A 72089-nucleotide genomic window follows, 5' to 3' on the forward strand; every position below is an offset into this window, starting at 1 on the left:
GATATCAGGGCTTAGATAACAAAAGGGCAGTGCTACTATATTTAATGCTAGTGGCGCCATATGTGGTCTTGCTCCAAGATAATAAAAATAAATAGATCTGTGCTGTTTTGAAAAGTTCAGTCCACCATCTTGATTCAAAATGGCATCCAATTGAATCCAAACAGTCAGTTCAGTGTCCTACTGCCTGCCTTTCTCATCTGGCTAGCATAACAGCTTCCTTCTGAGGGGTTGCTGAGGATGTTACTTTAATCACACTTCCTATCCCTATTAACTTTTATTTAAGCTTTTCCCCTTCCTCCCTTACTGATAAGTATGGCATCCGATATACACATATTCAATGATACAGTGGTACCTCGGGTTAAGTACTTAATTCGTTCTGGAGGTCCGTTCTTAACCTGAAACTGTTCTTAACCTGAAGCAGCACTTTACCTAATGAGGCCTCCTGCTGCTGCTGCGCTGCCGCCGCATGATTTCTGTTCTCATCCTGAAGCAAAGTTCTTAACCCAAGGTACTATTTCTGGGTTAGCGGAGTCTGTAACCTGAAGCGTATGTAACCCGAGGTACCACTGTATATGATTATATGTGGTATCATGAAGCTAAAAAATGTAGGAAAAAAATTAAAAAAGATTTTCTTCACAAACTAGTTAACTCGTTTTGATGTCAATAGAACTGGCAATCCAATTCTGCGTAAGTCCTACTGAGTTGAAAGGATTTGCTCTGAAGGAAGTGCTGACACCATTGTTTATTCTACCTTTATATTTCCAGGTGATGTCTGAATCTTCAACTATAGACACATCTGAATCTCTGTACGTGTACCTCTCCAAATTCCTGGACTAGATGACCCTGTAGGTCCCTTCCAGCTCTATGATTCTTTGAATTCAGTTTGGGTGACTGCCTAGGAATGAGAGCACACAACTCAACCCCTAAATTGTGTTTAATTGCCTGTTTCTTTCCACTGAATCATCATAACCATTGAAGAGCCTCCAGGCAACCTAATTACTATGTCACACGGGACTGCATACATTAATGTTGCTCTTATTTCTTCACTGCACTGGAAACTATGGCGATTTTGGGAGATGGTGGCTGCGGATGTCGAAGGGGTCAGGGGTTCGCTTCAAGTGCAAAGTGTCTGATATTCACAAGGCTTGGCTGGTTGGCTGCTTTGCTCTCCAGAACCAGTAAAAGGAGACCAAATCACAATTATTTGGCAGTGTAATTGTTGCAACCAGGGCTTTCAAATGATTTGGGATGAAGGATGCTGAAAGGTTCTCTGGCTTCCACCCCACACCTCATGATAACCTTCTGGTTCCAATTGTAGATCTGCAGCTTCTATACATGTGGTACAAAACAAAGGAACAAACAGCAGAATTGGCCATGATCGAAGAATGTGCAATGGTTGAATACAGATGAGCTCTCAACCACACGGAGAGCTGGTATTCTCAGTGGGGTTATTGGTGCAGACCTTTGGGGCAAACATTCAGGTCCTCGGCAGAATGTGCAGGAGGGTTCCTAGACAGCCATGTTTTGAAGTAACTGAAGCAATAAAGACACATTGCCATCTAAATCCATCTGCTTAAAACTTTTTTTTTACCACACACCCATATTGAATGAAAACTCCTGGCAATCACGAGTGTGCTGATAAGATTCTGCTCAGAGCACTGTGGATTCTACTTTGGATTCTACTTGGCCATTGCAAAAAAGGTTACCCATTGGGAAATGGCTATATTCACCCAGTTTTAAGACAGCTTCATTCATACAACAGAACCAGTTCCACAGCTCCCATTAGCATTCCACAAGTGACAGTAGTTTCTCCATTTCATTGCTCTGCTGTCCCTGATCTAAATCATGCCGGATGCTTTTCTGCTACAAATCAAACTCAATAAAAATCTAATCCTCAAAGGCAGTGACGGGGAGGATAAAAATTCCACAATATGTATTTATGAAGTTGATTGAGCATGGCAATCTCAGTTTAATAACCTTATATGAATTGGTTTTGAGCTGTAGGGTATTATTTCAGCAGTTAAGCGCAAGTATCCAAGGCTATATACTAGTTAGGGAGATCAAAGTCCATTTTTGCAGATGGTCCTCAATGCTGATCACAAGATATTAGTGGCACTAATTAAGGTTGGAGGAGGGGCAAAGAGAGAGGAATGCTGTAATAGGAAGTGCTATTTCCTAGGGAAACAGAGACACTCACAATTAGAATAATAGCATTTCCTTTGTCTGCACTTTCTATTAACATATTGCTACAGAAGTAACTTTTTGTTTGCTACTGAAAAGCGACCCATGGCAGTAGGAAATGTCATTTATTAGTAGGGATAGATATACCTGCCAACTTTTCTTTCTTTCATTTTCTCCTTTTCCCAGTCTGTTTGCCCCTAATCTGCATGAAAAATCATATGCATGTCTTTGGTTGCACCTTTGCCTAATACATGCTCCCTCACAAGTCAGTTTCTCCTAATATAACACATTTAGTATGTTATTTTAATTCATGTACACTTGTACACATTCAAACAAATGTGGATTTCAGAAGATCACAGTGTTTCCATTTGCATATTGGTTCAGAAAATGCAGATTAGGCAGGTTTTCATTAAAATGTGTATTGAATTCATTTTTCATTCACCCCTACTTACATTTTTTTATAAAAGTTTGAAGTTCTTTTACAAGGTCTGGTCTAGAGCAGAATGATGAAGCAGTAGAATCCTGAGGTTGTGGAATGGACTGTGCCATTTTGGGTTGTAAGTGACCATTGTATTTTAAATATTTCCCCATATTAATGTTCTTTTATATGTTCCTCTACCAGAGAGAGATATTATAGTCCAGTCTGTTGCTTGTTGTCCTGGTTTCTATCAAGAGGGAACTTTTAATCCTATGGGATGTGGTGTGCATTCGTTACCTCGCTTATTTATAGATCATCTTTTTCCAATAGGCATTCAAGGTGAGTCAGCTGATTTTCATTGCTGAAGTCCATGTGACCGTCTCCTTCTTCCCACCAACAATTCTGCTGATCTGGAATTTCATGTGCTCTTGCTGGGGACGGAGGAGATAGGGAATGGGGGTAGAGCCATAATGAAGATGGAGGGATGTGTGTTTTCAACAGGATGGGCGAGTTCCAATTTCAAGGGCTTCTCCTCCTTTCTGGGGTGATCCCAGCTAATCAGAGAACACATAGTGAGCATGACACCATACAAGTATGGCTGTGTGATGATGTCACTAAGGGCCAACAAAGGCAGACCTCACCCTGAAACCTCATCCTGGCTGTTGTCTACTCTGTTGTCAAGAGAACCAGGTCAGGGATTCTCTGCCTGCTGCACCTATTTCTAAATAACCTTGCTTTTTCTACAGGGTACTGAAAAATTACTTGGAAAAATTACTGGAAGGGAAGTACTATTTTTAACCTCTGTTTAATATGCTAATGCCCCTATCCTATTTTTAGTATCTTATCAGTAGCACAATGGAGGGTGGGGGTTTGACCCTCCAAGCTTGCCTTCATCATGTTGTGCACGGGACCACACAGCAATCGGTCTTGAATAAAAAAAGGTATACTTTTGATATTTTTAATGCATATAAATGCAGGGCAGTTGGAAATCTCCAATTTTGGCACCCCCAATAGGCCTGTGAGCACATATTTCAGGGCTTACTGGAAAGCTACCAAATTAAGGGTGCACCATGGGCTTTGAAGGGTGGCCTTTTCAACTACATTATTAGCCTTTTGCTGGTGCCTAGTGTATAGGACACACTGCCCACCCTAATAGCTATTTAAAAGGTCTGTGCATCCCAGCACAGTTGCATTGCAGCTTTATTACGACTCTTTGCTAGCAGGGCTACATGGCGTTGGAACATTATAGCAGGGGTGTCCATTAATCTTTAACTAATGAGAGCAGACTAGTTAAGATGTTAAGATTCACAGGAGTAACAACACCAGAAACCTCTCCAGGTGATTTATCAGAGCCTGCAAGGTACTATAAGAAGAGGTAGAAACCCTGATGAAGGGAATCAGGATTTGCATCTTAACAACGTCACGTAAGAGCGTTACATGACATGACATTCTGCCCGTAGCCACTTCAACATTACTCATGTTGACACCGCTCCATGTTATGACAAAGGGAACAAACCAAATCACAGCTGCACTTACTGTTTGGAATTGGGCTGAGGGGGGAAGGAGAGAATCAAACACCTGTCGTTATTTATTGGCTGTCTACTTGATAACAGCCGCTGCAGTTCCGGCCAATTGTGACTAGAATCAGAATATTGGAATTCCATCCTACAGTGTTTGAAACTAAAAGCCAATTTGCTACGCCGTGCAGAATGGTAAGCATAAACGTAGCAGTAAACATAAACAATATTGATAGCAGGAAACATACAGCAATTAGGTAATTAACAGAATAAATGTTAATAATTTCCAATAATGCAAAATAGTTTTCTAAGACTGGTCTACAACCTACGTATGAGACTTACATGCCTGAAACATCCTGCTACCCTCTATCGCAGGGATGAAGCCCTGCAGATGTTGTTGGATTGCAAATCCCATAATACAGTGGTACCTCAGGTTACATACGCTTCAGGTTACAGACTCCGTTAACCCAGAAATAGTGCTTCAGGTTAAGAACTTTGCTTCAGGATGAGAACAGAAATCGGGCTCCAGCAGCGTGGCAGCAGCAGGAGGCCCCATTAGCTAAAGTGGTGCTTCAGGTTAAGAACAGTTTCAGGTTAAGTACGGACCTCCAGAACAAATTAAGTACTTAACCTGAGGTACCACTGTACCTGGACATTGGCTGTTCTGGATGGAGCTGTTGGGAGTCCAACAAAACCTGGAGTGCCACAGCTTCCCAATTGCAACTGCTACCTGAATCCTACAGACTTTTTGAAATGAGTAAACCAAATCATGGTATGGGGTGCTTCTACTAAATGGAGGTAGGGTGGGTTGGAATTTCACCTTTTTGGTGGTGGCGCCCTGGTTGTGGAGTGCCCTCCTCAGAGAGGCTTATCCGGTTAGTGCAACTGGGCATCAGTGGTCCCCTTAACTCCTTAGATTAAAGAAAAAGAAATGAAAAGAGTAACAGTGGATTGTCTGCAAATGGACATTGCATGAGTGTTCTCTAGTCAGTACATATTAGAAGAGGATTCCAGAGCAGTCCCCAGACTTGCAGTTAACCAGATTTCTGTCCCTGTCAAGAATGGCAGTGCTTCATTATCTATCATCTACATGTCTGCCTGTCTGTCTGTCTATCTATCTATCTATCATCTATCTATCTATCTATCTATCTATCTATCTATCTATCTATCTCTATCTATCTATCTATCATCTATCTATCATCTATCATCTATCTATCTATCTATCTATCTATCTATCTATCTATCTATCATCATTTCATTTCTATACCACTTTATATTTTTAAGAAAAACTAATAATCTCCAAGCAGCTTACAGCCTACATTAAAATATCAAATAAAACAATTGAGAATAAAACATTACAGAAGAAAGTCAAGGCAACATAATTGACAGGAAACTAAAATATTAAAGATTTCAAAAAACAAACAAACCCATTGCTAAAGGAAGTCAAATATAAAATGCCAATGGTGGTCATGGCAGATGGTGGCTGTGGAAGCAAAGGCTCAATGACCTGGGTCTGTACTTAGAGATAGCTAAGACGTAGCTAGGGTCTCCTCAGCAGCTTCAGCTTCTGTAGGTGGAGTCAGTCAGGGCCCAACCCTTCCAGGCCAGGTGGAAATAAGGCCTACAAGGCAGGGAGCAGGTCTTCCAGGACCAAGATGCTTAGGTCTTGAGGACCAAGCTGGTTGGCCTGAGGAGCCCAGCGAGGCCTCATTTGCACACCACTTTAAATCATAATTTAATGTGAACATGTAGCATACTGGTGCGCTCTGCTGAAATCTTGGGCAGTTTGCTTCTCTTTTGCTCCTGCCGCACTGTGAGGAAAGAAGCATGGTCTGGCTTAGCGCTATGACTGAACCCTGGCTCACAGCTTATTTCTCTCCAAACAAGTGACGAGTGGTAACAATCCTAGATTGTTCTTGGCTTACTCCTTGTGGTTTGTTTGGGGGGGGGGAAACAAGCCATGAGTCTAGGTTTAGACATAATGCTAAGCCAGACTGGCTGCATGGCAGCAAATAAGACTGGGAGAGGAGAGAAGAACCAATGATTTACCAGCATAGTTTAAGCTATGGTTTAAAGTTACGTGCAAAGCAGGCCTTTGTCTGTATGCTCAAAATACAGAGTCCTCTTTAGATGCAGAAGAGGAGTCTGCAGGGGTGCCAATAAAATATAAATATTGGTAATAAAATATTGGTAAGCCCTGCCCTGCATAATCGATCACATGATGCGATGCACACATATCATTTGAATGGCAGTGCCCATCAACTTTGTCCTCCCCCCCCGCCATCTCAAATATTTTACGGGGGGGGGGGGAGAGCAAAGCTCCCTTGGCCCCTTGGAGTTGGCTCCTATGGGAGTCTGCAACATTATGCAGGTAGCATGAACCTATTGATTAGCCAGGCCTGATACAAATATTGCCAGGAAGACTACCCTTTAGCAGTTGCCTGGACCTCAGGCTCAAAGCTTTTGATCTTCAGGGTCAAACCTTCAGCTACTGACTTCAAGTTTCCTGACACTGCCTCCAGCCCCTAGTGTCACCCAGACAGGACCTGTAGGAATGTATAATACACAACCACACACATATATACTAGGAGGCAGTATTTTACAAGCATATACTCCACACACACCCCACCCCCAAAGCCAGAAAATGTAAAAATAACATGATAGCAAAGTCTGTGATAACAGTAGCAACATCCATTAGCCGAGTCTATGGTGACGATGATGCCACCAATAATGTTCCATCTCAGGCAAGGCAACAGGAGGGTTAAAGCTGTTTGTACCAATTATTGACTCCAAGATCTACAAACGATTGCATAAAATTTTCCAAAATATGCCTGCGAGCTTTTATTATTGATGTTGTGCCTTAAGATGTGCACATATGGGTTTAATTGTCTAAATGGTTTTATTAATTAAATTGCTATGATTTACTTCTCCCATGCTAGCATTTACGGTGTATGAAATAGCCCTGTAATTAGAAAATGACTACATGGATGTTGCTTGTTTACTTTGCAAGCAATACATAATAGCACTATCTCCTGCGTTTGAAGCCGCCCTCCTAGACTCCTGTCCCCCCCCCCTTTTCCTGAATAATAGGCAAATGCTGCTGGTGCGTTAAATTGCTTTTTGGGTGACGAGGAGAAGATAACTGTGCAGGGTATTTCTCCCCCTGTTGAAACGCATCCATTTGTTCAGGCAGAGTTTGATCCAGAACATACATACTTTTAGTATTTTCTGCTAAAGTAGGACTGAGTCCATAAAGGAGGGATTACACAAATTTCTTTCATGAAGACAAGCTAGCCTTAGGCTGAAACTACAGATGAAGGCAATAGACTCACGTCTTTAAACCTGAACCCGTACCAATCACTGCGTCTGTGTGTCCAATTTTAAAAGCAAAAGGGCACATAAGCAGTGTGCGCTGAATCTCCCCCACTTGCACCTTATCCTCCCATAGACTATGTACACGTTAGCGGCTTTAGCTGCATGGAGGTGATTTCCCCGCAACTGTGTTTCAAGTCACATGTGCATGTTGCTGTGCACACCAGAGAGGGGATGGGATTGTCTTCACCTGATTTGGTTTCCCCACATCTGTACCCCCGTTCCTCCCAACTCCTCTCACCTGAGCATGTGAAACGGCTGTCTCAAATGTACACCCCTCAGATAAATTGCAAAGTGAATGCAGCCTACGTTTTCAAATGTGGTGGAAGCAGGTTTTTTTTCCGGGGGGGGGGACACCCACCAAATAGCTGCATTTCTCAAGGATTAAAAAGCAGAGACATCACCTTGCCAACAAAGGTCTGTATAGTTAAAGCCATGGTTTCCCCACTAGTGATGTATAGAAGTGAGAGCTGGACCATAAAGAAGGCCGATCGCCGAAGAATTGATGCTTTTGAATTATGGTGCTGGAGGAGACTCTTGAGAGTCCCATGGACTGCAAGAAGATCAAACCTCTCCATTCTGAAGGAAATCAGCCCTGAGTGCTCACTGGAAGGACAGATCCTGAAGCTGAGGCTCCAATACTTTGGCCACCTCATGAGAAGAGAAGACTCCCTGGAAAAGACCCTGATGTTGGGAAAGATGGAGGGCACAAGGAGAAGGGGATGACAGAGGACGAGATGGTTGGGCAATGTTCTCGAAGCTACAAACATGAGTTTGACCAAACTGTGGGAGGCAGTGGAAGACAGGAGTGCCTGGCATGCTCTGGTCCATGGGGTCACAAAGAGTCGGACACGACTAAACGACTAAACAACAACAAAGGTAAAGGTAAAGGGACCCCTGACAATTAGGTCCAGTCGTGACCGACTCTGGGGTTGCGGCGTTCATCTCGCTTTATTGGCCGAGGGAGCCGGCATACAACTTCTGGGTCATGTGGCCAGAATGACTAAGCCGCTTCTGGCAAACCAGAGCAGTGCACAGAAACACCGTTTACCTTCCTGCTGGAGCGATACCTACCGTATTTTTTGCACCATAACACTCACTTTTTTCCTCCTAAAAAGTAAGGGGAAATGTCTGTGTGTGTTATGGAGGGAATGCCTACAGGTGGCATGCCTACGCATTTTCCTCTTCTAAAAACTATGTTTGTGTTATGGTCGGGTGCGTGTTATAGAGCGAAAAATACGGTATTTATCTACTTGCACTTTGATGTGCTTTCGAACTACTAGGTTGGCAGGAGCAGGGACCGAGCAACGGGAGCTCGCCCTGTCATGGGGATTCAAACCACCGACCTTCTGATCAGCAAGCCGTAGGCTCTGTAGTTTAACCCACAGCGCCACCCGCGTCCCATAATCAAGTGTACATGTTTGCAAACACCAATGGTGTGTGTGCACTGCAGCCAAAGTAAAGGGTAATGTGTACACAGCCATAGTCTACGCAATGAAACTACTATATTGGCTGGGACAATGGTGCCTGGGCAGTTTAGGGGTCTTGTTGGGGGTAGAGGGTCTGGATGGGTGTGCAAGCCTGAACACTCCTCAGTGGAGCACCTATTTTTGCTCTTTAAATTAGAACCTAATCCTTGCTTCAGACATGACTGTAATAGATCTTTAAGCATATGGCTCTGCCACTACGACACGTAGTTTGAGCCTAATAGCATGAAGTCAAAATTGTGCTCAAAGAACCTTTTTATGTTACAGCTAATGGTGTTTTGATTTTTCTTTCTTTAATGAGTCATTTCATCATTTGTTTAAAAAACGTTACAGATGTCTGCCTCGAAGTCATGCACATCTGGATTTACTGGATTTCTAACAAGTGCAGAGCTTTCGGTATATGTGAAAATCATCTGACTGGACCTTGTGATTTATAAGTAGATGTCTTACTGGCATAGGCTGTTAATGCTCTTGTTGAAATAGCCATTCCCCCCCCTTCTTGATTGTTATTTCTAGCGAGCTTCTAATTAGGTTTAGATTGGTACATTTTTCCTCTGTTGTAGCGCTCGTGCATTATTATTTTATTAAATCCCCCATTAAGATTATAAGGCGAGGCAAATTTTTTGAAAACGATCAACCATAATCCTACGCTTTTCCAACCAGATAGTTTGTAATGTTTTAGTTTGCTCTGCAAAGCTGCTCGATGCCCAATCAGGGCAAGCTTGTTCTGCCTACCCACAAGAAGCAGCAGCAGTGGCGGCGGCAGCCCCTGGCTGGGACAGGGGTTGGGGGTGGGTGGGGAGGAGGACTACTTGCCCCCCTCGCCTCTTCTTCCAGCTCCCCCCCCCCCAGTGCTGCTTCTCCGGCCCGCCACAAGGTCTGAGGGAGAGTGGACCAGCCCGTGGTTAAATTTTTTTGCTGACCCCTGGACTAGGAGGAGTTAACAAGGGAAGCAGTGGAAGTGAAGGAAACTAGCACAGGGCTGTCTGAGATGACATTTCCTGGAGTTTTGTTGGCGAGGAGGAGGAGGGAGCCAGCAGCGGACATTTTGCCAAAACCCAGACATTTTGACAAATTTTAAAAATCCACCTGGACAGACATTTTAGCCCTGAAAAAGAGAGCATGCCCAGGAAAATCCAGACACATAGCAACCCTAGCCTATCTAGGAAACATGCGTTGTTGGTTTGACTGCATTGTAAATATTCCACAGTTGCATGCAATGGCAGAGCTTCTTGCAGGCAGGGTGGGGCTGGTGCGTGTCCTGGGGGTGGGGCGGCCAGTGTGCGCGGGGGGGGCAGCCGCGATGGCACCCTGCTGGGATCACGCTGCCGGGGGCAGTGCGCTCCCCTCGCACGCCTCTTCCTCTGCCAGTGGTTGCATGGTACTGATATGTCTTCCCTTTGCTCAAAGATTGTGAATATATTTCTCTGAGGGGAAAAACCGGGCACCTATGGTGCTTTCACCAAGCTGTTTTCCTTTCATATTTAATATCGCTCCATTTATATTATGCGTGGACACTGCTTCTTTGAGTGGCCTATATTTGGTTATTATACATGAGTGTATAAGAGTGAAAAGGGGGGGGGGATCAGGCTCCCAACTATGGTGCAAATAGTTAACCTTTATTAATTGCCACCAATGAAAAGGTGAGTCCATGTACATTGTCTCTTTGATACTATCCCTTGTGCCAATATTAATCTTACATTTCAATCTATGACTTTTGTGTCGCCACTTTCCTTCTCATTAAGTGCTATCCAAATCCTATATTACTTCTGAGAACAAAAAGAGCCACTGGTGTGAATTCGTCATTAACATGCTAAAGAGTTCTGCTCTAATAACAGTGTGACCTGCTCCTTTGTATGTTAATACAGCTTGTGTCTAGGAATCTCGAATGCAGCCCTTTGCTAAACACAGGGAGACCACTTGAAGACACAAAGGGAAAGGGGGGGGATTTATGTGAACCAATAATAATGGTAAATGGTTAATGCATTGCTTTTCACCAACACACACTCTACTGAATGCTTCTGCAAATTAATTATACATGCCATAAAGGAAGTTGTTTGCAACAAGAAGGTTAAGGGGTGGGAGGAGAGAATTTTGCCCGCTGGAAACAGAAACCACTCTCCCCGGAGACATGACTTTTCACATTTAAGCAGCACCATTTTGCAGGAGCATGTGCTTGAGCTGGAGCAGCAACCTTGGAATTTCCAGCCCCAATTCCATGCATAGGTTTCAAGGATCCTCTTTCCAGGGCAACAAGGGGCAAAGGATAAGGTACCTCAGGTTACAAAGACTTCGGGTTACAGAGTCCGCTAACCCGGAAGTAGTACCTCAGCTTAAGAACTTCACCTCAGGATGAGAACAGAATTTGTGTGCCGGTGGCGCAGCAGAAGCGGGAGGCCCCATCAGCTAAAGTGGTCCCTCAGGTTAAGAACAGTTTCAGGTTAAGAACAGACCTCCGGACCGAATTAAGTTCGTAACGAGAGGTACCACTGTACATAAATGCTGACATGGGAGTAAACATGCATGCTTGGCCTTAAGAGAGAGGCAAATGATCTCCCGTGTTGGCATTTCCAGTGGTGGCCCATGAATGGGGCAGGGCTGCACTCCCAACACCGTTGCTGCTAACCTAGAAGGGGGGGGAGAGCAGGGTGGTGGGGTCAATGCGCAGGTGCACCGCTGGGGCTGCCCGATTGGCCAGTGGTGGCCCCTCTGGTGGCCCCAACCTCATTGCCACCCCAGCCCAACCTCATCTGGGGAAGCTGCACCAATGTTGTGTTGGGAGGGCAGCTCTGCCCCACCACCCACACCAGTTCTGCATCAGGTCCTGCTTGAGGGCTTGCCATAGGCATCCAGTTGGCCAATGAATGAACAGGATGTTGGCTTAGGTGGGCCTCAAACGAAAACTAGCTATTTATAAATTATTATTACAGTGGTACCTCAGGTTGCATATGCTTCAGGTTACATATGCTTCAGGTTACAGACTCCGCTAACCCAGAAATAGTACCTCGGGTTAAGAACTTTGCTTTAGGATGAGAACAGAAATTGTGCTCTGGAGGCTAGGCAGCAGCAGGAGGCCCCATTAGCTAAAGTGGTGCTTCAGGTTAAGAACAGTTTCAGGTTAAGAACGGGCTGCCAGAACGAATTAAATACTTAACCCGAGGTACCACTGTATTCCAGAAGAGACCTGAAGGCAGGGAAGTTTTATTATTATATTGTGTTTTTATATGTGTTGGAGGAGGCCGCCCAGTGTGGCTATCAATAAACAGTTGAGCATTTTCTGCCCTTAAAATCCTACAGAGGAGCCTTCCTCCTGGTTGTGCCTGTTTGTGTTTGGCAAGAACTCCAGAAAGTCCCATATTTTGGCACTCCCTACTAAGGGAGACTTGTTTCACTGCTGGATTTCCACTAGGAGGCAAAAAACTCAGTTTTTCTCTACCACTCTGTGTTTTAATCTGCATTTTTAAAATTCTGTGGGTTTTTTTATAATATTTTTATTCATTTTCAAATACAAATTTATATAACCAATATCAGAATTTATCACATAATCTTCTTTTTTTTTTACTTCCCCCAGTTTCTCTGCCAATCTTCCGTTTTGTTTATTTATTCACACATTTTCTAATTTCAATATTGCCTTTGAAATATACTGTAACCTCCCCAATCTTATTCCCTTTTTTACAATATTCCTCATATTTTCACAGAACATCTTGAAAACCTACAACCTAAAATTCTGTTTTTAAATGGCTGGCATTTGCAGTAAAGCATGTTAATCAACTCATACCTCATTTTTATACAGGTTGATTGTGGAAACGCCTTATTATTTCACTGGATTGGCTTTCTGCTGAGGATTTTTATTGTTGTTAGCCATCTAGAGCTTTGTTAATAGAAAGGTGAGGTGGAAATATCATAAAGAAATGAGAGAGCACTGGACATTTACCAAACACTTCCCTGCCTGCCCAATTAGAAGCACAACAATGTGAAAATTTAGGGAGGCTCCAGCATGGATGTGGAAGACCCAGTTTAAAGCTCCATTCAGTAATGGAGCTACTGGGTGGTGTGGGGCCTAACTTACCCTGCAGATGTAATGCGAATAAAAAATAGCATAACTCCATGTATCATAGTCGGAGCTGCTTTGAGGAAAGACAGGTTACAAATGTGAGAAATACTTTGAATTGGGAATGAAAGGATCTGTCAATTTTCAGGTTTTTTCAGTTTCTCATCTTTCCAGTCTTAAATTCAGTTCCCCACCTTTCTGTAGCAATTTGCCATTATTATTATTATTAAGAAAAATCCTCATGAAAATCATTCAGCATTTTAGTGTAGTTGTTTTCCTGATAAACACGTTTTTGTATGCAGCTTTGACTAACGTACACATTTTTGCAGGAAATTTCTTTTAATATAATTCATTTTGGTATGTTATTGTCACTAGCATCTTCATTTCTTATGTCCGCTTTTGCCTAGCACATATATTATTGAAAACACTGGCTGGAAAACTGCATTGCAAAATTCAGATAACTACGAATTTTGAAGGATGCCCTGTGTTTCAATTCTCATTGTTTTTTTGGAAGATAATAAATTTGCCTTTAAAGGAGAACTGAATCGAATCCTTTTTTTTTTTGCCCCATCCCTATTCTCGATTATAATCTGTCATAATTTTGAATTCTGATTCCATAGAAAAGTCACACCTGAGGGGAGCAGGATGTATGTACTACAGCCAAGCATAGAAGCTATGAGATGCGAGAACAAAGCAACACGAAGCATCCGTTGCGTGCCAGTAATCCACAGTAAATAATTGTGAGAACAAACCCAGGATGTGTGAAGCGTATGGGAAAAGAAGGGAGACTTCACTCACCCCCTCCCCTTTTGCCCTGGGAGAAGCTGCTGAGGTAAATATACAACAAGATTCCCCACCTTCCCCCTGTCAGCAGGAAGCTAGGAGTCTATGACAACAGCAAGAAGAACAGCAGGATGAAGGGAGGGAGAGAGGGGAAAAAAAAAGACTACCTGCAGCTAAGTTCAAAAAAAGGTAAATCTTGTTCCTGGACTTTCAAATTGTTACTGTATGTATTTATTTTTACAGAAATACAAATGCCCTTTTACATTATTTAAATGGCATGTAATTAAGTCGCAAGGTTCTTGGCTGCTGGAGAGGGAAATCCAGCTTGTGCTGTGATTCCAAGCCCAGAGGGCTACAGCGAAGCAGGAGAGGAAGAGAAAGAAAAAAGAGGGAGGAAGGGGGGAGGGAGGAGGGAGGGGAGAGAGAGAGAGAGAACAGAGTGTTTAACATTCAGAATTTGTCCACCGCCGATAATTTATTGGAACTCATCTGTAACAAGGCCTGGCACTGATTTATAAGTTGATTTGAAAAATAAATAAAAGTGATAGAAACCTGCATTCGGTTTTAATGATAGACTGTTGCAGCGTGAAAAGTAAGGATATGAGACATTGCAAGGAAATTAGATATTATGCCCTCAAGACAACTGCAGCTACCAGCCCATTAATTGTTAGATATTTATTATTAAAAATTTCTTTTCATGACTGACTGCAGAATATTTGCGCTGTTAAAGTTGTTGAGTTCTGACATGAATGAACTGCATGGAGGAACTCATTCTCTCTTCCTCTCTCTCTCTCTCTCCCCCCACCCCCCGTCTCGCCTTCAGCCCTTTTTGTCTGTGGGCTTGTATTGTGCGCGCCTGACAAGGCAACTGACCTGAAAGAGAGAAAGGGTGGATTATTTATTTATTTATTTATTTTTGCCACGCAAACATGAAAAAGAACATATACTGTTTCCAATCCTCTTGGCAAATCTTCAAGGGCAGGAAGTTATCCTGAGAAAGTCCCATTCATTTCAGTGGGGCTTGTGCAGAAGGACATAACAGGTGGATTGGGCCCTCATTGTGTATGGTATGTTTAAACTTGAAGTCATATTTCCGCTAACACTCACGTCTAAGATGCTGGCCCTGGTGTAGTCAATGGCAAAATATTACACCTGCTATTCTGACAGAAGTGTGTTTCTAGTCCCAACAGAAAGTCCACAAACTAAACAGATGGGCAGCATTTGAAGCTACTCAAAACCACATTATTCTTTTTGATAGTGCCCTTTCTGAGTTTTCTTGGACCACAGCTTTCACCATCCCTTTCCATTGGACTTCCCAGCTGGGGCTGAGGGGAGTTGGGGGTCCAATAATGTCTGAAAGGTCACAGGTTCCTCACTCCTGACTTATCAGAATAAGGAGAGCCGGTGCTCTAGAATCACGTTTTTAAAAAATGTCCCGTTTTTGCAACCAACACAACTTTCGTGACTGAAATACAGTTCACAGACTCAGTAAAATTACATAAGCAGCTTTTATTTAGTCAGCTTGTTCTACTGCACAGTTCTATTTTCCAAAACCAAGATAATCGGGTGTCTTTAGTGCAAGAACTGCAACAGCGTTTCAGTGGACATTTTGTGGGCAAAAGTCATCTGGAGCTAATGGTCTGTAAGGACAAGGGGTCCTTACAGACCACCAGAGGTGAGGGATCTGAGGCATTCCTGATCATGCCGAACTCCACTTCCACCAGCCTCAGCCAGCATGGTCAATTGTAAAGGATGATGAGGCCTGGAGACTAGCAACAAAGTCTTCTGGGTGGAACACGACACATCAATGGACAAACTTTAGCACACTCTTTCAATGCAATTGATGGTCAATACTTGTAGTGACACAGAGGCAATCCTTTCCACTTCTGGCACCAGTGTTATGGGATACACTCCCTGAGGAAGTAACAGAGGCCTCATTTGCATAGGCATCCCACCGGGTTTTGACAATGGTCCTGTTTACATTCCCTTGACTCTTGATCTGACTCTCTTAATTGCTATGTCCCCCCCCCCATCTTTACAGGGCTTGTTTTATTATGTGTTTTAATTAGTGATGAATATACAGTGGTGCCCCGCAAGACGAATGCCTCGCAAGACGAAAAACTCGCTAGACGAAAGGGTTTTGCGTTTTTTGAGCTGCTTCGCAAGACGAATTTCCCTATGGGCTTGCTTCGCAAGACGAAAACGTCTTGCAAGTTGGTTTCCTTTTTCTTAACACCGTTAATACAGTTGCGACTTGACTTTGAGGAGCAACTCATAGAACGCGGTGTGGTAGCCTTTTTTGAGGTTTTTGAAGACTTTGGTGATTTTCGAAGCTTTTCCAAAACTTTCCCGACACTGTGCTTCGCAAGACGAAAAATTCGCTAGACGAAAAAACTCACGGAACGAATTAATTTCGTCCTGCGAGGCACCACTGTACTTTCATGCTTGCATCATTGGATTTCACACATGTCAACCACTTAAAAGCCTGTTTTAGTAGTACTCCGTATATTAATTAGCTATTAAGTAACAGTAAAGGTAAAGGGTAAAGGGACCCCTGGCCATTAGGTCCAGCCGTGACTGACTCTGGGGTTGCGGCGCTCATCTCGCTTTATTGGCCGAGGGAGCCGACGTACAGTCATGTGGCCAGCACGACTGAGCTGCTTCTGGCGAACCAGAGCAGCGCACGGAAACGCCGTTTACCTTCCCGCCGGAGCGGTGCCTATTTATCTACTTGCACATTGATGTGCTTTCGAACTGCTAGGTTGGCAGGAGCAGGGACCGAGCAACGGGAGCTCACCCCGTCGAGGGGATTCGAACCGCCGACCTTCTGATCGGCAAGTCCTAGGCTCTGTGGTTTAACCCACAGCGCCACCCGCGTCTCTATTAAGTAACAGTAGGATAGGCTATATATATTTATCGAGAAAACATAAATCATTGGCAAGTCTTACCGCAGTTTCTGCTTCAACACTCAAAAATTTGAGCCTCTTTAGATTTGGATGCTAAACATTTTTTCACAAATTTGTCACATGCTAAGAGTACTTTGCTGTATTTTTAGTTGCAATACGACTCCTTTGCCACCACGGAGGCCACCTTTGGATTTCTTGATACCCAGCCTCATTTTGGATCCAAAGTTATTAGTGGAAATGAAAAATGGTGTTTGTGTCTCCAACTGTGAATATTCATATTCATTCATCTTTCGTGCATGAAAGCCTCCACTTAAAGCAAGAGGAACATAACATTTCTCATCAGTTCTGATCTGTTTAAACTTCATGGCATGTATAGTCAAACTGCTGACAGGGAGAAGGTACTGTTCTTCCCCCTGCCAATAAATTGTCTCTTAATGGCATAAGCTGCCAAATGCTAAGTGTTATCTTTTGGCTTAGCAAAAAATAAAAGCTTTCTCTCTTTTGACGAAGCAGTAGAATACTCCACCCCCAGGACCATCAGCACCATAGCCAAGAATCAACACAGGAAAAATCAAGATATCTATAGAAACTGGATTTCTAACATTTGGAAAACTACCGGTATCTCCCCTCACAGATGAGTGTGATATGTTTCTTTTATTTCAAACATCATAAAAACAATGAGGGGGCTGAATTCAATGCTCACCAGCTGCTCCTTTGCCAGTATGGGCTGAGTTCTACAGAACAGGGGTAGCCCATGCTGTACTCGCCTAAAACTATGGACTATCTGCCATCATCCAAGATCGGTGGCCATGCTGGCTGGAGCTGATGATACCTCTAGTCAGTGGCGTGGCGTGGGTTGTCAGCACCCGGGGCAAGGCAAGTAATTTGCGCCCCCTAAGCCGTGGATTTGCGCCCCCTAACCCGTGGATTTGCGCCCCCTAACCCCCAGATGTTGCGCCCGGTGCGGCCCGCCCCCCTGCACCCCCCACGCTACGCCACTGCGCTCCAGTGGCGTAGCGTGGGTTGTCAGCACCCGGGGCAAGGCAAGTAATTTGCGCCCCCTAACCTGTGGATTTGCGCCCCCTAACCCTAACCCCCAGATGTTGCGCCCGGTGCGGCCGGCCCCCCTGCACCCCCCACGCTACGCCACTGCCTCTAGTCCACAAATACACGTTGGCTACCCTTGCCACAGAACCACCACAAGGAATCCAGCCCACCATGGAATGGCCAAAGGGTCTAGTAATCAGTGTAACAAGTAGTTGAGCCCACTGCAGAAGGCTTTCTTACTTCAATTGCTGCAGACCCAAACCTGATTCACAGCTGAACAATTCACAAGGTATTAGTGACTTGTGATGGGGGGAAAGTCTAGAAGAATCCTGTGGCAAACACTTAGCAATTCGAGCTGTACTTGTATATATATTTATTCCAGGAGTTAAATTCCATCTATAGCAACATTAACTGGGCTGTTTCTCTGCATGTGTGTACATCACTTGTGGGTTTTTTTTTGAAACTTCTTAACTGTACACACTCTGGCTGCTATTTGAGATGGTTTCAGTAAAAAACATCATTAGGGAAGGTCTCTGATAATATATTTACAATGAACAATAAGTTTTCCAGTGGACCACTCACACTTGTAAGACATCAGCCCGGACTATGTTGCTGAGCTGGACCTGGATACAGGTAAGTAAACTGTCAGAGAACAATGGACTTCATACCATCTACTCCATATAAAAACAAAAAGGAATCTTCTCCCACACCCCACCGGAAAACAGCCCATTTCCCTACTCTTTATTATTTTAAAAAGCTACATTGATTGGGGTCAAACTTCCGTTTCGCCAGTTCCTCTGTTCAAAATTCTAAAGAGCACACCTTGCAGGTGGGCAGGGTATCTGCTGCAGGAAAGATAATTATCTTAAAAAGAACTTTTAAGAGATAGTGGTGCAACGTTATGATTTTAATCTATTACCATTTCTTTCCCCTCGCTTTTTAGCCCGTTATTGAAAATACCCGATATTCTTCGTCTCTCTCTTCTCCCATTTGCCCCTTCATCTGATTTGGGTGACCTCTACTATTTCCTCCGTCTTGTGCAATAAATAATGGGAGATGTCTAAAGCTCATCACAACAGCAAATAAGGTGCTGTATAACACATCATCCTCTCAAAATTGCCACAGCAGGAAGGACTGGCAGCCCATCCATTACCTACATTATTTCAGGAACAAGCTTTCCCTATTTGTCCTTGGACATGGTAAGGCAGCAACTAAGGGATGGAATAAAGAGAGTGTTTTAATGTAGCAGTCTGAATCTTCTTCACAAGGAAGTGTGTTGGGAATTACAATTCAGGAACGAACATCTTACATTTTTATATGTAAAGAAGTAGGCCATTCAGTGACAGCTGAGGCTAAAGGCCTAAAACCTATATAATGATAAGTACTGCAGAGAGAATGCACAGTGGCCAGTACTTCTTATCTGGCTGTTTCACTTGGCAAATACATACATATCAATCCCTTTTGAAGGCAGGAGACAGATCAATAAAAGGTTACAATATATGTGCTTGTTTTGGTACATCATACTTCAAATGTTTACCTTTTCTAGGGTCTGTTCTGAATACATCTGTTTCTATTTTGTTCCTCTTTTGTGGAGTTTTTTTGGGGTGCCTTGTAAAACCTTTTGTTAGTTTGCCCACACCTCCAGTTGAGTTCTTCAGGTTTCAGAGTCTCCCACTTCTCTCTAAGAGTTTTAAAAAAACTCTCAAGATGGTTAATGCACCTCGATACGAATGCACATCTATGTAAATAGCTTCACGTGGCTTCATGCAGACACAAAATGTCATCTTCTCCTTTTGGAGTTGGAGAATCTGTGGCTTTCCAGTTTTTCTGGCCTCCATCTCCCATCAGCTACCAGCATGGCTGATGGTGAGGGATTATGTCATCTGTAGTTGAACAACTGGAGAGCCATAAGTTCCTCATCTCTGGCATAAGCGAAGAAGAAAAGAATCTGGTAAAAGACAAAGCCATACCTGTTTTGAATACAGTGGTGCCCCGCAAGACGAATGCCTCACAAGACGGAAAACCTGCTAGACGAAAGGGTTTTTCCGTTTTGGAGGTGCTTCGCAAAACGAATTTCCTATGGGCTTGCTTCGCGTGGTTTTTTTCCTCCCCCCCTTTTCCCCAAGCCGCTAAGCTGCTTATCAGCTGATCTTCTAAGCCCGCTAAGCCGCTAATAGCGCTAATCCGCTAATGGGCTTGCTTCCCAAGACGAAAAAACCGCAAGACGAAGAGACTCGCGGAACGGATTCTTTTCGTCTTGCGAGGCACCACTGTATCTGGATACAGTACAGAAGTGACTGTAACAACTCATGAGATTATAAACTAATGTCATGATTGCCTAGGTTTTTCAGTTGCAAGTGAAAATCGGGATTATGTGCAGCATTCAGCACCCTGACAATTTTCATATTTGTTTAAAAGAAACTTCTAGCTCTTAAGTCTATATATAGGCTTAAATGTGTTAAGAAGTTAAAAGGGAAAGCTAACAGGTAAAAGTTTGGCATGAACAGTTTACATAACTATAGTTCCCCATGATTTGCAGAAGCAAAAGGAAGAACGTAAAACAAGCAAAGACACACATGTGCAGAATTTATTCACGTTGCGGAATTCAGCTTTTCATGGCACAGAATTTGTTAAAGTGCACAGTATAGAAAGCGCTCCACTGAACGAGCCCATTTCTAAGCTAATTACAATATGCAATAATCAAAGTAATCCATCCTCCACTCTTTTAGCTACTTTCCTAGGTCCCACTCATTTCATTACAATATGGAGAGGTAGCAAGGAAATGAGTTGTCTGGTACATTAAGACCTTCTTGATACTTTAACGTGAAGGATCATTCCTTACGAATCAACGAGAGAGAGAAAATGCATAGACAGGAGGCTGGTTCCTTTAAAAGTGTCTCAAAGCCATCCACTTGAAGAGAATTTCATTTTGCTTTTTCCTTCAGAAGAAAACCGTCAATACCAAAAACAATGGGAATAGAAGCTTTAAGACTTTTTGTTTAAAAAAAATAAAAAATAAAAAAGTTATGGCATAATAATTAAAACCTCGTCGGCTTAACCTTTCAGTTTAGTCAATCAGGTTCTGATTAGTTTCTATCTTGTTTCAAAACAGTGTTACATTTAAATAAACTGATCCCAACAATAAAACACAAAGACCCACTTGATTTCAAGAGCAGCAGCAATTAAAATGCCCAAATTAATCACACACGCCCTCTCCTATGTGCCCTATTTGGAGTGAAGATTTCAACAGCTCACACGAGAACCACTGTCCCTTAGAGCCCATCGTCAAATGCCATTATCCAGACCGGGCCCCCACACAGGATGAGACCTGAGCGCTTCCAAGAGATGCTGATGCCCACCATCTGCAAGTCGACGAAATGCCTTTGACTCCTTTGGTTTTAGTGTCATTCCCTTTGGAAAACGAGTCAGCTGGAGACTATTGCAATGAAGATACAGAAACAAACAGTCCAGCGCAATACATGGCGCAAGCCACTGTCTACACCGTTTGAGACAACGTCCTTGTCTGTTTTTCTTCAGTACATTTATTCCAGAGACTGCGCACTGAAGGGAATCTGAGTTTATCCATGTTCTTGCTGTAAACATTGAGGAATATACCAAGGACAACCAGCAAGCCTGACCACACGTACCTAAAATGGAGAAAGAGGGGTGGAGTAACACATTAGCAACTGTATGTATGTATGGCAAGGGTCTTGTAGGAAGCAAAGAGGTAGTCCCAGAATTTAAAATTGAATTTGTAAAGGGGTGGAGGAATATGGTAGACCTAAAAAATTAGCTTCCTTAAGTATTCATCTGCCTCAGTAGCTCAAGTCGGTAGAGCTGAGACTCTTAATGTCAGGGCTGTGGGTTCAAGCCACATGTAGGGCAAAATATTCCTGCATTGCCGAAGATTGGACCAGATGACTCTTGTGGTCCCTTCCAACCTATGTTTCTAAGATTTATAATGCATCTTCTAATAATGCATCTTGCCATATAGCAAGACAGATTTGTATTCTCTCCGAAACCAAGGTTTCCATTTATTTCACACATCAGTTCGCTGCTATTACAAAATGTGCGTTTTCCAAATTTCGTGAGTGCTAGGACATGTTTTTGCTCTAAAAATTGGGTGCACACTTCGCTGCTATACCTATAAAGGTTTATTGTTAGTGACAATAAGCACTGCCTGCCTTTTGAGCATCCCAACTGCTGTGTATGGGTGCTGGAAGGAAGGATGCCACACACACAAAAAAGAGAGGCGGCTCCCTATGGGGGGCAGCCTCTTCAGCTACATCTCTGTATGGAGAGCGACTGAGTGCCCCCCCATCATACCTGGTGGAGAGGTGGGGCAACCCTGGTGAAGACTGATTAGGAGATAAGAAGAAGAAGACTTGATACCCCGCCTTTCACGCCCCCTTAAGGAGTCTCAAAGCAGCTAAGTTTCTCCTTTCCCTTCCTCCCCCACAACACTCTGTGAGGTGAGTGGGGCTGAGAGACTTCAGAGAAGTGTGACTGGCCCAAGGTCACCCAGCAGCTGCATGTGGAGTGGAAGAGCGGGGATGCGAACCCGGTTCACCAGATTACAAGTCCACCGCTCTTAACCACTACACCATGCTGGCTCCTGAACACATAACAAAGCACAGATCTTCTTTGGGTGGGGCCTTAATTCATTTTAAAAGTCTGTTTGCTTTTATGATGGCTTATAATTTTGGGGTTTCTGGCAAACAATGTAACAACCTCCCACTTATAGCCATGTATCAAATTAATTTATCCAAGTGCCCTTTAGTTCTGTTCTTGTTTCTGTTCTTCATGTCTTAAGCTCATGCACCCCACATGAGTCAAGGACGGAACAAAAACAGAAATCCCACTGTGCGTGTAGCAAAGCATAGGTTTGCTTATGGGGTGTAGTGGTTAGAATGCAGGATTAGGACTTGGGAGACCAGAGTTCAAATCTCCACTTGACCAGGAAGTTCAGTGACCTTGGGCCAGTCACTAACCCTCAACATCGTTGTGAGGACATTATGGAGAATAGGAGCGCCATCTATGCTAACCTGGGCTCCATGGAGGAAAGGGGGATGTCAGGGAATTGCCATCGGAGGTAGAGGCGGAGGGAAGGCTCCAGAGGGATGCCGGAGAGGGTCCCAGTAGGGAGAGAGGCAGCCTATCTGCTGGGGAAGGAAATCAGCGTAACACCAGTGGAGAAGGGGGGCAGATGGGGAATCGGGGAGGAGGCTCCAAGACTCCTCGCCGGAGACCAGCGGAGAGAGTACGGGTACTCCGCTGCCCACACCCTCCCTGCGCAGAAGACTTCCGCGCAGGGAGAGTAGGAGGAGACTTGGCGTCAAAGAACTTCTTTGCTGGAAGAAGTTTAAGAAACGCCCACTGGCGGATTCTGCCAGCGACTGAGACAGCCACGAAGCTAGAGGCTGTCCAGACAGGAAGGGTTCAACCAGGTAACCTAGCCCGGAGTGGCGGCAACTTACACACGAGCAACCCCTAGAACCATTGCAGGGGATTACAGGTGGAAAATAATTAATAAATAAACAATCCCTGCAGGTGGGCCATAAATTATCAAAAAAAAATTATAGGATGCGATTGGTGATTGCATTTAAATCACAACATTATATACATTAGGTGTATTAATTAAAGTCAATACATGTAGATGGATACTTACTGGAATGTAAATGGCTTTGCAAAAAACAGAAAAGAAAGTACAATTGTCATTGCTTTTCTTCCTGTTGTGACTGAAGGAAAACAAGTCCATTAAAACATTCGTTCCATCCCAACTAAAATACAGTTTCAATGCACCAGAACAGAAGCATCATGCAAAGGATGGCAAACGCGGTAATCACAACCTCACGCCTTACTGCAGCGTGCATTTACTTGCAGTAGACTGACATCATGGCCCCCAATACAGAGAAAGTTAGCTGCACTTCAGCTCCATCAAAATGAATGGCATTTAAGTTAGGTATCACCAACTTATTCTACTGTTTTCACATCTGCTTTATTACTAATCTTCTCTGGATTTAGAGGGGTGGTGGCCACATGGGTGCTGCTTTACATCTGCCACAGTGTGCGGTCTATGTAACGGCAAAGCATCAAGGTAAAGTTATTCCAATAATAACTTTATCAACATTCAACAGGCTGCAGACAATATAAAAACCATAACCCTCTTTTTAAAAAAGAGAGACACAAAAAATCTGCTTGATCTAGAGCTCTGATCCAATGCTGGAAGAAAGCTCTCATGGCAGGCTCTCTCAGCTGGCATGATGATGTGCAATGCTTGAAGGTGCTTCTAAAGGGGTCCCAAAATTTTTTGATACATGGTCGCCCAGAGGTGGTGAAGAAAAGGAACCAGAGAGACCAAAATCATTGCATGAGATCTCTTGCGTCTAACTACGTAATAAGGGCTTTAAATTTGTAGATCAGTCAGCAAAAGGTTTAGTCACTTAATCTACGGGGAACCAATTTTAATTGACAAGAGTACATTTTCATCGGCGAGGTTTCCAGTTATGCTTTACGCTTGTTTTGGTCATGATTCATAATTGCAATAGGGATTTTTTTTTAAAAAAAATGCATTAAAGGTAGTTTGCCTAACTGTAAGTGGTAAGGTTTGGTTCTATAATAAACTGCAAGTCTCTTCCTTCCTTCGGTATCTCAAAATGGCACCTACTGTCTAACTGATTCAACTGATTAACTGGGAAAAAGGCAGATGATCAATCTATCAACTGGATCGGTTGCTCTAATAAATCTTGCAGCATTGCTGGCTGGTTACTACAGCTCCAGCCCATGGCAAGCTCCTCATCCCCAGCACCTTTAGGCATCTATACACCCAAGCAGACTTCACAGGGACTATGACTGTGCATGCTGGAATTCCCCTGCAGGCACAACAAGGTCAGCAAATTATGTTGCTCAGGCTGCCTGTCAGTCTTCGGCTTGAGCAGAAGATTTTGTAGTTATGAAGCCTTTTTTATAGGGCGTCTTATCAGCCTTTCACCATACCGTATATCTGTCTCATTCTGCCACAATCCCCTGCAATGAAATAATACGCAGCAGTAACACAGAACTTCCCCCCCCCCTTCTTCTTCAATGGATAGCCAAAGCACTTCTTTATGGATGTGTTAAATATTTTATTCCCATTTTATAAAAAATGAAAAATGGAGGCACGAGAAGGTGAAGCAATTTGTCCAAGGTTATTCGGGTGTTTGTTGCTAGAACGAAAAGGGGAGCCCGACTTTAATTGGGGAGGAGGAGACTGTTCCTCCTATTTATGCAATTTTTAAAAATGAAAAAGCATTCTTTCCCAGGTCTCTTAACTGCATTTACCTAATGGCAGGGCTCAATGAAGGCCGGCAACCGGGCAGCCTAATCCCACACTTTAGCTGCTGTGGTATAAAAGTGGAGGCTTGTATAGCTGCCAAAACTGCATCCTCTGCTGGACAAATGGAGCAGTAATATGCAGCACTGGCCTGTGTGCCATTTAGACAACTATACTGCAGCATGCTTGGCACTGGCACCAGTCAAAGGGACTGCAACAGCTTTCAGAAACCATCAGGCAGATGGAAATCCTTTCTATCCTTGCTTACACACTCCTCTCTAAATGGGTTTGCATATACAGCTGCTTCCAGGGAAGGCTTAGGACCAAGACCCTAGTGCTGAAATATTCTAATGGCCCTTCAATTAGAGATCCTGTGGCTCTTCTAGATGTTTCTGGACCTCACCTCCCATGAGCCCTGACCATGGGGCTGATGGGGGCTTGGAGCCCAACATCTTGGGGGGGGGGGGTAAATGATCCTTTTCACCTTCTCTGTCCTAGTGCAGACACAGACTCCATGCCTGTTGGACCTAAAGACGCCTGGAAATGTTTCCAGGGGAGTGGAAATATCCCCCCCCCCTTGCTGGACTATAGGGTACAAGGCTGAATGACCCATCTCCTCACCAGTGCAATCTGGTCCAATGTGGGTCATTTGATCATTCTCTCCAAGTCTATTATGCTGTCAGGGAAAATTCTTGGATATGGATTTAAAGTAAGGCAACATGTGCTTTTAATATACAAAGACTAGCCCCAGAAGTCTGTTTGATGTATTTTTCTAAAATAAATTTTATTAAAGTTTATAGAGAAAAAGATAAAGCTTAATATGTTATCTCCCCCTTTTTAACCAAAGGAAGACCTTTATCTGCTTGATAGATGGGTCTAGGATCCTTCTAGAGCTTCTCAGCCCACCCCCTTTCTAAGGTTAATATTTGGTCCCACCCACCACCAAATTATTTCCAGTATTGATTCTGAGAACATATTTGTCATGCCTGTATAACTGAGCAGTGAATGTAATGCTTTAATGCTACTGAATTGACAGAATTCTTATTCGTATATAATTGGAATTCTGTTGAAGTAAGGAAAAATGAAAGACACTCCCCCCTCCCCAATTTACAGTCAAGGAGCTTAGAGATGTTATAATTTAATCATTTCTTTTTCTCTACCTCATTTGCTTTTATACACATTTCTTTTCCTTTTAATACATATCTGCCGTGCATTTTTGAATTGCAAATGTGTGGAAGGTGACATTTACCTCTGCTGCAATGATCTATGTATTTGTGCAAGCAGTCTTGTAGGTGGAAGCATTGGATCAAAACAAAAAAAGCGGTACGTATCTAAGACACGCTACCCCTCACCACATGAACCCATTAAATCATTCACAGAACAAAAGAACAGGAGACGGAGCAGAAATAATGTACAAGCTTTATCCCAAATCAGGATTTTTATTCAATTCTTCTATTAAAAAATGAACTAAAAAAATGAACTGTACCTGTCACAGCTAAAAGAGCTCCAAAGATTTTAATCAGGGCTAGGACAAAAGAGATTCCAAAATAGCCAGTCAAGGAGAACAAGAATGCGTAGCCGTATGTTTGAACTGGGTGCTGCAGGAACAAGACAAAATATTAAACGGAGGAAGATGCAAAACAAAGCCCGAGGTACCGCAGAATGAAATAAATGCCTTTAATCAACTGCCCGAACCAAAGTAACAAAATCTTAAATCAGTAATGATTTTATTTATTCTCACTGGAAAATTGAGAAAGGTCATAATGAAATGATAAAAAAATTACTCCTGGACTTTTTGAAGAATAAAAGTAATTTCTGATGAGGCTGGGTACATATACCCAAGTCAGTGGATCACAGAAACAACTTTAATGCACATTTCATAGAATCATAGAATCATAGAATCATAGAGTTGGAAGAGACCACAGGGGCCATCGAGTCCAACCCCCTGCCAAGCAGGAAACACCATCAGAGCACTCCGGACATATGGTTGTCAAGCCTCTGCTTAAAGACCTCCAGAGAAGGAGACTCCACCACACTCCTTGGCAGCAAATTCCACTGTCGAACAGCTCTTACTGTCAGGAAGTTCTTCCTAATGTTTAGGTGGAATCTTCTTTCTTGTAGTTTGGATCCATTGCTCCGTGTCCGCTTCTCTGGAGCAGCAGAAAACAACCTTCCTCTCTCCTCTATGTGACATCCTTTTATATATTTGAACATGGCTATCATATCACCCCTTAACCTCCTCTTCTCCAGGCTAAACATGCCCAGCTCCCTTAGCCGTTCCTCATAAGGCATCGTTTCCAGGCCTTTGACCATTTTGGTTGCCCTCCTCTGGACACGTTCCAGTTTGTCAGTGTCCTTCTTGAATTGTGGTGCCCAGAACTGGACACAGTACTCCAGGTGAGGTCTGACCAGAGCAGAATACAGTGGCACTATTACTTCCCTTGATCTAGATGCTATACTCCTATTGATGCAGCCCAGAATTGCATTGGCTTTTGTTTGTTTGATTGTTTATTACAGTATTTATAAACCACCAACTCATAAGAAAAGTATCAAGTGCAGTGAAAATCATCAAAGCATCATAAAAAAAGTTCAAGCAGGAATGCAAAGCCTAGTAATGTGATTTGGTCAAAAATAATCTAACAGCACATGAATGGGGGGGAGGAAATCACACTTTTTTAAATGGAAAAAAATTATTTACCTTTGAGCAAAATGTGACTGCAGGGGTTAAGCCACTAGTGCATGTCAGTCCCAATAAAATATACAGGAAACCTATTGAATAGGAATACAAAACCTGGAATAGTTACAAAAACAAATTATTTTAATCTTATGGTATTTTTAAAACGCCATATATATTGTGTGCTCTATCAGCACATCTCTTTGCTGGAAGAGTGTAATCTCTTTTGAAAGTTACGTTTTTCAAGTATAATACAGGCAATAACCTCAGATATTAGCTTCTGAGTAACTTGCTTGATAAACACGCCTCAACTGGCAATTGATATACGCTTACAAGGTGATTCTCTGGTTAACAGATTTGCCGTTTTATACAGCCTTATTCTGAGTGATAGTTACAGTTATCATGAATTAAATGGCAACCGCGTGCATTAGCCTTACCGAATTTACACAGCAGTAGTTGCTGGCTGTGAAGACAAATCTGTTAATTTTTAATAAAACTCTGTCTGAAGTTGCGCTCCGGTCTCTTATTTCTAAATTCACAATTTCTCTTGCCATTAACTTAGGCCAGAGCAACAAATGTTTACTATTGGCAACAACCAGACAGGACTATTCCTGTACAGGCAACCCTCCATTTACGTGGGGGGTTATGTTCCGAGGCACCGCCCGCTAAAGTGAAATCACATATATTTGAAACACCGTTAACAAAGCCCCAAAACACTCAGTTCCACCCCTGCCCCACCCCATTCCTCAACATTTTTGTGATGTTTTCAGGTCACTTCTGGGTTCAGTGCAATGCACATTTTTTAATCATGGCTGACTGACTTAAAATAGTAGACAGAAATAGAACAAAACTCCGCCCCACAGCTCCCATAACTGAATGAAATTATAGAAGGGGAACATTTACCATTTCAGAGTTGGAGCCATTGTGCAACTTCATAGCCTTTTCCTGCACGTTTCCTATAACGGCGTCTGCACAGAGGGCAAGGGATATAAGGACCACACCTTCAAGGAATCAGAAAAGGACATAACATAAAATAAAGCAATAGGCACATACTCTAACATTATGGATAAAATTCACTGTTGCACCAAGGCATTTGTTCTGTCAGTGCAAACATTTTTGCTTGTCAGATCGAACTCTCTCTCCTCACCAAAACTGGAATTGTCTCATTTGTGCAAGTGGGATGCCACAAATAAATATCGCCCACGGTTCTTCCGATGTGGACCTATTGGAGTCATAGGTGCCAACTTCCTGGGGCCCTGGGTGCCTGAGCGCCCACAAAGTTCCCCATGAAAATTCCCACAAAATTCTGTGCCAGGGCCATGGCATGGCCAATTTGGCACTCCTGACCGGAGTTTAGAAAACAAGGGATATATATTCTCTTATTATCTGCACTTTTAAAATCTGTGTAAGACCTGCTTTTTACATATGATGCAAAGAACAACACAAAAGCAACCATATTCTCCATTTTGAGGGGGGAAGAGCAGAAGGGAAGACAAACATTTAGAGGGATAAACTTTGCAATATATATTCTTTCCGGATAGCAAAGAAAGCAACAACTGCTTGACGTGCAACAACATTTTAAACATGTTAAATCAACCAAATCAATTAATTAATAAAATTAACAGAATTTGTATTGCTGCATATTTAGGCTTATTGCATTTTCCCCATTTTTACACAACATCGCTTACCATGTTCTTCAATACTATTAAAAGAGCCTTAAATCTAATTTTCCAGTCTTTGATGGACACAATATGGGTGATACTGTTCACACAGCCAATACTTTAAATTCACTCAGTTTTTATGTTTCTAACATTTGTATCAGCAAAAATTACAAGTTCCGTTTAACCTCAAAGCTCAGTTTTGTCTCCTTGGGCAAAAGCTGTCACATGTAAATAGATTTGCCCTTGACAATGTGAATGTTTAAAGAATTTTGATTAAATTATGCAACTCAAAAAATGCTTCAGCTAAGAATAATACAAGCTTGAGTGTAAATGCTTCCACAACAATTTGATTATAAACTAGTGAAAGGAAATCTAATATTATTTAGTGACCAGGAATAGGGCTGCATGCACTGCAAGGCAAGTTAAGAACTTGACATTGTGACTGACTTATGGAAACTTTATTTCAGCACAATGACAGCACAACATTTTGCTCGAGACACATAATTTTTTAGCAGGACCCAAGGCAAATTTGAACACAACAGCCGTACTGGGATGTCAACAAAACCATAGCGTAGTGATTAGATCAAGCTGCCTTCTGTGCTCCTTGCTCACACAATTACAAGGAAGAGCTTTGAAGTGTTTGCTTAGGTTTGATGTTGACTTGTGATGCTAACATTAGCCACCGTTGACAATGCAATAAGCCACAGTTAAGCAGAAACAAAATTGAACAGTTCTGAATTCCTTGTGGAGGAGGGACAAGGGGCAGAGTTTAACCTCAAGGCTTGTTTTGATTTGTTCATATCATGCTAAACTATAAGTCAGTGCAAGGGAGGTTAACCTTTAGGTTCTTCATATTCCCCCACTTTTGACAAGTGGGCATCGCCACCCATCATAATGACATCAGGTGAGTTATCCCACACAGGTGGTCCACAGAGTTGCAGGAAAATAGTGACTTCACGGCACTACACAAGGTTTGCACAGTGTTTCAAAGTGTGGCCGATCAGCAGGCTTAAACTCCGTTGCCCATCAGCTGAGAGGGAGGGAATTCAAGGTGGCTTTCTGTGGGGATCAGTTGCATGCACAGGTTCCCAGTGGATAACTTCTGCAGCCAAACCAAGCAGGCTTGAACTCACCACCTATCAGCCGAGGAACTTGGTCAAGTAGCTGAATAAGCTACCACTCTACCTGCCCTACATATGGGGGGGGGCAGGTAAGGTGGTGCCATTTAGGGGGAATGATCTGGTGGGTCATATTTGGCCCACAGACTGGTGGTTGCCCAACCCTGGTTTTACTGTGACATCTGAACAGGCAGACTGAATTTCCTGCTGTAGTGTAAACATTATTTGTTCTACAGCAAACTTTCTCAGCAGGGGGCCAGACCACTGTCCCTCTGACCTTGTGGGGGGCCAGACTATATTTTGAAAAAAAAATGAACAAATTCCTATGCCCCACAAATAACCCAGAGATGCATTTTAAATAAAAGCACACATTCTACTCATGTAAAAACACCAGGCAGGCCCCACAAATAACCCAGAGATGAGTTTTAGATAAAAGGGCACATTCTACTCATGTAAAAGCACCAGGCAGGCCCCACAAATAACCCAGAGATGAGTTTTAGATAAAAGGGCACATTCTACTCATGTACTAAGACGCTGATTCCCATCCGTGGGCCAGATTTAGAAGGCGACTGGGCCAGATCCGGCCCCCGGGCCTTAGTTTGCCTACCCATGTTCTATATCCTACCATCCATATACACAATACTTTAGAGCACAAGCGAAAAAAGAAAACCAACTCCCTATCTCAAGGGAATTTACATTTAAATTTGGACAGTGGCAAAACAGATGAAGGGGGAAGCCAAGGTCAACATAAGAAATATGAGCAAATGCAGTTTACATAAACTTCATTGCAGCTGGACATGAAGACTGGGGGTTAAAGCAAAAACTTCAGAGAAAAGGAAGGAAACCTGGCACCATCCCTACACATTCAAGCTACTTTATTGTACGGATCCATGGATTATATGTTCCTCCTTCCATCTCCTAATGGGTTGACAATTCATTTCTCTTAAAAAATAATAATAATACTGATAAAAGTAGAAATATACAAGCCTGTTGCATTACATGCTCAACTTCTGGCAGTAAAGTAAAACCCTGGTTGATGGCCTAAAAGCCATCTCTTTTTTGTACAGCAAATACACACATGTAGAAACCAGCGATAATATTAAGCATTGAAGGAAAGCGATGGCTTTACATAGATTTTTTTTTTTGAAACAAACATATGGGATCAGCTTTGCCCTCAAAGTGCATAGTCTCCTGCTTCATTAAGTATGCATCTTGTAAAGGTCGTGGAGTTCGACTGCTATTCAGCAAAGGGTTCTGCTTTGCAGAACTCATTTTCCTGTCTTTTTAGTTTTTATTTTCCACATAGAAAACTGCATGCAGAAGTATATTCCCAGGCTGACTGCAAGTGAAGTATTGAACAATCAGGAAAAGTCTAATTTAAAATTGAAATTTTAATTAAGAAATAAAGCTAGGATGCAATATGGAAAAGTACAGCATTCTGTTATATTGCGAGCAGAATCCAAAGGGTATATGGCTGGCTGGCATTCCTTCTGGGGAATGGGTTCCAAACCTAACCTCTTCAACCATTATGAAAACAGCTTTTTCTTTTTCTTTGGTAAAATCAACAAGGAATTTCTCAATAATAATAATAATAATAATAATAATAATAATATATTTATACCCCGCCCATCTGGCTGGGCTTCCCCAGCCACTCTGGGCGGCTTCCAACCAAATATTAAAATACAGTAATGCCTCAAACATTAAAAGCTTCCCTAAACAGGGCTGCCTTCTAAAAGTCTGGTAGTTGTTGTTCTCTTTGACATCTGGTGGGAGGGCGTTCCACAGGGCGGGTGCCACCACCCAGAAGGCCCTCTGCCTGGTTCCCTGTAACCTGGTTTCTCGCAGTGAGGGAACCGCCAGAAGGCCCTCGACGCTGGACCTGTGTCCGGGTAGAATGATGGGGGTGGAGACGCTCCTTCAGATATACTGGACTGAGAAGCTCTACAGAAATTTTCTCAGTGGCTCTTACGGCACAGTCCTAATCCTAGATCCATAATCCTAGATCCACTGGGGTGAGAGAGTTAGGACATGGCAGATCTCTAGCTCAGCCAAGCAGGTTCCCAGCTCAGGTGGCCTACGCCAGTGTACGTCCCCCAGCCTGGCTCAGCTGGAGATACGCCAGTTTTCTTCTCCAAAAACACATCAATTCCTATCAGAGTACGAATTTCCATTAAATATTTTACCTGTTAAGTCAAAATTCGGTGCAATGGTGCTGTCAGCTAGAGTAAACCATATTAAGCCCAAGCTCATACACACTGCAGCAGAAACGTCCGCAATATTGTAACGTTTTCCTGTGCAGGGAAAAAGGGAGAAGTTGACACCATGCAATGATGGAAGAGTTAATTCTTCAGTTCATTTGGTACTGAGTACACAGCAAGTAAACAAATATTCAATTCACCGCCTAACTCAAGATCTTGGGGCCAAATCATAAATCTCATTATCAACCTTGTTGCTGCTTGAGTGTGGTCTTTTTCCACACTGGTGCAGTAACATATATAATAAAAAGAACCAATGGAAGGCATGGATGGAGTTACACTCTGCGTCAGTGCACCCCCTCCCTGGGAGCCCAGAGTACAGTCACACCTTGGATCCAGAATGCCCTGGAACACAGACGTTTTGGCTCCCAAATGCCGCAAACCTGGAAGTGATTGTTCCGGTTTTCGAACCTTCTTTTGGAATCCGAACGTCCAACGGGGCTTCCGATTGGCTGCAGGACCTTCCTGCAGCCAATCAGAAGCCGCGCTTTGGTTTCCAAATGTTTTGGAAGTCGAATGGACTTCCGGAACAGATTCCATTCGACTTCCAAGGTGCAACTGTACTGGCATGAGAAACATCCTTTGTCTCCATGGTACGTTCATTTGCTGGACTGTTGTGTGACGTAGCAATGAAGAGACAGCAACCATGCCAATGGAGGAACATATGAACCAGCCCTCGGTGGCAATATCCTGACACCTGGTATCAAAATAGGTGGCCTACAGATACATTTTCTGCCAGACTTGAAACTTTTTAACATATAGTTTTGTAAAGATGTCTAAAATCTTGGGGCATGTGGATACTGAAATTTTGCAGGTGGTATCTTTCACCTCCCATTCTAGATGCTTCAAAGGTATTAAGAAGTGTTGAGCCTAGAATGTTTAGTTTAACAGGTAAAGAGAATTTCAAGTCTGAAATCAATCTCTGAAATCTAACTTCATTATCGTTAAGTAAGCCAACAATTATTACTACTGTTCTCAGCTGTTTCACTTCACCATAACCAAATTCAAAAAAACTAGCCAGCTGCACTAAAATGCCAATTCAAAGGGCGGTTTTCCTAGGTTTCCCATACAGTAAAAATAACCCATATAAGTGAGTCTCTCTCCATCAAATGAAAGCAGCAGCACCTTGGGGATTTCATGAACGGAGTTAGTAGATAAATTATTCTAGGCTCAGGCAAGAAATGTCAAACTTTTTCAAAGTGAAGCCACCACCACGAGCCTCCCCAAAAGCATTAACAAGACTCAACCGTGCAGTGTTAACCTTTATTCAGTGGCTGAGGTGTAGCATGATCAGCACAAAAAATGAAGGCTCTGGTCATATCCTTAAAGAAACAAAAAGTCTGACTTACTTGCCTCTCCTCCCCAAAAATAATTCAACACAATAGAATTACACCCACTTTCACCAAACGGGGTGTGTGTGTGTGTGTGTGTGTGTGAGAGAGAGAGAGAGAGAGAGAGAGAGAGAGAGTGAGAGAGTGTAGTGGAGGAATATAGGTCTCAAGAGACACTCAATGCAAGTTCAGATAATAATTCTGCCTCAATTACCAGCTATTTACATTTTGGACAGTCTAAATCAGGAATGCATCAAAAATACTTTCCCAATCACATTCTAAGATTCTCCACCCTACAGGTTGCTTCTAGGCCTCCTTTGCAGTTTTGTTTTGATTCATTTTGGTTATTGACTCAAATTCAAAATCAATCCAGGATTTCAAAGTAACTTAAGACCTCTACAGTGAGGCAATGGATAGAGAGGGTTAAGGGAAGAGAAAATAAACCACTGCTGGGTCTTTACAAGTTTATTTTCTGAAATGAACAGCATTCAATAGCAAGAATAAGGCATACCTTGTATAAAGACTCCTCCTATCATAACTGGGATCAGTTTACAGCACTTGAAGATGACTTGTGTAGGATAATTCAGATATCCTAAGGAGGTATTTGATAAACCCATTGTCCCCACTGTTAGAAAAGCTATTATCATGTAGGTTTTGCCTGGGATCCTGGAAAATATAAATGAAGCTCTGTATTGGGGAGCAAATGTGAACACTCAAAGAGAGGCTTTAATATTGTGGCAAGTGACTTTTCATGGAATTCAAAATAGTGCTGAAATCTGAATTTATTTTTTATTTAATTAGATATAATAAACCAGAAAACTTAACTACTGTATTATCACTTACTGCCACTATGTTGGCGATTTATTCTATTTTAAAATGGAAGATATAAAAGCATGCTATTTCATGCCTTTCATTCATTGCCCTACACAGACATGCAGAATACAACATATTCTGTACCAATCAGTGGGATTAATCCAAAATAACTGTCCTGAGAATACTGGCTTTCCTGTAGGTTCAGATAATATAAAACCTCAAACCCCTGATCTCTACTTACTATACAGCTCTAGAAAAAAATAATAATGCCCAAAGAAGAGTTGGGACATCAACAGCCAACTTTCTTTTCTGAGCGACCTTGGGAACGAACTGGAAGGCTGCTCTTACAGGTTTTCCAGATTTCAGGAGTAACTTCTCAGGAGTTACTGGATGGGAGATCTGTGATCAGTAAGGTCTGTTTCATGCATGGAAGCTCCCCATACAGTCCGTTGGATCCTAGCCTTTTTGCAGGAGTTTCCATTGTAACACTACTCAAATATTTCAGAAACTCTGGAATCAGCTGACATCTAGCATGTGATGTGAACAGATTATAAAAGCCGCAAAGAAAAATGATTCTCTTTTTCAGTATAAAATAAATGAGAAATGTATGCATCTGTTGCTATGTTTTTATTAATTTTAAAATTTGTGCCAATTAAGTGATCTTAAAGTAACTCCCCACATTAAGTGGGGAGGGAGAGAAATTCTACTTCATGTTCATTTTTCATTGGGCTGACAGCTCCACAAGTCAACACCATGGGCATTGTTATGGAATCTTACTAAATCAGACAAAATGTTTAGAAATAATATTTGACTGATTCCTGCCCCAATTCAACTTCACAAATCATTTCTGGTTAAATCAAATTTAACCCACATAACAATCTGAAAAAGTAAGGCTATATAGATAATATCATACCGTCTCCTTTTGTCCTGAATAAGCTGTAGTTCTATGAGTCCAAAAATGGAATAAAACCCAAATTGCACTAATGTAAGATACCACCCAAAGGGTTTAAAACCTTCCACTGAAAATATCAGTTCCTGGAAGAGGGAAAACAGAGAAGCATTATATTTAAAACATTGCCTATGTGACCATGTTGTATATTTTTAACTTTTAAAATTAGACTTACTCAGAAATTTGCTTTAACATTTTTTGCCTCCCGGCTTAAAAATATTGAACAGAATTATCATTAGCTTAATGAATCTGGCTAACCATCCTGTCAAGTTAAGACTTGGTATTAATTTGAATACTCTTTCTGACTTGTTTTTAATTCATGTACTTTGTTTTTGAACATCAGTGTGAAAAGCAAGCACCAGCATTAGATATCCTATTTTGTCGGCCCATTGAGTGGGTTTTAAATTCAGAGAAATGTACTCTTCATCTATTCACCTCTTATGCAAGACTCCAGCATCACATAAGTACATAAGAAAAACCCTACTTGATGAGTCCATCCATTTCTAAAACTGATGAGACAAATAAGGCTCACTCTCAACTCTTTGCTCCTCAGCATCTAGATTCAGACTGCTTCCTAACATGGAGCTTCCATTTGGCTATCATATAGCCATTTATGTCTCTGGATTTGTCTAAACTCCTTTTAAAGACTTCTAAGTTACTGTAGAGAATTCCCTATATGATTTATGCATTGTGTGAAGAAGTTCTTTGTTTAGTCCGTCCTGACTCTTATCAACCGGTTTCCTTGGGTGATCCCAAGTTCTAGTGTTATAAGAGAATTTTCTTTGTCCTTCCTCACCATTCATAACATTGTAAACTCCTATCATGCCCTCCATCCCCTCGTCATATTTCCCCCCTCAACTACAAAGCATTAAATCATTTTAAACTTTACTAAGATGTTAAGTTACAGATAGGTAGCCATGTTGGTCTGCCATAGTCAAAATAGATGTGTATCTGAAGAAGTGTGCATGCACACGAAAGCTCATACCAAGAACTAACTTAGTTGGTCTTTAAGGTGCTACTGGAAGGAATTTTTCTATTTTAAGATGTTAAGGCCATCTGAGGGCCTTCTTAGTAGTGGCGCCCGTGCTGTGGAATGCCCTCCATTCAGATATCAAAATCCAATTATATTACTTTCCGTAGACCTCTGAAGGCAGTCCTGTATCAGGAAGCTTTTAATGCCTTAGGTCTTGTGTGTTCTTTTATATTCTGTTGGAAGCTGCCCAGAGTGGTGGGGCAACCCAGTTAAATGGGTGGGGTAAAAGTAATAAATTATTATTATTTTCATTACCCTTTGCTCCACCTTTTCCAGCTGATGGTATATTTTTAGAGATGTGGCAACCAGAACTGTACACATTATTCGGTGTGTTATCTCTGTCATGGGCACATTTTATTGGTGTTTTCTTTTAAATCTCTTCCCCTAATTATCTCAGACATGACCTTGGGAGATTTTACTGAAGCTGCACACCAATTTGATGTTTCCATTCCATACACCAAGATTCCCAAATCTAATTCTTGTTACTCATGGCCGGTTCAGACCCCATCACTGTGTATGTGAAGACAGGACAACAGGTCCCAAGTTGTGTCTTGCCAGCTGAAGCTAAGATCTGGGTCTGGCTAGATGGAAGACATATCGTGGTTCTACTGCCCTCAAGACATTCAGGATGATGTTAGTGTGGGAGAGGACATTCTCACCGACAGCGCTTAAATTGTGGAACTGCCTCCCTGAAGAGGTGTGTGTGTGGCATCTCCACTATATTGTTTATATGCTTTCTGTTGTATGATGAAGACATACCTTTTCATCCTGGACTTTGACAACTGACACTGACATTTTTAGGACCCACCCTATTCTTGTGGCTGTAATTTGTTTTAAGCTGTTTTCGATAATTGCATTTTCAAAGTGCTGTGGCCTACCATGAAACCTTTGGTTGACGGACAGGTAATAAATTAAGTAACAGTAGAAAATAAGCCCTCATATCTGCATCAAGCCACTACAGATTACAATAGAATTTTATTGAGTAATACATTATTCTGAAGAAGAAAACACAAACATTACCATAAGCAGTGAATTACAACACTTACCTGCAGATATCCATAAATAAGATAAAACAGAAAGACTCCAGAAACGCAAATGAAAAACTGGGTAGCCTTGTTAAATTTACTGAGATTAATGCCAAGGACAACTACATCATCTACTGATTTGATGTGTGGCGACATAGCTTGGGACTTTGAAGGTACGCTGATAGAAACATACTTCCGAGAGGAATTGAATTTCAGATCCATGATTCCTAGCTTGCTGCATTCGGTGGCGATGAAATCTTTGATGTTTGTTTGAAAGCTGGAAGAAACAAGTTTAGACTGAATCAAGACAGCATTCAAATGAAAACCACAACAGTCCCATATTCCAAGCACAATTTTAATTTTAATTGAATCAATCTTCTTGATATCCTTGTAGAAGGATTTTTAAAATTCCATTATTATGGAAACCACCATGCCAACCAAGTAAACAATCATGCACCATTCTTTCTATAGGACTAAAATGTCTGATCCTGATTCTACAGAGGCAGCAGAATTAACATAAGACTGACTATAGGCAGGAAATTTGACAATTCCCAATTTTGTTGGCTAAACTTGACACAGCTGCTTAAAAATCAAGCTTCAACAAATGTGAAACCAGCACACTTCCTTCTTCTTGAAAGCACACCCACCTTGGATTCGCTAAAAAGGTGGGGGTAGATTTAAGATCAGTTATAATTTTTGCTGTGTCAGCCATCTTTCTGTTAAAATACACTTGCAGAAGGCATCCCATGTGCCTCCATAGATGCTGGATAGAGAGAGTTCCCTGCTCTGCTACTATAAAATGGTAATCTTAATTTGTGAAACCAAAACAATGTGTGCATTCTCATCTCTGAGTACAGGATAAACAATGAGAATTTAAACTTTGTTGTATGCTACCTTTCTTGCAAGGTGTCTTGAGTAAAAGAAACAGGTTAGAAAGTAAGGAACTATATATGCAATAAAAAATGTATTTATTAAACAGAATGCCTAGCTGGATTTGTCAGTCATACACTGCTTCAAAACACTTAATACAGTAATTGCTAACTGTGTTACACGACAGGTTTTTTCTGTTTTTCACCTTCAGGCTAAACATACTGTTCAGTCAATGCTCTCTAAAAGTTCCTATCAGCAGCTTAGCTAGAAGTTAGTAATTAATTTTCATTTGCCTGGATATACTAGTAAAATGCAATTTTATGCATTTGGGGATTATCTATGGAAGTATCCCCGTTATAGTTCTTTACTTTGTGGTAAGTGTTTCTCCACCTAAGAGAGCCTTCCCCCAATAAAATGGATCCAAGTGGAGACTGTGTGTCTTCAGCGTGTGTTGACATCACAATGCTTACAAACTGAATGCATTACCGCTCTACTTAATCCTCCCCATGCTTTTTTCCTTTCTTTTTTCCAGAGTTAAGATCACAAGTTGCCAGAAAAATCCTCAGCTGTTCTTTCAAAAACAAGGAACACCAAGCTTTTCATTTGCGGATGTGTTAAACTGACAGCTGCCATTGATGATTAAATAATGGATCTCTTGAAATGAGCACACATCTTAATAGAACATGTATCAACACATTTACTCTCCCCCCCAAAAAATCTTTTTTCACTTGTCTCCTTTGTCCTTGTCACAAGCATGCTTACTGAAGTCTGGCTAGCAGCTCTTCAAAAACAGATAAATTCTCTGTATGTGCCAAAATGGGCATAGCTTCAGACTGAAAAAATCAGAATACCTGTCATCTTGGATGGAGGGTTAAAAATCTTCCAAGTCTGATCACATATTTTTTATAAAAAGTAGAGAATACATGTTTGGAGATGTGTGTGATAGGAACATACGAAGTTGCCTTAACTGAGTCAGACTGTTGGTACATCTAGCTTGGCAATGTCTACACTGGCAGCAGGTTTTCAGGGTTTCAGAAAGGGTTCTCTTCCAGTCCTATCTAGAAATGTAATCTGGGCCCTTTTGCAAGCAAAGCAGGTGCTCTACCACTGACCGAGGACCCTTGCCCAAGAAAGGTCAACTAATTTATTATGGAAAAGGTGTCTGGCATAGGAATGAACACTTTTCCCTGTGAGAGTTGACCACAAATCACTTCTGCGGCAGGGACTCTGCACAAACTCTGCACCACCTGTTGACAACACGTTTTGGTCACCCTCCTTGGTCACACACATTCCAACTTGTCAACATCCTTCTTAGATTGTGGTGCCCATAACTTGACACAGTATTCCAGGTGTGGTTTGGCCATGGCAGAATAGAGTGGCGCTATTGCTTCCCTTTATCTGGACGCTAGAGTTCTGTTGATGCAGCCTAGAATAGCATTACCTTTTTTTTTGCTGCTGAATCAAATATCTAAAGGGCTGTCATGGAAGATGGATCAAACTTGTTTTCTCTTGCTCCAGAGGGTAGGACCCAAACCAGTGGATTCATGTTACAAAAAAGGAGATTCTGACTAAACATCAAGAAGAACCTTCTGACAGTAAGAACTGTTTGACAGTGGAATGGACTTCCTCAGCACGTGGTATACTCTCTTTTGCTGGAGATTTTAAAGCAGAGGTTGGATGGCCAGATGTCTTGGATGCTTTAAGAAGAGTTTGGAGTTTGGATTTGATATCCCGCCTTTCACTCCCCTTCAGGAGTCTCAAAGCGGCTAACATTCTCCTTTCCCTTCCTCCCCCACAACAAACACTCTGTGAGGTGAGTGGGGCTGAGAGACTTCACAGAAGTGTGACTGGCCCAAGGTCACCCAGCAGCTGCATGTGGAGGAGCGGAGACACGAACCCGGTTTCCCAGGTTACGTGACTACCGCTCTTAACCACTACACCACACTGGTTCTCTTTAACTGAGATTCCTGCATTGAAGGGAGTCCCTTCCAACTTTATAATTTTAAGTTTCTATGAAGAGGATGCTAGCTCATTGTATACTTTGTGTTCTGACTCTCAACAACAATGAAACATGTTTAAACAGAGATACAATTTTAACAAGTTTTTTTGTAATATTGTTTCTTTTTGTCTTTTGTTGCTTTTGTCGTAAGCTGTTTTGGATGGGTATTTGCCCAAAAAAGTGGCAAGAAAATGTTTTGATTAAAAAAAAATACATTCCAAAGGAAACAGAGAGGTAATGCAGCTCAGTGGCAACATAAAACATATTGTCCCAATGTTTTCCCATATACATATAACAGTCGTCGGTAAGAATGTAAATGTAAGTACAAATGGGTGGTGTAAAGTGCACAAGGGCAAAGAAATCAATACTGGGCTACAATTCTTACTTATTTGAAAGTAATTCTCATAGAACTCAATCTCGCAGGTCATTTCTTAGTGTCTAGGATTGGGCTGCAAGCAAATATTGAATATGCATGTTCAATTAAAGGTAATTTGGAACGAATGTTTTCACCAAAATATCCTCTACCATCAAATTAAGAGTTTTATACACACATAGTTCTTATTGTCCTTCCATTGTTACAGGAATGTCTCAATCTGGTGTGGCTATACTGTGGCGAGGCAGAAATGGCTCTCGGATTGCCAAACACATCAACCATGACACAATTCCTTGCTTTAACAGCCGAAAAGAATGTGCCTTTTCCCAACAATAATATGTAGCAGTGGGCATATTTCATTCTGTTACAGTGTTGTTAAAAGGCACGATGGACTGGTTCACAGGTCATGCAATGCCAAACCATGACTTCATGTGAATGCGGGGGGGGGGGGTGTCCCAGGGAGGAGATCAGAGGCATTTCATTCCTCCAACACTAATGGATCCTGGTGGGTCACACACACTTTGCAAAGGAGCAAACTGTTTCCCTCTTATCTCTGCATCGCCCCTCCCCCCTTTTTTTGCTCCAATCTTGCTTTGGCACTGTGATTTCAGGTAGAAATTTCAGGGCAAATGTATGGGTGGAAGGAGGCAGGAAAATAACTGGAAGGAAACAGGTTGTTTTCCTCCCCACTCCTTCAACCCGCAAAATGTGTGTGGCCCATTCAGAATCAGCTGGCGGTGGTGCAAACCCAGTTACGCAACAACAGTGACTTGTAAGCGTATCTGCCGCTGCTTTGCATCCCATCTTTTCAAAGAAAGAGGAGCTTATTGGTGCTACCTGCTGCTCTCCCGCCCACCACACCACCCCAATCCACTCTGACTAGCCCACTTCTCCTTTGACATCTGGCCTTGCCTCCTGCAGCTGCCATACAGCAAGGGTGAGGGAATGAAAGTTCCATTCTCCCCCAACCCTTTCAGAAAGAAAAAAGGCACACCTGAATGGGTGGCTGAAGTATGGAGCCCAGGAACCCACTCCAATTTTGCAGAGAGGACATTGCTGCCATGTGGCAGACAGGTGGAGGATAGAGCTGCCCAACGGTCTCTCCACCCCTCACAAAATTTAAAAAAAAAACTAGTTGGTTTGCCTTGCCGCTGCCATGCAGACAGGCAAGGGGTGGTGCTCTTGGTCTTCTCAATCCACAGGAGAAAAGCACTATCTTTTATGCGCTTTGCAGTTTCCTCTCCTTGCACCAGCTTTGGGAAGGGAATGTATTTCTGTCATGAAATTATGAAACAGGAAATGTTAAGTATTGCATAGAAGGCAATATGCACCCTGGTTTCAGAAGTGGCTGCAGAGCTGGCCCAAGACATTTTGCTGCCTGAGGCAAAGCGGCAAATGGTGTCTCCGCGGCCAACCTTGCACAGCCAGCCAAGTTATTTTGGTGCCAAGGCAATAATAATAATAATGATGATGATGATTATGATTATGATTATGACCATCACTTTCCCACTCAGACAGTAAGAACACAACAACAAATCACAAACCAATTTGCTACTTTTTCATTAAGGCAACCGAAAGCAGCTTCCTCAACTCTTCCCAAGAGAAGGGGCAGCCCAGAGCCATTTGGCGCAAGTTACTCTGAGCGTAAGCTACTTATGGGTCAGTGCACCTGTTTGCCAGGTTGATAGCTTGAGCGCACCTGGGGGTTGGACTAGATGACCCTAGGGATCCCTTCCAACTCAACAATTTTATGATTCTACTTTCCTAACCCCAACACTAAATCTAGAATTCCTGATCAGCCAACCTCCCTTTAAGCCCGAAAGGGAAGGTTCACAGAGGTAGCAGCTGGCGAAACCATCTCCAGACTGAAGCCACCCACCCCTCCTGCCCTCCTGCCCCTTTCCAAATCTCTCCATGGGAAACAGGACTGCAGGGAGGGAGAGGAGCCGCGCCAAAGCAAGACCCGTTTTGTTTCCGTTTCCTTCGGAGCATAAGCCTGAAAATGCAATGCTAAATCCTTTTACACCTTCAAGCAAACAAAACAAACGCGACTCACACTTTGTAAATAGAGAAATCGCTTCTGTTTCTTTCAGAGCTGAAGCCTCAAAATGCAATGTTTTTAAATGGTTAAAAACAAATGCTGTTTGCAAATAAAAGGCGTGGGAAGGGAGGAAAGCCTCTGGCTGTTAAAGCAGAAGGTTGGTGGTTCGAGGCCACCCAGGGTCGGCGGTGGAAAGGATTCCTGGGTCGCAGGGGGGGGTTGGACTAGATGACCCTTGGAGGTCCCTTCTGTGATTGTAGGGCAGCCGCGGGAGGAGGAAGCCGCAAGAAGAAACAGCCGCGGACCACCCGCCCCCCCCCCGCAGCCAGGCGTGGCTCAGCCTCTCCCTTCCCCGCCCAACTTCGGGAGATGCCCTCCCGGAAGCGGCCCTCCCTCTCCCCCCGCCGCCGCCTCCTCCCCCGCGCCCATGCCAGTACCTGAACCCGCAGAGGCGGGTTGGATGGGGCCGCGGCGGGGAAGAGGAGCGCAGGCAGCCGGACACCGTCGCTCCGGCCCCCGCCGCCGCCGCCGCTCCCCCTCAAGCGGGCAAAATGGCGGGGAGCGCCGAGCTCATCGAGCCGCCGCCGCCGCCGCGCGTCGGGTTGGTTGCTCGGCGCTCTTGTGGTTCCGCCTGGCGCCGCTCGCCGCGGCTTGGAAGCGGCCTTTCAAAGCGGGAGCTGGCGGCGCTGGCGCTGCCTTTGCCTTGCGCGGGCGGGGCAGGCGCGAGCCACGTCGGCCCTGCTGCGCGCATCGAGCTAGAGACCTTTCCAGGGATCCAGGCGCTGCTCTGGGCATGCTTCCCCTCATCCTTCTCCACCACCTTGATGTCTAGACTTCTTCCTCTTCCTCCTCCTCCTCTTCCTCTTCTTCTTCAATTTTTAATGCCTTATGTTTTACTACACACACACACGCATAAAAATAATTTTTATTAAATTTTCTGTTTTGCAATTTAAAATGCTCATTTTAACATCCTTAAAATATCAGTGATTTCCCTTCTCTTTCCACGGTTCTTTTTGCACATCACAAATCCCTGCATAATTTACAAAAACCAAAACGTTCAATATTCCATTATTGCATCCATCAAAACTAATTTACACTGCTGGATTTAGCTTAATGCTGCCAACGTTTTCAGGTGTACACCATTATTTCTTCTCTGAAAGTATGTTCTTATTGTTCTCTTATGCTATATGTTAAGTCTGCAAGCTTAAATTGCATTTTCTGTCAGCTTAAGTTGCCATTCTTTGGTTGGGACCTTCCTTGTTTTGGGGCTAACAAAAAAAAAAAAAAGTTTTTACAACTTTTTATCTGCTGTAAACTGCCCAGAATGGGTAGGGAAACCCAGCCAGATGGGCGGGGGATAAATATCATCATCATCATCAACAACAACAACAATTCAGCCTAGCTCAGTTGGTAGAGTATGAGACTCATAATTTAAGCCCCAAATTGGGCAAAAGTTTCCTGCATTTGCAGGGGGTTGGACTAGGTGGTCCTTATGATTCCTTCCAACTCTAGGATTCTATTATTATTATTATTATTATTATTCATGTCCCTGGGGCTAAACGGTTTGTGTTGATTGCTGCTGGGACTGAAATGCTTTGCATGTCACAGAAGAAACTTTTCAGAATAGCTTTCCACTTATGCAGGTTGTCCAACCCTGGTTCCTGTGCCTCCTGACCTGGGAGTAAGTCTTGTTGAACCCGGGCTCATTTCTTTCTCCTGGGACACCTTTCAGGTCACTTGCCATTCTGGATAAAGTGAGGGGCAGTCGGTGGTTTTATATCATTCGTACTTTTGAACATTTCATCCAGGTCACTTGTCATTCTGGACAAATCATTGTTTATTATTATTAGTTTTATTTATTAAATCTCCAGGCCGCCCGTCATTGGTAGATCTCAGGGCAGTTCGCAGCATAAAATTACACCATAAAAAGCACAAAATACATAATAAAAGCAAAGCCCCCTCCCTCCCACATCACATTTAAACGGGCATCAGATGTCAATTGGCCAAAGGCCTGGTTGAAGGTCACCTGGGACCTAAAGGTGTATAATGATGGCGCCAGGCAAACCTCCCTGTGGAGAGCATTCCACAAATGGAGCCAAATAAGTGAATTTATATGATTTGTTCAATCACTGTGCAGCCCTGATTAACAACTGGGAAAACCGTTGCACTGAATTTGAAGCGCCATCTTACAGGGCAAGTGTATGCATTAAGAAATAAGTCCCGTTGTACAATTATTCCATGCAGCCTTCGCCAGCATGCTGTCCCCTGCATCCCACAGCTCTGGGGTACAGTATGGTTTCAATTTGGACAGGGGACCGTATGTTGAGATTCCTGCATTGCAGAGGGATGGACTAGATGACTCTCAGGTGACCCTCAGGGTCCCTTCCAACTCTACAGTTCTGTGATTCTGTGATTCTATGCTGCTTTGCTAGATAACAGCAAAACGGCGAATTCAAAGTTATGTGCAGCTTGAAAATGGCGTAGCATTGAATGGGCTGGGAGTTAATGGAATTGATGGCATACTTGGAAGGGAAAAAAGAAATAACTTTCTCTGGATTCAGACTCCACATTTGCCATATTACCCTTCCTTCAGCGAGCTTCAAAATGTATAGTTGAGATTCCTAGCAATTCGTCCATTTGTGTAGCAGATGAAGGTGATTGACTACATGGAATTGGCAGAAGACTGGCAGAATCCGAGACCAGGGAGAAGAGATGGTGAAAGAAGACTGGAAGAAATTTAAAGACTATTTACAGAAATATTGTAAAATTAATGAATGCTAGAAGGATGTTGGATAGAAACTAAGGGGTTTCCAGCTGTAATGCTTTAGGAGATACGAGAAAAAAAAGGTTTACAAATGGGTAAAAGCTTAATGGTAGGGATTTGCTGAACTAACAAATTGAAGTGGAATACAAAGAAGGGAGGTATGAGGAGGTCTGGGGAAATAAGTGTAAGGAAGATATGTTATGGAAAACTATTTGTTTTTAAACTGTTTTTATGTTGTATTTTGTTTCTTTTTATTTTTCATTTTCATTGTTATATTTTAAAAAAAAACACCTTTAATAAATATCTTTTTTTAAAAAGCAATTCGCCCATTTGTGTATTCCATGTTGGAAAAGGAACTAAACTAAGCATTCAGTCCATTCTCTGGCTCTTCAGTAGAAGAACTAGATAAAGCTATTAGCAGTCGAGTCTTCGCTTCCATGGGTGTCTATGTCTGCACCCTCCAGGCAGAGTCTTGTTTGTTTTCAAACAATGAAGAATGGGATTCTCTGAATGTAAGCCAAAGTTTGCAATATGAGGTGTAACTGAAACCCTGCAAAAGTCTGATGTTCCTGGATCTAGATATTTTGCAGAGACTGAAAAGGAAGTAAACATTTCTAGGCCAGAAAGCAAATATACGATGGGATTATGAGTGACTCTCTTGTCCTTAGATGCTCCAGAACAGGTGGGAAGTAGATAGTATAAAAAAGATGTTATGTGACAATATGAAAGTCAAGGTCTGGTTTGGTGGATGATAAACATATCTGAAAGTGAATAAGGAACTTGGGAATGATGATACTATATTGGTTCTGATTTGAGAGGACAGCTGATAATATTCATAATCTCCTTTGAAGAAATCTTTATGCGCCATAGGCTCTTTTTCCCCACCATCGACCAAGTCTCTTTTCCCCATAATTCCAAAAGCAATCTATTGGGAAGAGAAGTAACTCCGCAGGTTTTCACCTCTCAAGAGTTATTCCATCAGCTAAGGGAGGTGTCATAGTGTATTCATGTAGGAGGTGACCCAGTCAAATTCCTATTTCCTGCATGCCAGCTTCCCCCACCTTTCTGGAACTCCTGGCATAAAATAAATAGCTTTGAACATGCTTTTGCTTCCGTTCACCTTTCACCTGATGTTGGTTTCAGAAATATATCCCAAGTTCCACATTTGTCAGTGGGGGCTCTGCTATGTAAATGTATTGACTAGCTAGGATCATCTGTTGACTATGGTCACCAAACCATCATACAGACCTTAGGAAAATCACTCATTTATTTTCTTGAACCGCTCTCACTTTACTCCTTACTCTTGAACGGCTGGCATCCATCTGTCTTCGGAGACAGTGGCGAAGGGTACCTTTGGAGGTGAAGTCAAACTGTTGGAAGGTTACAGCGCCTGCTGTGGCTGTAGAGACTGATAAAGGAGAGGCATGTTTTGTTGCAGCAGGGGCAGATGAAGGCGTCTGCTTGTGCTGTTGCAGGTGCACCATGGCCTTTCTTCTCTCTTCGCTCCTCCCAGCGGTCATTTCTCCTCTGGTCACTGCACATTTGAACCACATTTCCCCCCTAAAAGTATTCTGGACACTAGTTCACCCCTCGCAGAGTTATAATTCCCAACAATGCCTAACTACCATGCCCAGAATTCTTTGAGGTGCAAAGTGTGCTTTAAAGCTATCTCTGTGTGTACAGCCTGACTCATTTGTCCAACCAGCTGGGGTCCATGCTATAAATGTGAATGGCAGAATGCTTGGGAATAACGGTTAAGTTCATCTGGCAGTAACCAGCCATTTTGGGTGTTATGATCTTGCACAATTTTGCACCAAGATCTGGCCTCCCCCAAAAGCACATTTTTTTCGGGGCAGCGTTCTCGCATGGTGCCCCCAAATGTATGGCCCTGAAAAAAGTGTATCTTTTGGGCTACATGATCTTGTGTGGGTCATGTGACCTCTACAGGCTGGGAATGGTTTGGGGACTCAACATGTTAGAGTTGTACGCACTCTGTGTGATATACTGTGCTCTGCAGGAGAGGGCCTCTTGCCGATACCATCTGATGAGAAGGTCCATTCCATACAATAAAGGAATAGGACTGCCAGTTAGATACCAAGCTAAGTTCAAGGTGCTGTCACCAGTGTACAAAGCCCTATACAGCTTGGACACACCTAAAAGATTCTTTACCTAAAATATTGTATCATCCTTTAGATACCCAACTGATCACTGTGTTCTGCAGAATAGGGCCTCCTGTAGATAGCATGTTATTGGGAGGTCCGTTCCATATGGCATATGAATCGGGTCTTTTGCGTGGTGGTACCTCCCCTTTGGGGATTCCCTCCCATTAGACAAGTGCTGTCTCTGTTGCCTTTTGGCAACTCAAGTCCTTCCTTTTCCAACAAAGCTTTTAAGTGGAGATCTTTATCCCAACCTGCATCTTTATTGGACCTGTTTTAACTGTTTTTATATATGCAATTGTTTTGAATTGTTTTATACATGGAACTGATTTCTTTATTGCTTTTACCTTGTTTATGGTCGGAATTGTTTTCTAGTTGTGCATGTCATAGTTGTAACCTGCCTTGGGACATTACGGTAAAGGAAGATTAAGAAATTTCATACATAAATATGTATTAATGAGCTGACATCTGAATGCATACCCTTATTTGTTTATCAAGTTTGGCTTCATCCTACTTGTTTTGCAGAAGTGCCAAAACTGATTCCGTGTCACAGGGTTGAGTTGTGAACATTGTTCCTCCTGATACAGCTCTCAAATAAAGATTTATCAAATAAATCACAGTAATGGCCCTTTAGGATTTATTGCCAGGAGAGGTGGACATGGAGAGCAATGTTGCCTACAAACCTGGATTAAATCCTCTGGTATGATAGGCTAATGAATTCACATTTTTATTCTGTACATAATTCTTTCATTCATCATGGAGTATTAATTGTCCCCCATAGAATGCCTACTGCGGTCTTTTCAAGGTTTTCTTCTTCTTCTTCTAAAAAAAGATAAACTGTTTGTTGAAATTAATGTGTTACGGGTGTACAACAGCAGGACCCCTTAAGAACTTAAAAAGCATGAATAAATGGATTCCAATTACCACCTAATGTAGGTAATAGGTTTATGGTACTTAGAGGATTGGATCTGTTCTCCGAGAGCCTGCAGACATTAGGAGCCCCTGATGGCCAGCTTGCAATGTCGACATTATGGAGTGATTTTTACTTTACTGCCTTTTCCATCAGATCATCCCCTTTCCTTCCACACACAAGGTTAATTCACTTCTTGATCACATTATTTCCTCGCTGCTCTTTGACAATATAAAAATTCTGAGTGGACAGCTCAATCCCTCTTCCATCTCAGATTTGATTGTTATGGTATTGCCTGGCATCCCTCTGAGGCCTCTAGCAGCCCCCACTGCACTTTATGACACTTAAATGGCTGGCCTACAATTTCTCCATCTATTCACAAAATGCTGTTAATAACTCATTTCCAAAGAGGCCCTTCTTTATGTCGTGGCATTAAAGGATTTTTTATTAGGTGCCAGGATAGGTGACACACAGCCCCAGTAACCAAAGAGTTAATTAATCTGTTGAAATTTATAGCCTTTTATACTGCACTCAGTGTGACAGTCCCTAAGAGAAACAGATACTATATTTACAACCCAGCTGAAATATTCAGTAATATAGTCTGCATACTGACACACTCCATCAGTGTATGCCTGTTGCTGGAGCAGCCATTAATCAACCGAGATGGATTTGTGTAATCTGTCTTCTTTCTTATTCTGGGATTCCAATAAATATTGAAATAATAATTTATTGATTACCCTGCAATATAAATGTGTAGTAAAGGGACCCAAGATATTTGCATGGTAATGCATTTTGAAAGCTCTTGGCATTCTGTAGGTATGAGAAAAGGGGAGCCGTAACACAAAGCAAGGGAATGTTTCTTCACAGGACACCAAATTTAATGTCAGTCGGCCACGGAGGCCTTCCCCCCCCCCCAGAATCGTAGAACTGGAAGGGAGGACCTCTTGGATACGGCAAAGCATAAAGTCTTAACAGCAGCACTGTTACCCTCAGCTAAAGCAGAATGTCAGCAATAAAGCAGAACTGTCCAATAATTTGTCTACTGTACAAATATAGAAGAGTTTGAATCACTCGCCACCCCTCCCGTAGTTCTCTGTGGGGGCATTTTAGTACTTCGCGGCTCGTATCAAAAAATGGCAAAGACTTAACTGAGTGCTCAGTGACTATGCTGCTCTGAAATCCTTCGCTACATAACTCCACCTTCCTGTACTGTGTCCACCTCCCTCCTTCTCTCTCACACACAGCCTAGTGGTGAGATAAATGTCCGTAAAAATTCAGCACGCCTTCAGGGAAGGGAAACGAATGCATCTTTTTACCATATCATTGCTTCACCAGATTCCGAGACTTGCCTCGCTTGCGGCAAAAGCTAGAGTTGTCCTTAGGGCTTGAACACATTTCTTTAAGCAATGATGACAGATATTCATTGCACCTCCTAAGCACAGTAGCCCTTTGTTATTTGGCCAGCGGTGGCTCCTCATTTGGATTTTGCATTGCGCCAATATCCAATATCTTTTGACAAAGGGGAATGAGGAAAAAGCCCTTGCCAAAAATAGCGGGCAGCAGTTCAGACTCTTAAAAACGTGTGCACACACAACTACCACACAAAAGGAAGCACAGTGAAGCTCTACTCTGAGACAGTGCTGGTACAAAAAAAAGGCATCACAGGATTTGCCCCTGCTGGTGCCCATAGGGAAGTGATTAAGAGGTGCCTAGACTGAAAAATGTAGAGAAGGGGCAGTGTTGGAGGTGGGCTAGCTAGCAAGGACTGGGGCAGCTTGAATACACACATCACAGGTTTAGGGCTAATCTGAAGTGCATCCAACACAAATTTAAAGCCTATGATTTACCCCCAAAGAATCCTGGGATTTGTAGTTCCCTTCCTCACAGACCTACAGTTCATAATATCCTTAACTAACTGCAGTTCCCAAGGTTCTTTAGGAGAGAGTCCTGTGCTTCAGATGTGTGTTGGATGTGCTTTAAATGTTGGGATGTGTTGCCAGTGTACCTTAGGACACAGCTAATTGAGCCGGCAGGCTGGACAGTTTCGGAGCTCCTCAGTTTTTAGATTTTTAAATTGCTATACTATACATCATCTGAATATCTAAGAAAGAAAGAATACAGGATAAAAACATAAATAAATAGTTAGAACAAAACAAAGCAAAACAAAAAACCCCAACCCCCAACACATTTAAAAGGTTTGTAGAATATCAATCAGCCAAAGGTCCGGTTGAAGAGGAACATTGTTGCCTGGTGCCTAAAGATGTTTAATGAAGGTGCCAGGCAAACCGCCCTGGGGAGTGCATTCCACAAATGGGGAGCCACTGCAGAAAAGGACTGTTCTCATGTTGCCACTCTCCAAAACCTCTGGTGGAGGAGGCACATGAAGAAGGGCCTCTGATGATGATCACAGAGGCTAGGGGACTTCCGGGGTGGCGCCATCGGCAATGGTGGACTCCCTCTGAACTGGAGGGACTAGCTCTGCGTGAAACGGGTCTTTTCCGCTACGGCGAAGCGGGGACCCAGCTAAAAATCACAGGTGGATGAAGCCTGTGACCATGGGACTTGGCGTGCACCTTAACGCCCCCCAACCCGCAAAGGAACCCACTAACGGGCTCCGAAGTGAAGAGGGGGAAGTGGTGCGGTGCTGTGAGTCAACTGCTATTTCCGTGGAGCGAAGCCGTCAGCCGTTGCCGGAGAGCGCTGCCTTTTTCCTGGGACAATTTGGCTTCTAAAATAAGCACCCGTGAGTACTTAAACTTTGAACAATCAGACTTTAAATAAGGACTTGCGAGAAGAAAGGAATTGGACTTAAAAATTTACTTTAATTTGGTACTGAAACGGGAAGGTCTAAACAGGAAGTCAGCCTTCCATTTCTTTGTAGACAGAGTAAAGCAAAGACAACGTAAACTAGAGCTCAGAAAATCGCTTCTAAAGGATTGGCTTTCATCATTTAAAATTGTTGAACCCCACTTCGGCAGCAGGAGAAGGAGGATCTTTTTTGGACTGTTTAAACCTGCAGAAGTGAGTTTAAAGTAAAGTAACTTTCCACCGTCCTGATCCTGGAGCGGGGTGTCAGGACTGACGTTTTGAAGCTCATTGAAGCTCATTGACCAGAGACAAACGTTTTTGACAGATAGTTAAAGGAAGAGAAACATAGTGATTCCATTGTTTCCTTTCGCACTTTAAAGGAACAAATATTGACAAAATATCTCAAAAAAGATACTTTGTTGCAAGAGCAAATAGAAGTTCTCCCCCTAGAGGGAGACTGTGAAACTGTAACTAATTCCAGGGAGCTTGCAGCTGTTTCAGATTACAATCGTGGGAATGGATTTGTGACCTTGTAGGACAATGTATTCAGAGGCTCTGTTGTGTGCTCTCTGTAAAACAAGTGCCCTACTGGAACAATTAAGTGAGAAGATGGATTTGATGACTAATGTGGCCAGAATTTTTGAACAGGCAGTGGGAAACTATGTGGAGCCCACCCAGGAATTAGATCAGGAGTGTGTCCTGACAGAGCAGATGAGAGAAGAGGATGTTGCTGAATCTTGGGCGCCAGAGATGGAGGGAGCTGTGGCCTTGCAGGAACAAGAGCTTTTGGATTTGACAAATGAACTTGGAAAAAGCCAGATTTGGAAAGATAAAGTTTGGACTGGTCTGGAAATGGGGGGTTGGATAGACCCCCCCTATGCAAGGATGTTTGGACTTTCCGAGTCTGGCAATGGGCCGTGAGATGTTTGGAGCTGTGGGGGCTCTCAATTTCGGAGGGATTCTGAAACAAGGGATTGTGTCATGAGGCGTTTAACTGGAATAGCTCAGGTTGCTGTTAAAGGCTTAAAGTGTCACAAAAGGGGTCACCAGGCAGAACAGAAAGGAAAACAAATACATGTTCCACTTGGCTCCCAGTACTACTTGGACTACAGCAATGAACTCTACGTGGGGCTACCTTTGAAGGTGACTCGAAAATTACAACTAATACAGAATTGGCGGGTAGACTGGTGAATGGGAGCAGCCGCCAAGACCATATAACACCGGTCCTGAAATACAGTGGAACCTCAGGTTACAGACGCTTCAGGTTACAGACTCCGCTAACCCAGAAATAGTACCTTGGGTTAAGAACTTTACTTCAGGATGAGAACAGAAATTGCGTGGCAGCGGCACAGCGGCAGCGGGAGGCCCCATTAGCTAAAGTGGTACCACAGGTTAAGAACAGTTTCAGGTTAAGAACGGACGTCCAGAACGAATTAAGTTCTTAACCCAAGGTACCACTGTACCTACATTGACTCCCAGTATTTCCCCAAGGACAATTCAAAGTGTTGCCTTCAAAGCCCTAAAAGGTCTTGGCCAAGTATACCTGAAGGAGCGTCTCCACCCCCCATCGTTCAGCCAGGACACTGAGATCCAGCACTGAGGGCCTTCTGATGGTTTCCACACTGCATGAAGGGAAGCTACAGGGAGCCAGGCAGAGGGCCGTCTCAGTAGTGGCGCCCTCCCGGTGGAACACCCTCCCATCAGATGTTAAGGAGATGAGTAATTATATAATGTTTAGGAAGGCAGCCCTGTATAGGGGAGCTCTTTAAAGTTTAATGTTTTAGCCGCTCAGAGTGGCTGGGGCAACCCAGTCAGATGGATGGGATACAATTATTATTATTATTATTATTATTATTATTATTATTATTATTATTACTACTACTACTACTAGGGCTGAAAGCGTGTCTTCAGAGAATGCTTCTGACCAGCAGATTGGCAGTTGCAGCAACCTTCTTCCAAGGACTTATGGTGAAATATCGCTACAAGAAAACTCATAATGCAGGACAACTCTCAGCCGGAAACATATGCAAGGGACTACAGACAACTCCCCATTTCCCTGGGGGTTGCGTTCTGAGTCAAGGCCTGCATCGGTGGGGCGTTCATAAGCCAACCCCCATCCTGCCCCCATTCCTCCCTCTTCCGGGTCAAAAAGGACCTGCACGTTGGCACTCATGCGTCATTCAGATGCATTTAAAATGGTTGCCACCAGTACGCATTACCAGTACGAACCTGATGAAACTCAGAAAGTCTAATCAAACGATAATGTTTTGTTTGTTTGTTTGGCATAATAACCTTCCAGCTCCACCAGCCTTACAGCTTCTCTAAGATCTGTTATCTTAAAATATGCACACAGGATTTCTGTCAGCTACTATCTGTGTCTCTTGCTTCACCACCAGTCCTACAAAAATGCACTTTGTTGCAAAGTGCAGCTACCACCGTTCTATCCAATCACAAATCATTGATGCAGTGTATTTTGAAGTTCCATAACAACACATCATAGTTTTCAGTAAATGCCTCTGATCTGGATAACTCTGAGGTATAGATATGGTGTACCGAGAAAATTGCCCTGCGCACATCTTTTCTTCTAGTGTCTTGCTGATAAGGTTAAAAAGATGGTGAAATGAAATCTCCTAAGGAACACAATAGATCATTTTAATATGACTTTGGAGGAGAGGGAGGGTGCTGGTGTTTCCTGCCCCATCTGCAAACGGAAAAGTCAAAACAGTTCATTTCTTTTAGGACGTGTACCTCCAAGTCTCCCACAGAAATGGTTATGAAAGGAAGCTGAGTGACTGCTTTAACACGCCTTAGAAATAGACATAAGGGGTATGTATCATATGTTAATCCAATTCACATTTTAAATCGTTTTGTACAAGTGAGACCTGCGGCACAATGTAGCAGTGCGGCATGCTTCTGTTTCTAGAATTCTTCATTTTGCTTTCTCCCCACTCTTAAACTCCAAATACTCAGCATTTAGTATATATGTAAACCACTTTGAGGATGTGTTCTTGTTTTTTAAAGCAACCAAGTGACATATAAATTTTATGAAATAATAATAACAGTAATAAAGACAGTTTTCATGGTATCTTAATTTTTTATTCAGGTACCCAAACTGAATGATGATTTCTGTAACGTAATTAATACTAATTAATACGAAAACCTAATCAGATCTAGGCCTTATTTTGGTCCAATTTCCAGTGTCAGCATATACGTTGCATACATCCTTTCTGTGCGATGTTGCTAATCTCCCTCTGTCCAATCTGGAATATAGTTAACCAGAAAAGGGTGACTCTTCACATGAGTTGTCCACAGCTATCCATGCTTGCTCATATTGAGATGCTCTTTGCACTTCTCACTTCAGAAAGGAAGAGAGTGGGTGTTCAACTCTGGCACCCAATGAAATTTGGATATGTTTAAGGCAGGGGTCAGCAAACTTTTTCAGCAGGGGGCCGGTTCACTGTCCCTCAGACCTTGTGGGGGGCCAGACTATATTTTTTGGGGAAAAAGAAGAACGAATTTCTATGCCCCACAAATAACCCAGAGATGCATTTTAAATAAAAGCACACGTTCTACTCATGTAAAAACACGCTGATTCCCGGACCGTCCGTGGGCCGGATTTAGAAGGCGATTGGGCCAGATCTGGCCCCCGGGCTTTAGTTTGCCTACCCATGGTTTAAGGGTTGTGTGTGTTTTCAGTGTAGGAGAGGCTGATCCCCGTACAAACAGGAAATGAGAAGGAGCAGCAAAAAAAATCTCCCATGCATTGGAATTTTTGAGGGATTGTTTACTGTGATGTTTTGCGGACGCCATTTGAGGTACTGGTGCACCGAGGTGCCGTACTGGCAAGCTCTGCTGGACCCAGGGTGCATAGACTACACGCTTCTTTAACATTACTTGTGATTAACATTGTAATTGTTACAACTGCTCAGCTGTTTGTGTACAGATGCACAGACTGTACACACGTCGAATGAAACATGTGATGGACATGCTTTGAAGTCTCATGGATGTATAGCTGTGTTTCTGGCTCGTAGGCTAGGGTTGTCGGTTCGAGGTGAGTGACACTATTGCTTTAGCATCTCTGTGAATAGTGGTAGGGGCATAGATGAATAGGCTGCTGCAGAAGTTGGGTGATGTTTCCCTCAGAAAAAAAATAATAAATCCTGTCACAATGGTAAAATGGATTGGATTTGTGTTTGTTCAGTTGACTTTATATAAACTAAGGCTGTGTCCTAAAGCTTTAAATTCATTCGAAGCACACACCTTCTGTCAAAAAATTCTGGGCACCATAGTTTACCCTTCACAGAGTTACAATTCCAAACAACTTTTAACAAACTACAGTGCCAACTACAAACTACAGTATCTGACCTTTGTTATAAAGCACTAATTACTTTTCTTTTAGTAGCGACACACCTACGGGTGGCATAGAATTAGAAAATATTGGAACGTCTGCATATCTCTCATTGGAAACAGAATGTATGGTCTATTGCTATATAAGAAAAAATTAACTAGGAGATTACATGCATTTAAAATTACAGATGATGTAGATGATTTTGTTGAAATACGGCATCCTCTTATAAAACACTTTACTGATAACCCTGAAGAATTGGCAACTACTGAAATCACAGATTGGACTTGGGCAAACTTAACTAGATAGATCCATCGTGGAGTGGAGAGCAGGGGAGTTGGGATTTTGATTTTGTATCTTTTCCTCTCTCTTTTGTAATTGTTATATATTAGAAATCAACAAAACTTTATTTGTAAGCAAGCAAGCAAGCCAACTACAATGCCCAGGATTCCTTGAGGAAAATTATGTTCTTTGAAAGTGCTTTCAGATTTCCTCAGCCATAGAGAAGATGGCAGCCTTTTCCAGCTTCGACCAGAAGAGGGCGGCACCTCCACTACATCGACATCTACAGGTTTTTGCAACTTGGACAGGTCTTTGAATTTCAGCTCAACATTACAAACTCTTAGCTGGACGTACAACAAAGCAAAGAAATATAAGGCTTAGAAGATGGGCCGCTCTAATAGGTGATGTTTAAACTGGGATTTGTGTTTCCCAGGCTCGTATTAGCAAAGGACACATCTACACTGACAACAATTATAAGGAATTAAAGGTTGTGTACACATCACCGTTTCCTATGGCTCCAGTGCTTGCATTTAAAGCCTAGTACACATGACATTAGCCATAATCCAGCTTCCGGTGATTGCAGGCGCAGGAAAACAACCAGGCAATGTGCATCAAGCGAAGACTCTCTCTCTGGTGTGTACAGCAGAGTAATTATGCGACCTGAAATGTGGGTGGTGGTGGTGGAGGGATGAGCTTGCTGTCTTTTAAGCCACAAATATGTACTTACCCCCAAAATGTACATGCACCACAGCAAAGTGTGAGCAATGCCAGCCAAAGGCATTTTGCTTTTGCAAGGGATGCACCCAGTGTTCTCCCCCCCACAAATGTTCAGGGGGTACTCTCATTTTCCTACTCATATTGAAATATTGCCCCTCAATTAGGCCAAACTTAGTTTCACAAAATGTTTAGGTGTATGCTTCTTCCCAGAAAAAAAAGCACCAGATGCGCCAGTGAGTAGTGCCAGCTTTCAAAAAAGGATGCTCACACATGATAGCCAATGGCTGTATGATTTGTGTGCTTAGACAGCTGAGCTGTACCGTGATACAGTTACACATGCAACGTTCAACAACTGTGTGGTCTATGTACCTGTGCACTCCCCAGCCGAGCTGTACAAAACAACTGTGTATGCTCCTTTGCACAAACACTTGTGCACGTGCAGAGAGACAACTTCTACCTGTGCTCAAAGTATGTGTGTACAAGCCGAAAACCTTGCAATACTTTTACCAGATCAGTCCTAACTTAAATCACAACAGCTTAAGTTACCTCAGGAGGAAATTGACTTATACTGCCTATTTTGCAGGATTGCTAGATAATGTGACTGAGCTGAAAAGGGGTTTGGAATATGTGCCACCACACCCCTAAAACATCCCTTTCGGGGTGCATAAGGTAAAGGTAAAGGGACCCCTGACCATTAGGTCCAGTTGTGGCTGACTCTGGGGTTGCGGTGCTCATCTCACTTTATTGGCCGAGGGAGCCGCCGTACAGCTTCCGGGTCATGTGGCCAGCATGACTAAGCTGCTTCTGCCGAACCAGAGCAGCGCACATAAATGCCGTTTACCTTCCCACTGGAGTGGTACCTATTTATCTACTTGCACTTTGATGTGCATACTCTGGCATAAATTCTGCTGGCTTAATTTCCGCTGGCTGAGTTCTGGCTAAGCTGGGGAGAGAGACTTATCTCACTGTATCTCCAGCTAAGCTGAGAAAGCCCAACAGGAGGTTGTGGAAGGCAATGTTCCAGTTATACTAAGAAGCACCTCATTTTCTCACCACTGGATTGCAGGCTGCTTTTGCATAACAGTCCCAAGCAAAACAAAATGGCGTGCAGATTTGACCCTGGGATGGATAAAATAGTATCTCGCTGAAGACCACATCCTAAGTTTGCATCTGAGGGACAGAGAGGAGGAGGGTCTGTAGATCTTCTTTGGTGATCACTCGTTGCCAAGATTGTCTTTCATAAACATGACACAATGGAGAAAGGATTCTTGGTTTGCATGCCCCACTTATTCCAGGTCAAAAGTGCCGAAGGACTGGATCCCCCAAATTACCACAATCATCATGTATTTATTTTTACAGGGATTTTTATCCTGCACTTCAAATGAGTTCCTGAGGCAGCTTACAAAAGTGGTATAAAATATAGTAAAACTCACATGATAAAAGAAGAACGAAAACCTTCAGCAGACAACTGTAATTGAAAGCCTGAGGTGCAGGGGGGAGGGGAGTTTTCACTTGGCACCAATATGACAGCAAAGTTGGTGCCAGGTGAGTTTCCCTGAGGGGACGATCTCATAATCACCACACAAACATCTTGGAGATGACACCAGGCAGACAGAGAGATGTAAATAAAAGGGCCCCCAACAAGTACTGTGATTTCTTCTATTCTATCTCACTCAATCAATCTAGGAAGGGAACCAACAGTTAAATGTGGTGTGCAGAGGATACAAATATTTTTTCAAGACAATGAGCTGAGATAAACAGCTGTGCAATACAAGTTAAGCATCTCTCAAAGTGAGGAAAATGAACATTAAAATGGCTGGTAAAACCCAATTATTATAGGTAAAAAGAAAATTCATTCCAAAAATCCTCATCCAAATTCTGTTTTAGGCTGCAATTCTATGGGAGTAAGTTTTGCTGAATTTAATGTGAGTTAATTCTGAGTAGGAATGCATAAGGAAATTAGGGTTGCCATATTTTGAAGAGCAAAAAAGAGGACACATTTGCCGACTTCTACTTTTAGCTATGGATTGCTTATCATGACTCTCATTTTACATACCCACGAAGAAGAGGACATGTCCTGGAAAAAGAGGACATATGGCAACCCATATTTGAGCTGTTGGTATGGAAATTAAAAGTTTACACAATCAAAGTGTGATGAATTTCCTGTATTTATAACGATTGCATTTAAAGTAGATATAGATTATGTGCACATTATTGGCCTAAAATGCAGTTAGGTCATTCTTTTTCATAATTTGGATATCTATCAATCATCTATCTATCTGATGTGTTTTATATATTCTGTGATTTTGTGAATGCTTGTTTAATAAGCTGCTTTAAGTTTATAAAGAAAAGTGGGACATACGTTTCTAATTTAAGAATACAATAATAACCCTCTCTTTTGTATGCCTTTCTCAAAGAATAACTGCTTTTGCATTTCTAGCATTCTTCCAAAACTATGAATTCTCCCTTGAGGACCAAAGGGCATTTATGATGGCATCCATCTCTGTCATGAGGCAATGAAGTGTGCCTCTGGGGGTAAAGTCAAACCACTGGAGAATCAAAGCGCCTGCTGTGGCTACAGAGACTGGAAACTCATAACTGCTACCTCCTGTGTTGTTTTTGCTGTGTTAGCAGCCCCAAAGTGACCTCCCTGGGGTACAGACTTGGGCAGTGTCTGTGGAGGTCCTGGTCTGCCCAGACGACAAGACCCCCTTCTTGGCCTCACTGATGTGGTCCAAAAGAAAGCACCAGCTTGGCTGCAGGAGTTGCCAGAAGGAGGCGTACAAGACACCATCCAACTGTCTTAAGGACTCCACTCCAGATTTGTGTCATGCTTACGCCTTAGCCTTCTCTTCCACCAAAGATGTCCCACAAGCCCTTTCCTTGGGTTTACTCCTGAACGAAGCCTTTCTTACAAATGAGTATGGCTGCAAAGCAGCAGAGGCTTAGGACCAGAGTTTTCCTACTAGATGGGCTCCCTTCCCAAGTTGACGAGCCCAATCTGCCCCACTCTTCCCTCTACAGTACATGTAGAAACCACCTTCTTGCTGTTGGATGCACCTGTTGGTCTTGTAATGTACTGAAGTTCTCACCCTGGGCCAGCAGGGGGATACTGTAGATAGTTTTCACTCAGGTCCGCATATGCAAATAAGGAATTGAAAGTGACGTTCAGTGATTGGATAGTTACAGAAAGTTGTTACTGTTTCTTTGTAGTTGAGCTCTATCTAAGCAGGTTGGCTGAACCCTTCAGTTCAGTTCTGTTCTGGCCTGTGAATAAACAAGAGCTGTCTGAAGAATCGCTGTGTCGTCTGATATGTTCACCCATAACTTAACAGGTCTCATCCGCTCAATCTGCTGGAGCCTGTTTTCACATTCGGGGGAAGTCCCTAACTTGATGGGAAGACCCATTGGCTACCCTCACCTGGTTTAGCTGGCCAGTCGAAGCCAGTTCCTGGGGTGTGTCTGCTGTCGCATGCTGACAGCTTCTAGGAGCCACAGGTGAGAGCTTCCTGTTCATTCTCACTTTTCCATACTCTTTCCTTTACTGGATTTCTTCTAGTATTTGAGGAGTGAGTGAGGCCACATTCACTGCCTATCATAATACTAGGAGTGTGGAAAGAAGAGTTAGTTTTCCTATTCCTCCTTATCTCTTATGGTGTGATGCCTGAACACCCCCTAGTAAGGAAAACAAGACACCAAGGAGCAGACTGAAATAACAACAAACATTTAAACAACACATTTCAAGTGTTGCAAGTTTGGTTTTTTACACCTTCTCTGGTTGCAAGCCTTATAACAGCCCTGCAAGGTAAATCAGCGTTCCTTTTTGCACGTTGTGAAGGAGGAAGTGAGTGAGGCAGAGAGAAAATGGCTTGTTCAAAGCCAGCTGTTGGATTAATGGCAAGGGCAGCATTCAAACCAAGCCTGATCACCACACAGTATCCTTGAACAACTATGGAGGCTCAACTCCATAAAGCTGGTAAAATGCGGTCTTGACTATGCTACCACTCAGTGGATTTGTAACTGGCTGACTGACTGAACCCAAAGGGTGATCATCAATGGTTCCTCTTCATCCTGGAGAAGAGTGACTAGTGGGGTGCCACAGGGTTCTGTCTTGGGCCCGGTCTTATTCAACATCTTTATCAACGACTTGGATGATGGACTCAAGGGCATCCTGATCAAATTTGCAGATGACACCAAACTGGGAGGGGTGGCTAACACCCCAGAGGACAGGATCACACTTCAAAACGACCTTGACAGATTAGAGAACTGGGCAAAAACAAACAAGATGAATTTTAACAGGGAGAAATGTAAAGTATTGCACTTGGGCAAAAAAAATGAGAGGCACAAATACAAGATGGGTGACACCTGGCTTGAGAGCAGTATATGTGAAAAGGATCTAGGAGTCTTGGTTGACCACAAACTTGACATGAGCCAACAGTGTGACACGGCAGCTAAAAAAGCCAATGCAATTCTGGGCTGCATCAATAGGAGTATAGCATCTAGATCAAGGGAAGTAATAGTGCCACTGTATTCTGCTCTGGTCAGACCTCACCTGGAGTACTGTGTCCAGTTCTGGGCACCACAATTCAAGAAGGACACTGACAAACTGGAACGTGTCCAGAAGAGGGCAACCAAAATGGTCAAAGGCCTGGAAACGATGCCTTATGAGGAACGGCTAAGGGAGCTGGGCATGTTTAGCCTGGAGAAGAGGAGGTTAAGGGGTGATATGATAGCCATGTTCAAATATATAAAAGAATGTCACATAGAGGAGGGAGAAAGGTTGTTTTCTACTGCTCCAGAGAAGCGGACACGGAGCAATGGATCCAAACTACAAGAAAGAAGATTCCACCTAAACATTCGGAAGAACTTCCTGACAGTAAGAGCTGTTCGACAGTGGAATTTGCTGCCAAGGAGTGTGGTGGAGTCTCCTACTTTGGAGGTCTTTAAGCAGAGGCTTGACAACCATATGTCAGGAGTGCTCTGATGGTGTTTCCTGCTTGGCAGGGGGTTGGACTCGATGGCCCTTGTGGTCTCTTCCAACTCTATGATTCTATGATTCTATGATTCTAACTCTGGGCCCCCTATAAACAAGTAGTTTCCTAGCATTACAAGGCTTTGATGAACACCAGGCCCCAGTTGCATTTTGATTTCCCACAATGCCCCAGAGCAGTGCTATGGGTAGTTTAAAAGGTGACCCACTACCCAGTGTTGTTCAGGGCTCCCACTGTCACCAAAATGTCTAGCTTATGAGGCAGCCCACCAGATGGAAGTTGGTTGATGGTCTCTAAAAGTTGGTTCACCCTTGTTTTAACAAGAGACTTCCAGATACATAGCTTAATTCCTTAGCGACTATAAATTACTACCAGGCATTCTTGAACACAGAGATTTTGGAACGTATTGTGAAAATATGGGTTGCAATATCCCAACATATAATACCTTAAGGGGAACAGCCAAGGTATACTCTTTATCCTGTTCAGTGAAGATGTTCAGCAGATAGCAGCTCTGGGAAATACAGCAGGTCTTTTATTCTGTCATACGCATAGGAGGCAAAATGCTTGTCCTGATTTTGGTGGTATCTCAAAGTAACGCCAGAATATTTTTCTTTCTTTTTGAGGTTCTAGTCCAGGGTTTCCCAAACTTGGGTCTCTCTCCAGCTGTTTTTGGACAACAGTTATCATCCATGCTAGCTGGGGATGATGGGTTTTGTAGTCCAAAAACCACTGGAGACCAAATCTTGGGAAACCCTGTTCTAGTCCATGGGCACTGTACAATTCATTCTTCCCGCGTTGCATAACTAACCTGTGAAATACATTACCACAGGATGTTGTGATGACGACCAGCATTTAAACAGTATTGTAGATAATAGTTTTGTTAATGGTGACTGGCTGTGAAATGTCAAAACAGAACCCCTGTGTTCAGAAACGGAATACTTCTGTTTACCAGATGCTTCTGACAAACAATGCAGAATGGCCATTGACATCTTGCTCTACTTATGGCTTTCCTCAGGGTATCCAGCCAGCTGCCATCAGAGGCTGGGTGCTGGGCTGGATGAATTATTTATCGGTCTGATCCAGCTCGGCAGGTCCCAGATTCTTAAGAATCACAGTATGTGCAGCTTTCACTTTGATATATTTTTTAAAATGATATTTATTAGGAATTTAAAGTTACAGAAAAGAGAAAAGAAAGAAAAGCAAAGAAAAAAGAGATTAAACAATATAAATCAATAAAAAGAAAATAAAAAGTATCAAACATACCATACACCAAAATCAAAAACAAGAACAAAAAAATAAATTTAAAAACAAATCCAATATTCCCATACCCTTATCTTCATTAACTTATTTCCTCGACCTCCTCACACCTCCCTTTTTTGTATTCTAATTATTAATTATCTCAGCAAATGCTTTCCATCTTTCACTGTATTCTGTCCTTTAGTTGTCTTAATTTATTTTAGCCTTATCTTAGTATAAAAAACCCTAAAACTTAAAAACTTATTTATACATAACTCCTTATAACATTTCTACTAAAGCCTAATAGTTCCATTCCAAGATTTTCCTAACAGTCATTAATTTTGCAATATTTCTCTAAATGAATTTTTAAACTTTCTGCCAATCTTCATCTCTTCTCCCTGGTCTCGGGTTCTGTCAGTCCTTTCTATCTGTTCCATCTAGTCCATCAACCTGGTGATCTTATGTCCGAGGCTCTTAACTCTTTTCCATGTCCCTTCTGCAGATCTTCTTCATAATTGTACCTGCACTTTACTTTGTCTTCTGCTGGTCTTGTTCTTAATTTCCTTCCTTTGCCTCTGAGGAGTAGATCTCAGGGGAACAACCTAAGAGTGTCTTTATCCCTTCTCGGCCGGTCAGCCCGTTCTCCATGGTTAGCACTAAAATCCAAAAAATATTCCAAAACATACTTCAATGCCCCTCCAAAGTTGAGTGCCTCGACCACTCCAATCTCCTCCTGGCCCAAAACCAAATCCCAAAGGTCAGAGCATCCCTGCATAGGAGGATCTGACCAACTTGCCATCTCCAGTCCCGACAGGACTCTGTCTCTCCAAGTCTGCCTCACTCCAGATTCAGTCCTCAGAAACGACAGCTTATGCTCCTGCAGGGCCGTATCTCTCTCAACTTGTATTACTTGAGGTTCAACAACAACCTCCTCCTTTGTCTTCTCCGCAACTTGCCCTGTCAGGGTAGATTCCTGGGTCAGTTGTTGAGCAGGTTCTATATCAGTGGTCACTGTTTGACCGAAATTATCAATTGCAGTAGTCATCAAATCCATCTTCGCATGAAGCTGCTCCAACAAAGCACTTGTCCTGCACAAAGCAGACACTAAGGTTTCCTGAGTCAACATTCTTATCCAAGGTCAGAGCCTGTTTCTCACGCTCTCTAATCTCTACAGCTGTAAAGTTCCCCAGGTCCACTCCAACAACAGTTCAAAAGCTCCCTCTAGAGGAAACAATTTCTATTTGTATCCATCCTTTTACAAGCAGATCCAGCAACAAAATTGCTTTCGTTTTCAAATCTTTGTTCCTTTTTAGTGCAAAAGGAAACATTGGAATCAATATGTTTCTCTTATTTAACTGTCAACATGCATTATTATTCACAGTGAATGAACTTTCCCCAAACGTCTATCTTTGACAGCCCGTTCCCAGGTTCAAGACAATAGAAATTTATCTTTCTTTACTCCCTCTCCTGCAGGCTTGAACTATTTAAGATTTCCCCCCTCTTCTCCTGCTTCCAAGGGGGGTTTGTAGTTTTAACCTATGGAAATTTAGTCCTTTACAGATGACTTTCCAGACTTTAGCTTGCGATGTCTTTGCTTCAAGCTGTTTACAAAAGCGGAAGGCGGACTTCCTGTTTAGACCTTCCCACTCTGGTGCCAAATTACGAAGTTTAATAATCCAATTTTTCGTTCTACTCACGGGTACTTGTTTAGAGTCCAATTGTCCACAGGAAAAAAGTCAGCGCTCTCTGACAACAGCAATGCGGCTTCACTCTGTGAAAAGAGCGATCGATTCGAAGCACCGCGCCGCTCACCCCACGTCGCTCCGGATCCCCGTAGTCGGGTTTCCCCGCAAGTAGGGGAGGCGCTAAAGGTGCCAGCCAAATCCCAGGTCCACAGGCTTCTCCCGCCTGTGGTTTTTGATGGGTCTCCGCCTCGCCATGGCGGTCCAGACCCTGATTTTCACGGAGCGGGTTCCTCCAGATCAGAGGAAGCCCGCCATTGCCGGTGGCGCTAACCCGGAAGTCCCAGCTTTCACTTTGATTTTGGACCGAATCAGGCAATGCTCTAAACTGGAGGCGGGCAGACTTCCTCTTTGTTTTCATTTTACTACAGCCCTATGATCTATCAACCAGAGCCTATGATCTATCAACCAGAGCCTGCTTTCACACAAAACTCCAATCCCAGTTAGCTTTCTTCATTTCACGTGGGGAAAATAATTTTGATGCTATTGTTAAACCATTGCAGAAACCTTTGCCAATTGACTGTACATCACCCATAGATCTATTAGTTGATCCCAATCTAACTTTTGCCCATTTACACTCTAAATGCCTTCTTTAAATAATGTGTTTGATACCATGGCAGCCACACCTTGCCCCTGTGCTTGAGGGGGCCCGGGGCCAGGCGACATCAGCTTGCCCAACAAAAAATGGTAGATTGTAATCTTTAAAAGGGAGAAATAGAATATTGCACTCAATATTATGATAATTTCAAAATGTCGTACTGAGCGTGTTTAATTGTCTGCATGTTTTTCAGGTGAACAATTAATTGCAGTGGAAATGTTTAAATGCTCAGTTGCTCGTAACTTTGCAAAATTCCCTTTGGGCTTCTGAAACTATACATTCTTAGTCACACCCTAACGGAACATTTTCTCGGAAAGTTCAGCAGTTTTTTTTTATTTATGTAAGAGGGAATAAAATCACTTTTTGGAAGGGTTAAGTAAACAACAACAACAGCACACCACTTCTTTCTCTGATCACTGTTAAAATCGTGCAAAATTCCTTGCTCCAGGTAAGTGAGACCAGGATTCTTTCTTTGGGCAAAACCAGTGATTTGGGCACCCTGGCTGGATCCTGTTGTACTCAACTGGGGGGAAAGGGATCACAATCTGAATACAGCTCATTTATTTCATTTCATTTATTATTCTTTTCCTAGAAAACATTGACAGTAAAAATGCCTGTGTCACTATCTCATTTGGTGGTACCTTGGTTCTCAAACGCCTTGGTGCTCAAACGCCTTGGTTCCCAAACGCCTTGGTTCCCAAACACCGAAAACCCGGAAGTGTTCCGGTTTTTGAATGTTTTTCAGAAGCTGAACGTCCGATGCAGCTGTCAGCTATTGTTTCCGGGGCACCGGCACCAATCAGAAGCTGCGCCTTGGTTTTCAAAGATTTCGGAAGTCAAACGGACTTCAGGAGCAGATTAAGTTTGGTGCTTTTGTTCTTGCTATTTATTTTGTGTTTTTGTTTTTGAGGCTTTTTCGGTTAATTTGTTTTTGTGACTGTGTGGAACCCAGTTCAGCTACTGATTTGTTGTGTGACTGCAGAAATGGATAAAAGCCCCCCCCCCATCCAAACAATGACTATCATCAGTGCAGGTAATAATAATAATAATAATAATTAATTTTTATCCCCTACAATATATAGGGGCGTCTTATAGACGGAAAAGTATGGTATTTAATTTTGCCACAGTGGACAGTGAGATGAGTAATGCCTTTTTTGGGCAGAAGACGTGCTGCAGCGGAACTGGAACAATGTTGCATGTCAGCAGAATCACAGAATTGTAGAATTAGAAGGGACCATGAGTCAAATATCAGACAGAGTGGAAAAATGATGCCTTCTTCCATTCCTTACCTGGGAGTGGAGGCAGCTCCAGTCTACCCAGAAGCCCGGCAGCTGCATGGATTTCACCAGTATGTGAACTGCATTAGCCTGCCAACAATTCATTCTGACTTTTGACACTTACCCTGCCGCTCAGCATAAAAGTCAGATTCTGATAGCTTTGCTTCTCTTGAGAACCATCAACTCCCAGATGTAGTCCCATTCATTTCAAGAAGAAACCTGAGGGGTACTGGAGGAAAGAAGATAGAATCTGACCCTGCAAGGAACAAGGCAGAAACAAAATTTGTTAAATTCAATCAAAGCTTATGACAAAGAGCCTTTACGCGTTCATATGGACAGCCATTAAGATGTTAGACAGGAGCAAGCAAAAAGTTTGCAATCATAAAACAACTTTTTCCAGGTCTTTCCCCCCTGTTTTTGTTTTGTTTTTACTCCTCAGACGCCGTTATGTTGGATAGCCAGCTCATTTTATTATTGCAAATGCCGTGGCAGTAATCTTTTACTGCTTCCAGTATAGGCCTACAGCATTAAGTTAGTATAAAATTACATATAGTTTAATATATCTGTACAACACCTTTAAACAAGCTTCTCTAGGCAGGAAGGTTATCCGTCTTATAAATCTATTATTCCATTGTACATCTTGATAGCCTAGCATTGCTCCTAGCCATGTTTAAGCATTAAATAGTGCATTATTATTTCACATAAATCAACCAGAGATGTGTGAATTCATAAATTTTGCATTTGCACAGACAGTATTTTAAACGTTTTACAGCTTCGTGGGAACTTGGAGTGGGAGCTCATACACAAATCAGAGCCAGGGAAATTTCAATAAAATTTAATATCACGATTACTTCTTGCCAAAGTCATTGCTTGCACAGTTTAGAAGTGTTATAACAGGGTCTAAAAATAAAAACAAAAATTTGCAGCAAGGGCTGTACATTGGCAGAAGTTGGATACATACATGTGGGGAGTTCTAAGACCTTTATTTTTATTTTTTAAGGTGATGGGTACAGTTGGTACCTGATAGCCTTGCCATTAAAAATGCCAGACCATAGCTGTCAACTTTCCCCTTTTTAAAAGGGAAATTCCCTTATTCTGAATAGGATTCCTCACAAGAAAAGGGAAAAGTTGACAGCTATGCGCCAGACTGGCATGGTTTGTAATAGACATTTTCTTAAAGTATACACAAGCAGTAGTGATTCATTGAGAAGAAAGATTGCAGATAACCACATTCAAATGGTTATCAGCCAACTTTCTGAGGCAGGGAAATGTGCTCTTTATATGCTCAGAGAAACTCCTGTAGGCTTTACTCTAACCCCATTAAACCACATTTAACTTCTGAGTAGACGTGATTTTAGGATCCTACTGTTCCTTCGTATTACTTTCTGAGTTCCTGATCTAGATTCCAAAGCTGAGTTCCTAGGTTTTGGAACTGAGAGCTTGCTCAAATTAAACCCTCCAGAAGTGAGCATCAGATTATTACAGAGGCTCCTTACAGAGCTGTGCCCTCATAAAAGTGCTGTGCTTATGGACTTAGTCCATTTTATATTAGCTTGAATTAGGTTGTTAAAATGATTAGACCACTGACATCTCTTTAATGTAGATTTGCTACTTTACGGAGTAAAATGAAGAGTAATTGCTGCACTTCTCCATATTCTTTAAGCTACATGTGATGAAGCGCACACTGATGTTTGCCCGTATGGGTCAAAGAGACACAAAAAACCGAGGCACAAGTAGCCTGTGGATGCAGGAAAATACTGGACCATTCCATGTCATGATCGGTGATGTGCATGACTTCAGTTTTAGGTAAGGACTGGAATGCTGCAGCACCTGTAGAAGCGGCAAATGGCTGTCGGGGAAGGGAGAATTCAGGTGAATAGGTGTTCTGAAATGTGTTCATTAGCGCAACTTGGAGTTTTGAACAATTTAAAAAAAATTGGATGGGATGCAAAACAAAGGAAAAGCAAAGAAACAACGAATGCTGTCTTAAAGTAGGCCTGACGGCAATACTCATTCAAGAGCCTGTGCAGGTTTTAACTGTAAGATGCAAGCATCCTTGAGTATCTCCAGGAAATGGGACAGAGCAATAAACACTTCTGCCGTTTAATCAGATAGAGCTCACTGCAGTCAAGCAGGTTTACAAACAAGTAGTTCCTGGACTGAACAGGATTTGCATTCCGTCTTCCAGCTACATTTTTCTATCTAGCCATTCAGTTATATTTCTAACAAATTTTTAAGAACACATCTTTTATGCATCAAGGTTCCAATCTAGTTACCTCCTAATGCTTGTTAGCATCATATGGAAATTGCACTGGAGAGTGGGGATGGGGGATAAATTGGGTTCAGTTAGCATTTGAAATCAAATTCTTCAAATTCACACTTTGCAAAACAATCCAAGACCTGAAACACCATCATCCTTTGCAATGCAGACTTATCTGAATTTTGTGTTGCAGTTCTCCAACCAACCAATCCAATGATATAAAGATATATTACGTAACCAACAACAAAAAAGATATATTACGCAAAAGTGTGAATAAAAATGAATGTCTTAGTAAAAACAATCTTAAAGCATTATATTAGGACAAATTGCTTACAGAAATGTGTACGCTAATCAAAACTGCATATGAAAATATGTTTATTAGGAGAAATTTGCACTAAAATGCGGAAGAGTTTTTATGTGAAATTTTTTTAAAAAGGAAATTCTCAACTTGCTGCAGAAACGAGAAGCGAATGTAAGGCTGGAAAAATGAGAACTTGAGAGAATTCAAATGGACAGATCCTTTTATGCCTACTGGAGAGCGCATTCACTCTCATTTAAAGAAAAAGAAGTTATGTGAAAGTTAAAATATTGCTGTGTTTTTTCCATCTCAGCATGTTTAAAATTATAACCATGGATTTATCCCATAAAAGAAATCCTTCAACCGTGCAATTCTGTGCATATCTACTCAGATTCAAGTCCTATTACTCATAGGTAAATGTGCATAGGATTGCAGCCTAATCAGATTACAGTAAATTAGACAGTATGATAAGCAAGGGACAGCAACCCACTAAGATTGGAGCCTTCATAGTTTTCATATTTGAGATTTTAAAAAATAAATAAATCCAAATGAAGGCCTTTTAAGCCCCACCCATGCCTTCCTCAATTCATTATGAAAGTAAAGCCCTGGGCTGTACGTATTTAATATACTTTATCTGTTTTTAATTATGGGATGTTTGAAATTGGTTTTTATTGTAGTTAGCTGTTTGCTTGTTTGTTTTAAATGAATCTCGTCCTGTGTGTGCATCATTGTGTGCTTCCTGTCGAGGCAGGAAGTCTAAATAAATATATAAATAATTGTTTTTGTTTTTTAAAAATCACAGCAGCATCTAGGAACTCTTGTGTGCATGAGGAAGTACCTCCCCCCCCCTGTGCAGCAGGATTATAAAATGAAGAACATGGCTAAGGACCCTTGCTTCAAAACATCGTATGAACAGGGAACTCATGCCCAACTGTGTAATACTGGATCTATAACATGGTGAGCAAATTGCCAGTTATGACAGGGTTAGTTCGTCCGCCACTAGTTGTAAAGGAAAGAGTTGCTCCGAAAGGCTAGGAAGTGTGGCTCCTTTCAACACAGGGCTGCAAAATGTCCCTGGAAACAGGTGTTTCCAGGGGCTGTGTGAGAAACAAGAGGATTTCCCCTCCACACACCTTCACATGGGGGTAGCCTTCTTCTCCCCCTCCCACAATCAGCTCTGGAAATAGTTCACTACACGAACCCCCTTTTCAAGGACATCTTCCCGTCTCCGTTTTGAAGCATGTGGCAGGAGCTGCTCTTTTGAGCCTTTCAGAGAGGCCTTAACCGTTTTAAAGAAGTCAAGAGAAAGAAGGAAATGGTATCGAAAAGCCCCAGATTCCCTCATAATGCTAGGCTTGCAAGCATCTCCCCCTTTCACCCACACAAGCTGCACATACAGGTGCAGAAAACACAGGTGATCTCTTAGAGTTAGACAACCTTGGCTTGAATTGTGATTCGAGTACCCGCCCCCTTAGCTTGGGGATAAGAAAGACACATGGACACAGTATTTTAGGTTAATGGGCTAGAAAAGGCCACAACTTTATTGATTACAGCATGTGAGAGGTATTGGTTTGGCATTGGAATAACAGCAAAGTTGACTCCACCCACTCAGGGAGGGGTGGGTCTGACGAGGGTTAACCACCAGTAGGGGGAGCCTGTTGATGCAAATACAACTGTAAGCTCTCCCCTGATGTCACCGGGGGTCGTGACATGGCCACCAGCCCTAGCAGGGCATCGGACAGGATCCACAACCGCCGGATTCCATTAACGCAATACCCATAAGTGAAGGGGTAGGTGACGGCCACACCCTGCCCTTCCATACACCAACCACACGTTCCAATGCCTAACCGCCAATACCAGAAAAGTTGTGACGAATTGCTACGAGGTAGGCGAAAAACCAAGCAGCCGGTGCCAACTTGCCAATTGGGAAAAACTCCTACCAGGCCCCCTAGGCAACCAGGGCGACCAACCATAGGTCCATAGCAAGGTCAAGCGCAAAAGGATGACCAGAGGGAAGGGTGGGTGACTCGATGAAAACCCAGCAGCGCAATGAGGAAAGGAGCTGCCGGGGCTGCATTTCAGCGACTGAACCCCGCCCCTGAGCTTCCCACTGATAGGAAGGCTGACTGGGGAGCGTGGTGCGTCAGCAGTGACGTTGAGCAGGGGCCGGAACGCCCCCTGCCAAGCGCGGGAACGGTTCCCGATCACAACACCTCCCCTCCGTGAGGAGGAGAGGATTTATGGAAATCCCCTTTTGAAATGTGTGGGGGTTTATTGGGCTGTTTTCGTTTTCATTATGGTTTTTTGTGTTTTTATATTGTGGTTTTATGTTGAAACTGTCCTGAGGCCTGCGGATATAGGGCGGTATACAAATTTAATAAATAATAATAACATCCATGTGCCACAATCGGGTCTGCTTCACGATGTGGAACCAGCTTCTCCATAGCAGAGAGTTCACATTTCAAGCTGCCTCTAGAGATAACTTT

The 72089-nt window shown here is 42.7% G+C and overlaps 1 protein-coding gene across 1 annotated transcript; it reads right to left on the reverse strand.

Moving 5' to 3' along the window:
* Positions 1-20332: 20332 nt before the first annotated feature.
* On the reverse strand, positions 20333-43792 carry SLC35B3 (solute carrier family 35 member B3). Its single transcript, XM_082234608.1, has 10 exons — positions 43654-43792; positions 37955-38210; positions 35840-35961; positions 34625-34779; positions 32711-32818; positions 28652-28749; positions 27773-27865; positions 26561-26672; positions 23431-23500; positions 20333-21409 (listed from the first exon to the last, which is right to left on the reverse strand). Exons 2-10 carry the CDS (start codon positions 38153-38155, stop codon positions 21259-21261), a joined length of 1110 nt encoding a protein of 369 aa, XP_082090734.1. The 5' UTR covers positions 38156-38210; positions 43654-43792; the 3' UTR covers positions 20333-21258.
* Positions 43793-72089: the final 28297 nt, after the last annotated feature.

This window comes from Podarcis vaucheri (genome assembly GCF_965113315.1).
Source record: "Podarcis vaucheri genome assembly, chromosome: 8".
Classification (NCBI taxonomy): domain Eukaryota; kingdom Metazoa; phylum Chordata; class Lepidosauria; order Squamata; family Lacertidae; genus Podarcis; species Podarcis vaucheri.

Excerpts from the sequence above, each read along its gene's own strand:
- SLC35B3 (XM_082234608.1), bottom strand. The coding sequence starts at position 38,155 with ATGGATCTGAAATTCAATTCCTCTCGGAAGTATGTTTCTATCAGCGTA. Across the intron at positions 32,819-34,624 it reads AGGAGGAGTCTTTATACAAG|GAAAACGTTACAATATTGCG; the intron begins GTATGCCTTATT and ends TTCCCTGCACAG. Across the intron at positions 28,750-32,710 it reads ACCGAATTTTGACTTAACAG|GTGTGGTCCTTATATCCCTT; the intron begins GTAAAATATTTA and ends GATTCCTTGAAG.